This window comes from Ranitomeya imitator, chromosome 3, assembly GCF_032444005.1.
Source record: "Ranitomeya imitator isolate aRanImi1 chromosome 3, aRanImi1.pri, whole genome shotgun sequence".
Lineage (NCBI taxonomy): Eukaryota > Metazoa > Chordata > Amphibia > Anura > Dendrobatidae > Ranitomeya > Ranitomeya imitator.
This window is the reverse complement of record NC_091284.1, coordinates 73,445,661-73,517,749: the sequence shown is the minus strand read 5'-3', so window position 1 is coordinate 73,517,749 and position 72,089 is coordinate 73,445,661. Positions and strand designations below refer to the sequence as shown.

The window sequence follows — 72,089 nt, the reverse complement described above, 5'->3', positions numbered from 1 at the left end:
TAGGGGCTCTCTTCCTGAAATGATGTACTCAAAAGACGATCAGGATATAATAAGAATCACCAGAGCTAGACGCCCATGCATTTAAAGTATCTCATATTTTGATGAAATGAAAGGTACACTTTAAAGTGGTTGTTTTATAGAAGAAAATTCAGAAAACACAATACATTGTTAGGTTTTCATTTTCAAAGTATACTCATCACTAAATCGTAGCCACCTTACATACGTAAAGTTCCTGGCTGTCCTTGTACTGCATGTACTGTGCAAACACTGAAAACCTGCACTATTTGCATCCATATGATATGAGACGGCAGTGGTCATGGTTTGTCCATGTGATATTTACTGTATTTCTGTTATCCCTGGCTGCCTCCACTACACTGCAGGTTCTGAACAGTAACAAAGTGTACCTGTCGGGTGATTAATGCCGCCCAAACCTCTAGCTGGGTAAAGTATGTTCTTGTCTGAAACACTCCAGCATGTCATGGATAATATACTTTAAATATCCATCTGGAGATCATACGGAAAACTAGTCCAATAATGCCCCCACCCCGTTCTTCCTAGTGCTGCTGCAGGTACCTGACATGTCTCTCCCTTGCATGTACATTGAGGCTATGTGCACACGTTCTGGATATTTTGCATTTGAGCGTTTTTTTGGCAGATTTCCGCACCAAACTGCTTAAAAAAATGCATACATTAAGCATCCCATCATTTTTCACGCATTCCGCAATTTTTGTGCACGTTACGCGTTTTTATCGCGGAAAAAAACGCAGCATGTTCATTAATTTTTGCGGATTTTTTTTGCAGATTTCCAACTATTTATTGCATTGGGAAGCTCCGCAAAATACGCAAAAAAAATCAACGAAAAAAAAAACAAAAAAATATGATAGATTTCTTGCGACAGTAGTCAACATTTTTTCAGAAAAATTCTGCACACTTTCCTGAACGTGGGCACATAGCCTGAGAGATAAAATAAAGATAGTTATACTTTTTACAGTATAGTTTAGGAGTTTATTACGTTTTTGCATCAACTTGAAAAAGATATTGCTGAGAAGTTAAAATTTACATTTGGTTGGGATATTGGTGATTGATTAGGAGTGTTAGACACACCAACCAAAGGTTAGTTACCTATAGCTACAACTAAAGGCAAGACTATTTGTTCTAAACTCATCTATGATAATGCCTGTTTCTGTATGGGTCTTAAAAGATGATAGCAATAGAGGCGGAAAAATGTTATGTTCTCAAGATATGTTTTTCAAGTTGATACGTGAGGATTTACCACACAAGACCTAAGATAAAAACAAAATGAGCAAATAGATAGTAATAGTGCATATAAATAACAAGGTGCTTAATTAACATTGTTTTGATAAAAAAAATGTAAAGCCATCCCACCACGACAAGGTGCACATCAATTGGGATGGTACCTAACCCTTGTGATTCAGCACACTCTCAGCGTCTACCTCGTCTGATCCATGCACTTACAGTACATATCTGTAAGATGGCAGTTTTTGCTTTTTTTTATACTTTATGGCCCTAATTTATCAAAGGGTGTAAAATACTTTGATTTTTGGCATTTTCACACTAGTTTCGCCCAGTCCCACCAAAATGGACAGAACAGCGGTGGCGTAATGCCATAGCCGGTCTAAGTCATGACAAACTATGACCAGAAGTCTTAATCCAGTCCCCGACTAAAGTAAGAATTCTTGTGAAGTGCACAGAAGCGCCACTTTCAGATGAGCCTGATACAAAAAGAAGAATTAGGGGCCTCTGACTCCAACAAGCCAACTCATCAAGCCCAACATGAACAACACTGGCCTTGACGAATCAGGCTGCAAGCGTCAGCTCCAATCTACAAGTTATTGATTAGAAAATGTGCACAAAGAGCATCACATTTGTAAGTATAATGTAATTAAAGTAACCGATATTTGCTCTATAATTAGTATTTGCATTTACGGCCATTTGCGTATACTAAAGGAAGTGTTGACCGTTGTTTTACCTTTATGGGAAATGATGTAAAGCAAAAAAATAGAAACAGCAAAAATTTCCCTTTTTTGCTCGCTGCACTCCCCACAAAATTGCAATAAAAATTGATCAAAATGTCATATTTACTTCAAACTGGTGCAGTTAAAAACCACAGTTTAGCAAGCAAACAACAACACAGCTCAATCAATGAAAAACTAAAAATTAATGGGTTTCATAAAATGGCAACACATACCGAATAGTTTTTTTGCTTAATCCTTTCCGGACATCGGGCGTAATAATACACCAATGTCAGACACCCTCCCTTTGATGTGGGCACCGGAGGTGTTTTGAACAGCTGACATGTGCCGCTAACAGCCGTAGGTGGAATCGTGATCCACCTGCAGCTGTTAACCCGTTAAATGCCACTGTCAAACTGACTGTGGCATTTAACATGAGCTTCAAAAAGGGCGCCGGAAATCCCACCCGTGTACCCTTCGGCGCCCGTGTCACATGAACGCAGGTCGCCATTGGGTTGGCATGACAACCAGAGGTCTCCAGCAGACCTCTATGGTTGTCACTGACGGGTTGCTATGTGCGCCACCTGGTGGTCGGTGCTGATAGCAAGTCAGCAATTCTGCTACACACATGCGATCTGATCATCGCCTGTATTTAGGAGAGCCGATCGGGTTATGGCAGCTTCTAGTCTCCCATGGAGACTATTGAACTATGCCAAAAGTTAAAAAAAAAAAAATGTTTTTGCAAAATATTTAAAAAAAATGTAAAAAATAAAAGTTCAAATCACCCCCCTTTTGCCCCATTCAAAATAAAACAATAAAAAAAATCAAACATACACATATTTAGTATCGTTGTGTTCAGAATCGCCCAATTTATCAAGAAAAAAAAAAGAATTAACTAGATCGCTAAATGGCGTAAAGAGAAAAAAGTAAAAACTCAAGAATTATGTTTTTTTGGTCGCTGCAACATTGCATTAAAATGTAATAAGGGCCAACAAAAAAAAGTATCTGCACCAAAAGGGTATCAGCTCGGCGTGCAAAAAATAAGCCCTCAACCAACCCGAGATCACGAAAAATGGAGACGCTCTGGGTATTGGAAAATGGTGCAATTTTCTTTTCCTTTTTAACACACTTTGGAATTTTTTTCACCACTTAGATAAAAAAGAACCTAGACATGTTTGTTGTCATTGAACTCGTAATGTCCTGGAGAATCATAATGGCAGGTCAGTTTTAGCATTTAGAGAACATTATAAAAAAAGCCAAACAAAGACACTGCGAAATTGCACTTTTTTTGCAATTTCATTGCACTTGGAAATTTTTTCCTGTTTTACAGTACATGATATGTTAAAACCAATGGTGTCGTTCAAAAGTACAACTTGCCCCACAAAAATAAGCCCTCACATGGCCATATTGACAGAAAACTAATTTATGCCTTGAGAAGAAGGGAAGCAAAAAAACAAAAACGCAAATGCGAAAATACCTCCAATCACGAAGGGGTTAAAGTTAAGATAAAAAATTTAAGCCACTAAAATAATGCAAAAACCACATAACATGACACCAAAACTACAACTCATCCAGCAAAAAAAAAACAAGACCCCATAAGGTAATGTTGGCCCGAAAGTGAATAGGTTATGGATCTTGGAGGAAGTAGAAGAAAAAACATAAGTGCAAAAATGAAAAATCACCTAGACATTAAGGGATTAGAATCTTAAAGTACAAAAAAATTCCACTAATCTTGAGGGGGTGGGGAGATATTTACAATAATATATACAATCATATATGCAAAAATGGGCACTTTTCTGTGACAAGAGAAGTGAGGTGTAGCACCCAATGCACACAATGAAAAGATGAACCAAATGTTTAGGTTTTTGCCTCTTGGTACATTTTTTCACTTTTTCACATTGTACTCCATTGGACTTTAGGTAAAAATTGACTTGACTTATAAAACACCAGTATTAGTAAATTCTCCCATTTGAGAGCAGTGATAGCAATTACCAGCCATGTTTTGTTTAAACTAGTATTATTGTTCTATTTTCTTTGCTGTTTTTCGGCTACTTCTTATGTTACTTTACGATATAAGTTGGTTCTGCTATAAGGAGGTTAAAATGTATGACATGCACAGACAACACGCCAGGTGCCTGAGCTGAGTAATATCAATCAGTTATCCTCATAAACATTCAGTATTCATTTAATAAATTTATTGATTCCCTATATAAAGTTGTCAGCCACTGACAAACAACTGTAATCGGGATAAATCCAGCTGTCTGCATTTAGGGGCAAAAGAATAATCTACTTGTAATATCTGCGGTCGGCAAACTAGCAATGTTTTCCAAACATGAAGATCTGTGCGGTGGACGCTGGATTAGAGGGGAAATATAGGACGCTTCATCCAGGTACATGGTTTTCTTATACACCGAGATACCGTAGGTGCAGGAACAATACTGAGCAATAGAAGATGTCGTCACACTGAAATCAAAGTAATAGATCAATACATTGCGAATAATTCTGGGTGCACTAGATTACACTACATGATAAAGATGTCACAGTTCATCTATATTTCTATGTAGCTCATATTTATATCTATCATCTATCATCTATCAATCATCTATCAATCATCTATCTTCTATCTATCTTCTATCTATCATCTATTTATCATCTATCTATCATCTATCTATTATTTATCTTACATATTTCTTATCTATCTGGGTCTCTGTCTACCAATCTATCTTATTTCCATCTTTCTTTGTACTGATCTATCTAGTATACATCTATTTTTATACATCTTGTATCTATTTATCTACCTATTCATCTTTCTCATATCTATCTATCTCATATGTCTATTTATCTGTGTCCTATCTATCCATCTATCTCATTTCTTCCTTCTATCTGTATATCTAGCATCAATTTATCATGTATCTATAGATCTTATATTTATTTATGATTTATGTCTCTATTCAAATATCTAATTTCTATCTTTTTTCTATTGATCTATCTGCTATATATCTATCTATACTATCTATCATCTATTTTCTTCCTTCTATCTATCTATCTATCTGTGGTACTTATACATCCTATGTGTACCGTATATGTGCAGTCACTTTGTTTTATAATTTTATGTATTTAATAACATTTAAGAAATGAATGAGATATATCAACTACTTCTAATAGAGTTGTGCAGTTTGAGTCGTGTCTCCATCTGTCGACCTACTCAGCGTATATATGCACTGCAGTTTAAAGTGAATTTTGTGATGGCACGGAGGGACTTCTTGTTCTTCTTCTGGATTTTTAGCCAAAAATTACTGGCAAAACTGTTACAGGTAAACAGGAAACTATATGCATGTGCACGGCTGAGAATAATGACCTGGATATAGGTTTTCTATGTGTACTGTAAAAGTGGTTAAAATGGGAACGTTACCCTATCAGTATTTGGTCTTTATTTTCCAGCAGTAGTTGTGAGCCAAATCAGGAGTGGGTGATAAATACAGAAGTGGTGACGTGTCTCTATTATACCTTTCCTCTGATTGTCCCACTCCTGGTTGTGGCTTTTACTAATGTAAAATACTGACCAAATACTGGACCTGTGAACGTGGCCTCAAGTAGTATTCTTAAAAGGTTTTTCCCCATCAATAACATCACAATATTGGGAGCTGTATTTATTTTAAGAATGGGAAGATATGTCAGAAATGGAGAGATGGCCACACATGTATGGCTCTCTCCATTCATTTCTATGGGAGCTCTGAAAACTGAAGGGTTAGTGCCAACAAAGGTGCCCGCATGTATCGGCATATCTAGCATATCCTATCAATGTGCTCCAAATGCCATTGATGGATACCAGTTATATTGGTGTCTATTTCAACCTCATGCCTGAAAGGTCCACAAATTATTGCACTGGCTGGCTCCGTGTGCAGCTCATCGCATCCATCCGCAGGATGTAGGAGCCGTTGCCATTATAGGCACTATTCTCATCCATAAAAAAGACAAGAATTGTGAAATACTTCTTATGTAGGAAATAAGTCGTGAACACTTACTCAAAGTCCACATTTGGTCCATGTGCTGATTATTTTTGCACATTCAGAACATAGACCAGAAGCCAGTGGTCTGAACAAGGCTTACGTCCTACCGGGTATCCTTTATTTCAAAGATTCTGGGACATCCCTGTTTGCTGTTTGTGCCAGCGATGCTTTTTTTCTGACAGCACAGTGACAAATCGGATTCCGTGGGGCTATACATGTCAGGGTTTTTTATAACTAACTGATAGTCTACATTGAAAAAAAAAAAAAAAATCACAGAAAAAATGTGACGTGATTCAGTTTTAACCAAATTTGCTTTCAAATGAATGGGCCCACAAAAAGGTCAAGCAAAAAAAAAAAAAAAAAAAAAAACAGCAGAGTTGCCATCCAAGTTGCAAACTATGAAACGCTGATGGTAAAAACACATGGAAAAATATATCTTGGTACTGTGTTAGCCAGTAGATAGAAAACATTAAGATTTGAGAGTCCTCAGTGGTTGATACCTTTTAATGGCTCACTGAAAAGATGCGAACAAATTGCAGCTTTCAAGACTACTCAGGCCTCTTCATCAGGCAGGGAATAACAAAACCTAATCGCATATTTATACACAACAGGACACAGGAGTAACGTAATAGATAGGTGACCTGAAGCAAAACTACCAATGGTAAAAATGGATGAAAAGCAGATCCGGAACGTCGATGAACGATGATTAGTGTTGAGTGATACCTTCCGATACTCAAAGGTATTGGTATCGGATGGGATCGGCCGATATCCAAAAAATATCGGATATCACCGATACCGATACCCGATACCAATGCAAGTCAATGGGACACAAATATCGGAAGGTATCCTGGATGGTTCCCAGGGTCTGAAAGAGAGGAAACTCTACTTCAGGCCCTGGGATCCATATTCATGTAAAAAATAAAGAATAAAAATAAAAAATATGGATATACTCACCCCTCCGGCGGACCCTGGCTCTCAGCGCTGCAAGCGTCTGCCTCCGTTCCTAAGAATGCAGTGAGTGAAGGACCTTTGATGACGTCGCGGTCATGTGACCGGTCACCCGACCGCGACGTCATCGAAGGTCCTTCACTCACTGCATTCTTAGGAACGGAGGCTGCCGGTTGCACCGCTGAGAGCCAGGGTCCTTCGGAGGGGTGAGTATATCCATATTTTTTTATTTTTATTCTTTATTTTTTACATGAATATGGATCCCAGGGCCTGAAGGAGAGTTTCCTCTCCTTCAGACCCTGGGAACCATACGCACCGCACACGCCGAAGATAACTGGGAACACTTCCGATTCTGATTTCCGATATCGCAAAAATATCGGAACTCTATCGGAATTCCAATACAGCAAATATTGGCCGATACCCGATATTTGCAGTATCAGAATGCTCAACACGAATGATGATGTAAAAAATGGTCAATTTTTATATAGATAATAAGAGAAAACTTAAGTGTGAATGCGGCTTTAGAGCATAATCTAGGTACAGCCCAGGCTTCAGAAGTTGCTTTTATTATGGACTGTACTGTGAACCTAATGCCCTCTCATACATGGGCCACTTACATTTTATAATGGAGACTAAAATTAATGTTTTACACACGGTCCGTGACTGTATCATGTGTGCTATGGTAAAATGCTCGTTAAACTTATGTTACGCAAACATGAAAAAAATTTAGAAAGGCAGCACTCACTGTTTCCTGTTGTGAAAAGAAGTCCTTTATTTCAATTCATATGGACATCCAAAGTGGCATAGCGGCGTGTGACGGAAGGGATTAGACCCATAGAAGAGCCACCTGTGCCCGAAACGGCCTTCGTCCATCCATCTCCCGGCATATCTTCCTTCACACGCCATTAAGACGCTATGGATGTTCGTATAAATTAAAATAAAGGACTTCTTTTCGCCACAGGAAACAGTGAGTGCTGCCTTTCTATATTTTTTTTTTTTGCATACTACTTATTGGCTACTGCACATTAAGCATCAAAAGTTTCCTGAACAGCTGTTATTGGTTTTTAAAACAGTTTATCCACTGCCGCCTACATATTCCTCACCTTTTCTGAAACTTTTATGTTATTGTTCTTCAATTTCCATAGCGGTATTTTTTATTCTATGAATGTCATCTGTGATATTATTGTAATAGTCTCCAGAGGCATAAGCTGTAGTAAAATCTATGCTGGTCCTTGTGTAAAACTCGGCTCAATGACCAGTAGGCAGTGCCTTTAACGTCTGGTAACCAGTACTTTCACATGTAGCATTCCTTAGCACTGGGGACCTTTTTGGCTAAAATGTCATTTTTTTAATCAAATACTCAATATTTTCAAGATCTGTTTTTACTTTCGTGTTAAGAATATTCTTGTTTATATCTACAAGCAGAAAAGGTGAACAGACCTTATAGCACTCAAGCGATGTCCGCAATGGAAGCTGAGAAATTTCAGCTCTGGGGCTAAAAGAATCAAAAATGTTGAGATTGACACAAATTTTGGTTTTCACAGAGTTTGCTGCTTCAGTATTTCTCAATCTTTTAATCAGATGTTTCTACAGATATTGAAGTACAGTTCTCAACATTTCATAAGTTTTTATAAAAATCCATCAATTTTATGCATAGACTCATCACTTACAGTGTTGACTCTTACTTTTCAAAACATCTGCAATTCTCCCTGGCATATTCGATTTCAGCTTCTGGGCCAAATCCTGACTGATGTGAGCCCATACTTACCTAATCAGTGCTTGAAGTTTATTATATATATTTTTCCTATCCATCTGTTTTGAGGATTGACCACGGGATGGGATTGAGATCTGGGGACTTTCCGGTCTATGGACACAAACGCTCAAGGTTTTGTTCACGGAGCCACTTAGTTACCACTTTTGCCTTGTGACATGGTCTCCATTATGCTGCAAAATGCATTGTTCATCACAAAATTGCTCCTGGATGGTTGGAAGATGTTCTTCTTGGAGGATGTTGAGATTCCATTCTTTATTCATGGCAGTGTTCTAAGGCAAAATTGTTATTGAGGACCTTCCATGGGATGAACAGCCCCACACATGAATGGTAGCAGGATACTTTATTGCTGGCATGACACTCACCTTTTTTCAGGAAGTTCAAGACAGTCTGAATGGGGCTTCATCAGAGAAAATAATGCTGCAGGAAGTACAAGGATTATACTGCAAAGGACTGAGGTAAACCTGTTTTCTCTGATGAAGCCCCCGTGACCACTTAGCTGTTGTGACGTGGAGAAAAACAGCCAAAGGTTTTGCTGGCAAGTGACAATAGTGTGTTCAATTTATTTCTTGGGTAATTGGAGTCCTTGAAGCGATTTTGTCAGCACAAAATGATTGTGCAAACCAAGCACAGGAGCTTGATGCAAAATAATTCAGTGCACTTTAATACTTACTTGCTATGTATCAGTCCCAGGAGACTGAAGCGGACACTGACAGTGAAAGACTTCCATGCAGGATTTGTGCCCCCCTCCCTGCTTATATCAGGACAAGGAAATTACCAAAATATATTTGCATGTGTGTGGTGTATGTGTATATTATATGTTTGTGTGTATATGTGCACTATGTATACTGTATGTATGCGCAATGTGTTAGTGTGTATGTAATGTATTAGCATGTGACTATTTCATATAGATATGTCTAACGTGAATACACATGTAACTATACTGTGTGTATATATATATATATGTAATTTCCTTTTCCTTACAACATTCAGTTTCATTGTTCATTCATTCATAGTTATAACAGCCATATCTTTATTTATACATAAGCTTCATTATATGATGTCTTGGGGACTTTTTGAGAGCAATTTTGCCAAATTTCTAAGCACGATATATATGTGTTAAATTGTTCTATGGGTTTAATGGAGAACAACAAACAGTCACACCAATTTGTATGTAATTCAGCAATCACCTAACCTATTCACTGTATTGTACCGGTTCATGGGAGGACATATCGCCTGTTCAACTGCATCGGGGCCCAAAGGCTCCAGGGGGCCCCTGGCCAGATTGTGCTCATGTGCAGCAGGCAGGGAGCAATCCCTGAAGCTCCATTGCCTGCAAGAGAAGATCGCAGCGGAGCAGAGCTGGGAATGCAGGGAATGGATCAGTCCTGCTTCCTGCCCACGCTTCCTGTCTCACACAGCAGCGGCTGAATGACATCATTCAGTACCATGGCTGTGTGAGACAGGAAACTGCCGGTGATGGTGCGGCTTCAGGATACCGTGCGCAGAGGTGAGGTGTGTGTATGCAGAGAGGTGAATGGTGCTGTGTGTGTCTGTGTGTGTAGATGGAGGAGAGGGCAATGATGGGGCAGAAGGAAATGATTGGGCTGACGGAGAGGACAAATGATGGTGATGGGGCAGAAGGTAATGATTGGGTTGATGGAGAGGGCAATGATATGGGTGGTGGGGAGAAAGCAATGATGGGCGTGGTGGAAAGGGCAATAATGAGGGTGGTGGGGAGGAGTAAATGATGAAGGCGGTGTAATGGACAATGATGGGGTGGTGGGGAAAAGACAATTATGGTGGTGGTGGAAAGGGCAATGATGAGGATGTGGGGGAGGGGGAAATGGAGGTCGTAGAATGGGTAATAATGGGTGTGGTGGGGGAGAAGACAATGATGATGGCAGTGCAAAGGACAATAATGGGGTAGTGGGGAGAAAGCAATGATGGAGGTGGTGAAAAGGACAATCATGGTGGTGGGGTGAGAGGGCAATAATGGGATGCAGGGGGAGGAGGACAATGAGGGGTGTGGCAGATTAGGATGGGAGGAAGGGGGATTTATGATGAATTTAGGAACAGGGAAGGTGGAGGAAGATGTTATTATTGATTATTAATTATCTAACACAGTCCCTTAGTATAAAGTGTACTCACTTATTATGTATAGCACAGTCCCTTAGTATATAGTGTACTCACTTACATATAGCACAGTCCCTTAGTGTATAGTGTACTAACTTATTATGTATAACACCATCCTTAGATACATAGTTTCCTCTTTTGTTATGTATAACACCGTCCCTTATTATGTACCATCCTCTCTAGTTATATATGATGCCCTCCCTTATTACATAGCTTCCTCTGCTGTTATGTACAGTGCTGTCTCTTACATAGTGTATTCTTGTTATTTTTGTTATTCACAGAGCCCTCTTTCATTACATAGTCCCCTCTCTTGTTAGATAAAATGACTGCTGATGGATGAGCCGGTGACCAGACGGCCAGTCCATCAGCTCCTTCTTTAGAAAATAAGCTTTCCCATGCTCCATCAGCCATCATTGCATTATACAGTTAACAAGACAGGACGTATGTAATAAAAACAGGGCTCTATGAAATTCAATATGTAAGGGGTGGTGCTGTACATAACAAGAGAGGGCACTGTATAATAAGGGATGGCAATATACATAATATAGGAGACTATGTAATATATACATATGTGTGTGTGTGGCAATATAATATATACATGTTGATATTGTTGCAAGAATATCAAATAAGCCCATATGGTTTACTGGTTTGTGACGTTGTTGAGCACACTCAAAACGTGAGTATTGGAATTATATTTATTTTTTTCAAATTTTTACAGTATTAAAGATCTCCAACTTTTATTTTGTAATAAACTACTACATAGTGTTGTACTGGTATATAAAGATGTAGTATATCTTTATCTACCAGTACAATATGCCTATAAAAAAGGCATAATAATACTGGTATTATAAATAATACTATCTAGATCTTTAGGCAGAGAAAAGCCTCTTGTTCTTAGCAGTGCTGCCTGTGGTTCACCACTAAACTTTGCCTGCCACACTCCAAGTTGTGAGTTTGAATCAAAGAAAAATAAATCCTTTGAGAAGAGCAAATAGTAAATTAACTACATGCTTTGCAAAAAAGAAAAAAAAAAAAAAAAAAGAGCATGAACCGCACATCCCAAAATCATACGTTGATCTAAAGCCGCTAGGCAAACATTAATATAACTGAATATGAGGTTTTCAGTTTAACATTCTGATCAGACTGTATGAAGCCCACTGCCCCTTCACCTGTTGCCTGTTGCCCCACAGCACCCGTGCTGCAAGACTGAGTCCCCAAGACTCCAGACCGCGCCGCCCCACCAGCACAAAGCCACAGCAACAATGGCCGCCACACAGCACCAACACCAAAATGAAAGGAGCACTTAAACTCACCTTCCTCCAGCTCTTCAGTGGGAGCCAAAATGGGCTAGACCCCTTACTTTGCAGTCTCCTGCTAATTAAAATCACCTGAGCCAAATGGGAGGAGTGCTGGTCCAAGAAGACTAGAACATGCTTTGCAAAAAAGAAAAAAAAAAAAAGAGCATGAACCGCACATCCCAAAATCATACGTTGATCTAAAGCCGCTAGGCAAAAATTAATATAACTGAATATGAGGTTTTCAGTTTAACATTCTGATCAGACTGTATGAAGCCCACTGCCCCTTCACGGCAAACCTCGTAGTGGGTCCTATCGCCCTAACGTGCTCCTTTCATTTTGGTGTTGGTGCTGTGTGGTGGCCATTGTTGCTGTGGCTTTGTGCTGGTGGGGCGGCGCAGTCTGGAGTCATGGGGGCTCAGTCTTGCAGCATGGGTGCTGTGGGGCAACAGGCCGTCCGCCCTGCTGGTGCATGGCCGCTGTGGTGGTGGGCGCCGCACGGCTCCGCTCCGTTAGGGCGATAGGACCCACTACGAGGTTTGCCGTGAAGGGGCAGTGGGCTTCATACAGTCTGATCAGAATGTTAAACTGAAAACCTCATATTCAGTTATATTAATTTTTGCCTAGCGGCTTTAGATCAACGTATGATTTTGGGATGTGCGGTTCATGCTCTTTTTTTTTCTTTTTTTTTTTTCTTTTTAGTAAATTAACTACATATAAAAGTAAAGACAAATGTAAGCACCTCATACTAATTTTCTGATTTGGAGGAGGAGCATCTATGCAACCATTATTTATAGTCGTGAATAAGGGTTGCTAACTTAAAAAGTGTAAGCTTCTGGATCCATTTTTACCTTTTTTTTGCTTTTTCTCACCATGTTTTCAGTTGTACAGTAAAAGTTATGTTTTAACTTTCTGTCATTAGCGCTGGAGCCCAGTCCTCATGGACCCTTCTACCATGTCGAGGTGTACTGAAAGCCTGTGCTTGGTTTAAACAGTCACTTTGATCTGACATACTCTCTTTAAAAAAAAAATTGTGCCATATATAAAAGCAGTGTACATGCGATAGGCACTACAAGACACAGGCTAAAACGAGAGCTCAACAATCACATCGCTACATAAGCCCCAGAGGGTCACAAATTGGTCAAGAGACACATCGCTAATGCTAATTATCACATGTACTCCTTCAGATTACAAGTCTTCATTTCTATTCATCTGTGAACTGAGGTCACTTGCTGCAGTGATGAATATTAGTGAATCAAGTGACAAAAACATCATCTGTTTCCCGGGTTTTCAGGTTTCAGTTTCAGTAACAAACGCATCATCTTCTGCGCAAAGTGATTTCATCAACATATTCATCCCGGCCGCAAAGTATGGAAAGGTCACCCCTGTGAGACACTGTATCCTTCCAGCTGCTGCAGAACTACAAGTCCCAGCATGCCAGACACTCAGAAGCTTTTTTATGCTTTTTAAATATTCTTGTCTTACTTGTCTTTGTTCAACTTTTACTCTATTAACCCATTCTCGCCTTGGCCAGTTTTCATTTTTGCAATTTATTTTTCCATCGACTTAGCCGAATGAAGTCTTGTTTTTTGCGGGACAAATAAGACTTTTGGACAACACCATTTATTTTACCATATGATGGATTAAAAAGCAGCAAAAAAAATTTCAAGTGCGTCGTAATTGCAAAAAAAAGTGCAGTTCCATCATTTTTTTTTTAGTTTTTGTTCACCATGTTCACTATACAGTAAAAGGGACTTCACAGTATGATTCTTGATGTCCGTAAGATTTTGGTGATAGCAAGCATGCATTTTTTTTGTTTAAATGGAGTAAAAAATTCAGAAATTTTGAAAAAAAAAAAACATTTAGCTTGTTTTGTCATTTTCCAAGACCATATTGTTTTTAATTTTTGGTCAATAGGGCACTGCAACGGATTATCTTATACACCCTGAGTTGATGGTTTTTATTGGAACCAGTTTGGAGTAGATACAAAGTTTTGATGGCTTCATATTGTATTTTTTCTGTGTTGCAATGCTAGTAAAAACGTAATTCTGGCATTTAGAATTTTTTGATTATGCCATTTACAGATCAGGTTTATTCATTTTAAATTTTGATTGATTGGACTTTTACGGACGTCAGATACCACATATTTGTAATATTTTTTATTCTTTATTTTTAATGGAGCAAAACGGCTGTTATTTGAAGTTAGCTTTTGCTTTCAGACATTTGTAAAAATATATATTTTTTTAACTTTTCACTAATTGTTAGTCCTCTAAAAGGACTTTAACGTGCAATCATCTAATATGGCAATACATTAGTATATTGCTTTATATAGCAAAAATCATGCAGAAGCTGACGTTGATAGGAGTATCCTCATGTCAGGCGCGGGGGTCTTCAGCAGATTCCTCACTGTCATGGCAACTCATTGGGGTTCCACAATAGACAGTGGTATGTAACAGGTTGACAGCAGCGTGTGGTGCAATGCTCCATCCATGGATGTTACAGGAAGATGATGGCTGGATGCCTCAGTCATCATCTACCAGGAAAGATGTGGGCTTATTTCTTATGTCAGTAAGGGGTAAATCTTCCTCTACTTTTTCCAAGAGCCATAACTTTTTTTATTGTTCTGTGTTCATAACCGTGTAAAGGCATTTTTGCATGACAACTTGATTTTGCAAGACGCGTTTTCTTGCAGGATGAGCTATGACACCATTCATTGAGCCATATCATGTATTGAAAAAGAAGAAAAAAAAAATTCAACAGTGGTGAAAAGGTAAAAAAATGCAATTCCTGTCAATATAATTCTTCAAGTCAGTATGATTAGTGATACCAAGCTTTCATAAATCTTAAAAAAAAAAATATTCTGAGACCCTACATTTTTTTAATTTTCTTCATCTATGTAGCTGTGTGAGGAGCTGTTAAGCTGTCATTTTTGTTGGTACAATTTTGGTGCATATTTGATGTTCTGATCAGTGTCGTAACTTGAAGCTCATGAGCCCCAATACAAAAGCTCCATTTGGAGAACCAAACTAGCAAGTCTGCCCGATCAGCAATGGTCTGTGCGCCCACATTGGCTGAGGAGGCATTTCCTGTGTCTTGAGTTGAAGATTAAGAAACAGATGAACAGAGTTGGAACAAAAGCTGCAGGGCAATTATGAAGGCAAATATGGATTTTTTTCTGTTTAAATCCGCTAAAAAAAACATTGACCTGATAAAAATGAGTTCTAAAATGTTGTAACCTTTAATTAATAAAATTTCAGCCTGCAACCGTCATACGTTTATTTAGACTTTTGATATGCAGATTGCTATCTTGTCGGAGTTTCCATCACAGAAATATAGGCTGGGTATGAGTACTGTTCACATACAACTGGAAGAAGTGATAGAGCAGCAGTTTTCACTTCCTCCGGATGTATGTGATTTTTCCGAAGGAAGAGATAGAGACAGATATTATGTCACACAGATTGTGTGACATAATAATTAGTGATGAGCGATTATAGTTACTCGAGATTTCTCGAGCATGCTTGGGGGTCCTCCGAGTATGTTTTAGTGCTCGGAGATCTAGTTTTTATTGCCGCAACTGAATGATTTACATCTGTTAGCCAGCATAAGTACATGTGGGGATTCCCTAACAACCAGGCAACCCCCACATGTACTAATGCTGGCTAACAGATGTAAATAATTCAGCTGCAGCAAGATAACTAAACTAAATAATAATGTTATGCAATCCCTGGGAGAGCCAGTGCAGACACCACTGAAAGGGCGGAGGTGTGTATAAGTGGTGTTATTTTACAGTGGGAAAATATACAGATTGAAAAGGGGTCTTCTGAGTAGTGGATAACCCCCTTTAAGGAAGGAACTGGAGAGCAATGAAAGACCAAATGGCCTGAAACATGTAAACTAGATTATGCCGGAAGTCCTTCCTTGGTAAAGAAAATCCTTTTCACATCCTCTAGGATCTCTAAAAGAGGTGATCACATCGTTGTCATTGTCATCTGCAATAAGAGACACCTTGAGGAATGCAAATCCTTGAGGTTTATCTCAATATGGACACCACTGGTAGCACTCAATAACAGAAAGATTACAATAACAGAAAGATTAGAGTTTTCTAAAAAAAACATGTAAAAAGTCGCTCAATTATGTAACTTGTGTCGCTGGACAGATGAAACTAAGATTAGCCTGAATCTGAATGTTGGGAAGAAAACAGTACAAAGAAGTTAAGGAAGGGGTCAATGGTTAAAGCAAACCACATCATCTGTCAGACATGATGGAGAGAGTGGCATGATATGGGCATGTATGTGTGCCAATGGAACTGGTTACAGTTGTTTATTGATGACCTGACTCCGCATAATGGTAGCAGGATATTTTTTAAAGCATTTGGTATAAATGTGAAACGTGATATATGCTGTGTATAGTATAAAACATTACATTGTGAATATTGCATAGAACACGTGAATTCAACCTGTGGCTTTTGAGCCCACTGTGGCTCATGGACCCATGATGTGTGGTTGGTGGTAGGTTGCTGAAATAGTGCATTAGTACCAGGTATATTAACAAGGTCTCCAGATAGGGACTCTTGTGAGTAGCCCCACATTGAAGAGCATATCTGGATAAGCATATTCTGGCCTAGCGGTTGAAGAGTTAAATTAAGCATGGTAAAGTAGAGATAAGATGATACTGTCCATCAGAGGAGGTGCTTGAAGCTGGACTTGATAGTGTGGTGGGAGTGCTTGATGTGAAAATACCAAATGAGGGTGAAGTGTGAATGCTGGCAGACACTAACAGACATGGGTGCCTGTGCAAGAACAATACATGAGCCATTTGCAGTCCATTAGCTCATGATATTGCACATTTCCAGCTGCTTTGGAGGTGGTAATTGTCCCCTTAGCTCTTGGGCACCTTTGCGTAAACACAGGTTGAACCAATGATATGTCTGCCTGTGAAGAATAATGGAGATATAATTTCATGTCAATCATTTATATCCTATTTGATAGGGGATTATAAAACCTCCTTGACATGTAGAGCTTTAACAGAACACCTAGCTCAGCAGGGGGTCAAGCCTCAAAAGGCTGTTAGCAATCCAGCTAAGCTCAGAACAAAAGGCTTGCTTGCAAAATAGATACTATGCTGTCCAACTGCTTTTTTGAGTCAGCTATGATTTCATAAGGGGAATATGAACTTATCGTAAGTTCTGATCACACACTGGTTACATTTTTGAGATCTCTGGAACCTCTTCAAGGGTATCGATCCATTCTATCACCATAGGGTGGGGAGATATGTAGAATGGCTAATAGAAACCAGGTAGCAAAGCTGTGCTTGGTATAAATGCTTAACAGGGGCCCGGCTGGATCCGATAGCATCAAAACCGACTCTCTAGGACTATTCATTAAAAAGTTATGACTCCTCTTTGGTTTTGGAGTTTTTACCTGCTAGATGCAATCGAGAGGTTTTAGGTTCAGTCCAGAGGGCAGGAGGGGAGTGATCCAAAGGGGATAAAAGCTAGTGTGTGGCCATGTTGGCTCTCTTTCTGTTGTGCTTGCTATTCACTTCAAAAGTGGGGGGCATGTCGAGTAATGGGCTGTGAAGGACCTAGGAACCAGCTGGCAGCCCATACTCCTTGCAGCCGAGCACACACGTGGTTGAACATTAACCCGGTAATTGACATGATCCATCCACTTATATCTTTTGTACTACCAGTACTTATATTTGCATATTTGACCACTGTATATGTACAACCAATGTGTAAATAGTGTAGGGTCTAGGGTGCCCTTCAGGTGATTAAATATATAATTTAAACTTGGGCTGCTATTTTATCTTGATCTATGAATCCACACTTCTGTTTCTTGGCTTAACTTTCTCTGCTACCGGGGCTGGTTTCTGGCCCAATATAGTCCTTTTAATGGACCGCACCTATATCTAATGAGGAACTGGTGGCAGTCCTACCAGTCGGTGTTTTACTGGTGCTAGTGAAAGAGGCCTCTCAGCCTGTCATGGTTGTGGGTGTGTGGTCCCATATCAGTGACTGCATGTGCCACATCCTCTCACTCCCTGTGCTTCCCTGGGCTTATTGTGGACAGGGGGTGTCTATTAAAACTGTACCAAGCTGACTTTACGTGTCCCCAGAGGGTGCAGAATGTCACTTTGGTGAAAGTGGGGGGGACTGCATTAGGTGATCCTTTTGATGTAATAGTGAAATCAGGTGAGGTTTCGAGTTGCGTGTTCATTACACTGCCCCTTTGTGGGAACCACTGGATGCAAGTGTGCTATGTAAGTGTGATTTATAAATGCACTATGCACAAAGTGGTGACTGAAACTGTGTTGGTCCACCCCTTTGACTGAAAGTCCGATGAATAAAGAGCAGTGACTGAAAGCACACAAAGCACTGCCTGACAGCCAGCTCCACACTGCTTCCAAAGACTTGTCTTCTCCCCATAGCTTCCTGGTGTCATCTCTTTCCCAAGTAGGTGACATTCACCTGGCGATGCACAACAATGTAAAAAAAAAAAATCATGATTCATCAGACCAGGCCACATTCTTTTTTATCCATGGTCCAGTTCAGATGTTAATTTCCTCATTTTAAATGCATTTGGTACAGGGGTCAGCATGGGCATTCAGACCAGCCAGCGCCTGCACTGGCCTATATACAGCAAGATGTGAAGCATCTCACTGCACATTTTACTAGTTTGAGGGGTCAGACTGAACAAGTAAGCCTTTGCTTCCCACCCACATCAATGAGCCTTTGGTATCCATGACTTTGTTAGTAATTTACCAGTTGTCCTCTCTTGGTATCTACCAAACATGAGCCATCAACTACTTATTGGGAAGCCCCACACAAGAAAATGCTCTACCAAGTCTCCTGGCCATCACAATTTAGATAATTAGATATATTAGCTATAAAAGTGGTTGAGATCTTTGCACTTGGCAATGTTTTCTGCCTCGAACCTCAACTTCAAGAACTGACTGTTCACTTGCTGCCAAATATATCTGACTCCGTGACAAGTGCACGTGCAATCAATGTTAACCTTGCACATATATTTTCTTTCTAGCACACACAGCGGAAGCGGAGCATGGGCAGGTGGTTCTGTAAACCAAATCTAACTGTATTTGTGCTTTACTTTAATATGTTGGTTTTCTCAAAATCTGGCTTTAGGCTTTTGTCACCTATAATGTAATTATGCTTGGTTGCATTGAAAAGTCAGCGAAGCAGACATCAGCAGCAAGACCTAATAAGCCATCTATACGTTTTCTAAAACCTGGCACATTGTGTTGCTGCATGGGAAAGTGTCCTCTTTTCAGACCCCTAATTGGCTCTGTGTACCTGCTTATCTGTATTGCACTGGCCAGACCCCTCTTATTTCAGCCTCGTCCACACTTCAGCCTAATCAGCAGCCGTAACCTTATTTTCACAAGGAAAGATATTTTTATGTGTTCAACATTACTAAGAATTGGAAAGGAATGATCTAAAACAAAAAAAAAAAAATTATATAAACAATAAAAATGAGATAACTAACATTGTATTCTTGCGATTGCAGCGTTGTTACTTAGGTTTTCCATAGTTGTTGTATTTGACCTTTCCAATGTCACCTTACTTAGTAAAACATATTACACAAAGTGGTTACTGATCTTACAGCTCAGAACTATAAAGGATTCTCCATAATAAACGCTATTAATATTGATACGACTCCCATTTTACAGGTATTTACTAATGTTGAGTGAATCGATTCTAAACTAATAAAATTTGTTTAGAATTTCCAACAATTTGTGAATGATCTCAAATCTGAATTTTGGGGATTTTATTTGCACGACTCTAGCAAAATGGAGACCAGTTGGACGTCATTGTGTAGGATTCATATTGGCTGGGAAGGGGCTAAAAACAGTAAAATAATTGCCGTGCCCCTCACCTGTCCCTGACGGCCCTCAGCTCTGCCCGATGCTCCATCTCCAGTCTTCACTCTTAACTAGGCTTTCCGCTGCCAACTACGGTAGGTTTCACACATGTTATGATCATGACTTGCGTCTACCCACATGGTCACATCGCCCCATATAACGACGCACTTTATGATGCCATGACCTCTAATCATATGTTCAGGCCTGGTCAGCCTTGGATTGTCAGAGTGAACAGAAGACCGAGCTTAGGGAGCCGGCGGCAGAGACTGGTGAGGAGTGAGGGGAATATAATATTTGATTGTTTTTTTAACCACTTCTCAGCCCCTCCATTTCTTACGGTTTTGGGATCACATTTTTGCATTGAATAAATTTGATCCAAATTGAATTTATAGTCAGAATTCGAAGTTTGACAGATTTGATCATCTCTCTTCCTTAAAGGAATGGTTCGATTTGGCAATCTCATTTTAGTTTAACGGTCTTGCATCATTAATTAATTGTAATCTATGGGGAACATGGCAGCAAGTGTCTCACTGCAACACTATATTAGAAATGAAAGTCCCTGTTTAAATCAATGGGCCGTTCATGTAATGCAGTTACATGCAAGACTCTCCTGTGCCCTCTGCTCTAAGGGTCCGATTATACAATACAACAACCAATCGGAAAACTTTCCAATTGCTGGTCTTCTAAATGTCTGATTACACAGGCAGACCGCAGTAATCGATGCGCATTGAGCGATCTATACCAGATGGCTCAGTGTACACGGGCTACCATGTTTCTCTGCAGTGCGGGACCTGTGTGCGCAGAACAATGCAGCACTGACAATGATGATTTTCTTGCCCCGCTCTTTGCTCGTTCATGAGCTGAGCAGCAGTTTGATTACAATGAAAGAAATTCATGAAACGCACATATTTAAAAATGCTCATTCATGGTTATTTTGCAGCTTAAATTCAGATTAATAATTGAGGGTCCTAAACAAAAGACCACCAGGATTTTCAAATGGGGTATTTAACAGCAGCAGCCCCTTTAATATACAATAGATGTTAATAGTCAAAATATTAAAAAGGAAACAGCAGCAAAATCAATTTAAAGAGATGAAGGGATATATTGTTATATAGCAATATAATATTGCTAGAATATACCGTTACTTTGTAATTTGTAGGGGGCTGAGTTCTGGGACCATCACCTATCCAGAAAAATAAAGGGTCCTCAAGTGCTGATGCGCTCTCCATAGAAGTTGTAATGTAACTAAAGTAGAAAAATGGAACAACAGGTCGGACTCCAGAACTTCATGGAGTAAGGTAACACTAACACACCTTAAAGGGATCTCATTTTTATCTTTGCTTCGGGCCCCTGATCCTCTTTGTACACAAGTGACTGGCTTCCAATGGTGGAGGGAAGGATTTTATTCTTAATACTATTATTTATTAGCAAATCTTAGGAGATTATTATTCATTAAACATAAAAGTGATTAGTATCTTTAACATCAAAATGTATTTTTTAATTTAACCCTTTAAGGCGATGTGACGCATAGTTACACCATATGCCGGCTTCCTATCTTTGATGCGAGCTCACAAGCCAAGGCTGCATGTTTCCCAGCAGATGATGGTGGTGACATTCAGCCATCATCTTACTTTAACAGCCACAGGTGGACAAGCAATCTCTGATAGAGGCATTTATCGTGCCGGCAGATGGGTGCATCATTCTATGTGCTCATCAGTACTCCTGTGACTTTGTGACGTGAGCATGAGGCGTGGATGGGTTGCCATGAAGTTTGGGGTCCTGTGAAAGCCAGCCTCTAGATGGCGTTCATAGGAGACCATGTTTTCTTTGCTATATACAGCAGTACGATGGTATTGCTGTGTATAGTACCATCGATAGGGAAATTGACCCTGCAATTACCCAAAGGGGCAAACAAATATAACTCCCTTAACCTCCATTAAAAAAAGAAACAAAAAAAAACTAATATTTAGTATTCCTATGCTCATTCCTATGCTCAGAAAAGTCCAATCTATCAAAAGATGAAAATGAATTGACCCAATCGGTAAACAGTATAGGGAGAAAAAAAAAATTCAAGTCACCAGAATTACGCTTTTTTGACAGCTGCAAAACTGCAATAAAATGCAAAAAGACGCAATCAAAATATCGAATCTACCCAAAAATAGCATTAATATAAACGATAGCGCAGGACACAAAAAATAATCCCTGGCACAGCCCCATCCAGTAAAAATTGAATCCATTACGGTTCTTTGAAAATGGTGCGAAAACCATGTCAGTTCTCGGAAAATTTCACCAAAATGTTTTCACTCTTTAAATTAAAAAAAAAAAAAAAAAGCAAAAAGCAATGCATGTTTGGTATCTGTGTAATCGTACTGACATGCCATATCATATTTCCAAGTCAGTTTTACCATCTAGTAAACATGGTAAAAAAAAAAAAATAATAATAATAATTGTTTCATTGCACTTTTTTTACGTAATTTTGCCACACTTGGAATTTTTTCCCCCACTTTCCAGTATATCGCACGATAACATGAATGGTGTCATTGAAAAGTACAACTTGTCCAAAAAAAAAAAAAAACCTCCGATGGCTATGGCGACAGAAAAAAAAAAAAAAAAAAAAAAAAAAGAGTTATGACTTTTGAAGGGGAGGAAAAAATGAAAAAGAAAAAATACAAATTGTCCGCGGTTTAAAAAGGGTTGATACCCTTAATACAATAACAGAGTCATGATCATTATATGATGTTCGCTTTTTCTATTATATTACTATTTATGCCTAAATCTTTCGGGACCATATTCGTTCAGGTTTACCAGGCTTAGCCATCAGACCTCTGTATACACCTATATGGTCCAGTGCACGTAGACTGTCATTTCGATGAATAGAGCATCTCAGGTTTCTGTTTAGTCCGAGCAATTGGCCGGGTATTGTTATATGAGGTGGGAAGGACAGTTGATGCGTTTATGTAGCAATCTCCTGGGAAGAAATCATTAACATGGATACAGGGATTTCCTAGGAGTATAAATACCTGCACACGCTATGCGCCCACCAGGCAGTCCCTTAATGCATACATGCAAGGCAAAGAAAACTTTTCTTGAAAGATTCATTTTAGATTCCCAAAAGAGAAAACTTTAACAATTCATCTATAGACTTTTTTACCATTCTCTGGTGGGATGAGTTTCCAAGCTTTTGTGACAGCTGATACATTTGTTCCTATAAATTCTGATTCTTCAGCCACTTTCCCCCTTAGGATGCATCACGGCACCGCAGAGTATCTGCCTGTCACCAATCATACAACTAACGTGGTCTCCACAGGTATTTCCAAATTGATCATCTTTTATTGTTTTGTTTTTTTTCTTCTTATATTACCAACCTTAAAAACCAGTGTGTATCTAGATCATCGGGAATCTTAATTTAGATGATCATTTTCTATCTGACTTATGATGTTTAATTATGTTTTGCTTAAACTAGAAAATTGGAAAAATATGAAATTGCCGCTTATAAAAAAATTATATAGATTCTAATTTATTTAAACTACCATTTATTTACCATATTGCAGGAAAAAAATATATAGGAATATGAGTAATGACTGTAATTTTATGAAATTTGTATATTTTTAATTGAAACATTTTGAAATAAATTAGAAATTCTATAGCAAAAACTTTATTAGTGAAGTAGCTCGGCACATCATGGCATTAATGTAACTCATCTACAAAATGTACCTATCACTTCTGCTCTCTTATGATGTCTCAGATCAGACACTTTACGCAAATTGCACGCCAAATTAATATATTCTGTGCGATGAACCTTTATTTCAAGGTTGCTGCATCTGTATGTGTCCATTATACTAATTCCACGTTTTATCATATGCAAGGAACTAAGTAGTTATGTTCAGATCTTTGCTGTGATTTACATTTCTTATTCATAGTTATTGTTATATGTTTTTTTTTTTGCTAAATTTCTGTTATTTGCTGTTAATAAATTTTCGGATTGTATAAGCCCTAAGTTAGTAATTGTATGTCCCATGGCTCAAGTTATTATAGATAATTCATCAATCCTAAATATTAGAATAAATACGGTAATTAGAATAGGTATATATTGAATTATAATATATTTACATATTTTTTAATGTAAATTTATTTTTTTGTTGTCATTGTATTATGTTTTTTGTTACTGTTGTACTATGATCTTCCATGGAGCAGTTTAAAATTTTCCACAAAAAAAAAAAAATAGTAAAAACGTGAAAACTCAGTAATTGTAATGTGATAAATTTTAAAGGAAATTACGTAATTACATTTTAAAATAAATGTTGTACCAGATAAATAACGGGGTATATAGCACTGCATGACTGGGCAGAATTGCTATCCAGCAGTTTGGGAAAGCTGTATAAAAACCAGGGGTAAAGCTTGAAGATTTCGATGCAAAAAGTGTTTGACGCATATTCTAGTAATTGGGTTGGTAATAAATGATCGATGAATGCGGTTTTCTTTTAAGTGATCAGTAAGAGCTTTTATTTTAAAAAAGTTAGAATTAAAAGATAAAATTCTGTACTTTTGGTGCTATACATGCATTGGAGAAAATAATGCACAAATGACAAAAGACAATACTAAATTTTTTTTAGATCAATATTAGAACAAAGACATGCTCCAAAAATAAGTCATATAGTCGGAATAGTGTGAACTAGGCACATAGTAACCAAAACCTTAACATGGGGTGACCCACTGTAATGAGCCAAGAACTCCAGTCACTGTGAAATATATGTGGGGAAAAAATTGAAACCAGCTCACCTAGTCGGCTCTGGTTGTACAGAAGCAAGAAAACCGTGTGACCACACTTAAAAAGCAAAGCAAAAAAGAAGAATTTCCAGATCCTAAAATTCCTAAATATTATTCAAAGCATTTAAAACAATGAATCTAAAAGTGATCAAGGCAACGCGTTTCAGGCACTCACCAGCATTCTTTGTCTAACCTCAGTCAAAGATCACCGGTGAGCAATAGAAACGCGTTGCCTTGATGACTTGTTTTGTATGCTTTGAATAAATTTGGAATTTTAGGATCTGGAATTAATTTCTTTTCTTCTTGTTTGGACTGGAAAATATACCAATCTTCCAGTAATAGAGGCGAAAAGAGTGGAGAATGCAATGTATAAGAAAGTAATAAAGTAGTAAAAGTTCACTAATGTCATAATAGAGGTCATGTAAAAAAATAGAGCCTAAATAAAGAAGGGTCCTCTTGGTGGAGTCGAAGAAATGCCAAGGCAGTAGCGCATTACTATTAAAGATGCAGCTTTCTGCTAGGTGGAAAAGGTCTAATATTTGTCATCCATCTATTAGATCGATGACCAAGTCTTATGTCTAAATATCCTGACCAGGGCATAGAGGCTTGTTGGTTCCCCCCAAACCTGGAGCATATGCATCCAAGCCCCCTCCCAATAACTTTCCCAACTTATCTTATGCAAGAGGCTTACTGACCCAAGAAGTAGGGATCCAGTTTGGCGTGCCACCCCTGTGCTACTTGTAGGCACATTCACTTGGTATCAAGCAAGTTTATTCATAAAGAAGTGTCATGGACGCAGGGAGCCATGAGGGAATGAAGATCATTAAGGCTACGTTCCCTCAATGAGCATTTGATGACTTTTTGATGTTGTACATAATTTCTGCACCTATTAAATTAAGTTATTTGCATTTTTTTCATTGCATTTTTTATTGCATTTTTTTCCTGAGTTTTTGAGTGTGGATTTTGTCTCTTTTTGGTGTCTAACGCTATCAAAAAGCTGCTTTGTTTTTGATTCTTCCTGGTATTTGGCTCTAACAAAACTTCACTGATACAGTCATGTGTGTATTACATGCATTTTTGGTGAGTTTTCCCAGTGGAAATTCACTAAAAACGCATATGCGTCTGCTAGCTGCAGATTTTCTGCACCTAGTGCACTTCTATTAGTCAAATTTGCACAGAAAACTCAACATACCAGCAAAAGAAATTGGCATGTTCCAAACTGGACATCCACTTTGCTGGACCTGTAAGATAGTGGTTTTTCAATCTGTGAAAATATTCAGCATCAAAAACTCATCTTGGAAACACAGCCTTAAGGTAAGTATATAAAAAGTTAATTATTTTTGTATTTTTTCCCAGATTTTCCATAATTGTGAAAGGATTATGATTGAAGAATTCCTATAACATGTTTATTGCCATCAAGCACTGACAATACAGGATAACAAATTGCAGTGGAATAAATTCTATGAATATTCTTGAATACATGTACATTTTCTTACCAGTCCCGTCTGTTTTGTCTTTGGTCCAAATTCCTAAATTATGTCACATATACTTCTCTGTGGAAAATACACCAGCCGGACTTCACTACCCAAACCCATCATGCCACTATGGAAACCAGCAATCGACCTATGGAGTCATGACAGGTACAAGCTTTCAGTTGTCGATTTTCTACAGTATAATGGTGCATTTCCTTTTAAGTAATGCAGCTAATAAAGTCTTATATAGAGAAAACTTTTATGTATTCTAGTGATGAGCTAGAGTACTCGTTGCTCGGGTGACCGAGTATTTGTTAGTGTTCGGAGATTAAGTTCTCCTAGCGACAGCTGAATGATTTACAGCTATTAGCCAGCTTGATTACATGTGGGGATTCCCTAGAAACCAGGCAACCCCCACATGTACTCAGGCTGGCTAGTAGCTGTAAATCATTCAGCTAAGGTGATGAAAACTAAATCTCCAAACACTAACAAATACTCGGAGGACACCCGAGCGTGCTCGGGAAAACCCGAGCAACGAGTATATTCGCTCATCAATAATGCATTCCCCAAATTATTGTGCTCATGACCTATTTTGTTTCATAAATATGTGGTCACAAAATGTCCCTTCCAACATTGTACAATAGAACCCAATCCTAGTCCGCACATTGTATTTAGTTTCAAGGATATTATGTATACCAATAAACATGTACAGCATTTGAAGTAATGTTATGGCCATCGCCTATGGGAACATTTAAATGGTTGAAATATTGGTTTGTATTTTTGCTAGATATATATTTTTTTTTATAAACTTGAAAACTGATCCCAAACTACAAATATGGCTGTAGAAAAGAGTATTCTTTGAAAGAAGGGGTGATCAAGCATGCGCAGTGCCGCTTCATTCATTCTCTATGTGACAGCACTGAATATCACTATCTTTGACAGTCCCATGCACTGCTCTATTCAAATGGGACAAAGTGCCAGATTCTGGCTGTCAGAGCAATTTTCAGTTGTCAGACTCCATTGATCAAGGAGATATCACTAGAGATGAGTGAACCCAAACTTAACCCCTTTACCCCCAAGGGTGGTTTGCACGTTAATGACCAGGCCAATTTTTACAATTCTGACCACTGTCCCTTTATGAGGTTATAACTCCGAAACGCTTCAACGGATCTTAGCGATTCTGAGATTGTTTTCTTGTAACATATTGTACTTCATGATAGTGCTAAAATTTCTTCGATATAACTTGCGTTTATTTGTGAAAAAAAACGGAAATTTGGCGAAAATTTTGAAAATTTCACAATTTTCCAACTTTGAATTTTTATTCTGTTAAACCAGAGAGTTATGTGACACAATATAGTTAATAAATAACATTTCCCACATGTCTACTTTACATCAGCACAATTTTTGAAACAAACTTTTTTTTTTCAAGGAAGTTATAAGGGTTAAAATTTGACCAGCAATTTGTCATTTTTACAACCAAATTTACAAAACCATTTTTTTTTAGGGACCACCTCACATTTGAAGTCATTTTGAAGGGTCTATATGGCAGAAAATACCCAAAAGCGACACCATTCTAAAAACTGCACCCCTCAAGGTGCTCAAAACCACATTCAAGAAGTTTATTAACCCTTCAGGTGATTCACAGCAGCAGAAGCAACATGGAAGGAAAAAATTAACATTTTACTTTTTAGTCACAAAAATGATCTTTCAGCAATAATCTTTTTAATTTCCCAAGGGTAAAAAGAGAAAATGGACCTCAAAAGTTGTTGTCCAATTTATCCTGAGTACGCTGATACCCCACATGTGAGGGGGAACCACTTTTTGGGCGCATGGCAGGGCTCAGAAGGAAAGGAGCGCCGTTTGACTTTTTCAAGCTAAATTTGGCTGGAATTGAGATCGGACGCCATGTCGCGTTTGGCGACCCCCTGATGTGCCTAAGCAGTGGAAACCTCCCACAAATGACCCCATTTTGGAAACTAGACCCCCTAAGGAACTTATCTAGATGTGTCATGAGCACTTTTATCCCCCAAGTGCTTCACGAAAGTTTATAACGCCCGGGCGTGAAAAAAAAAAATCCTATTTTTTCCACAAACATGATCGTTTAGTCCCCAATTTTTTATTTTCTCAAGGGTAAAAGGAGAAATTGGACCCCAAAAGTTGTTGTCCAATTTGTCCTGAGTACGCTGATACCCCATATGTGGGGGGGACCACTGTTTGGGCGCATGGCAGGGCTCAGAAGGAAAGGAGCGCCGTTTGACTTTTTCAAGCTAAATTTGGCTGGAATTGAGATCGGACGCCATGTCGCGTTTGGCGACCCCCTGATGTGCCTAAACAGTGGAAACCCCCCACAAGTGACCCCATTTTGGAAACTAGACCCTCTAAGGAACTTATCTAGTTGTGTGGTGAGAATTTTGAACCCCCACGTGCTTCACTAAAGTATATAATGCCCAGGCGTGAAAATAAAAAATCCTATTTTTTCCTACAAAAATGATATTTTAGTCCCCAATTTTTAATTTTCCCAAGGGTACCAGGAGAAATTGGACCCCAAAAGTTGTTGTCCAATTTGTCCTGAGTACGCTGATACCCCATATGTGGGGAGGAACTACTGTTTGGGCACACGTTGGGGCTCGAAAGGGAAGTAGTGACGTTTTGGAATGCAGACTTTGATGGAATGTTCTGCTGGCATCATGTTCCATTTGCAGAGCCCCTGATGTGACTAAACAGTAGAAACCCCCCACAAGTGACCCCATTTTGGAAACTGTACCCCCTAAGGAACTTATCTAGTTGTGTGGTGAGAATTTTGAACCCCCACGTGCTTCACTAAAGTATATAATGCCCAGGTGTGAAAATAAAAAATCCTATTTATTCCCACAAAAATGATATTTTAGTCCCCAATTTTTAATTTTCCCAAAGGTACCAGGAGAAATTGGACATCAAAAGTTGTTGTCCAAATTGTCCTGATTACGCTGGTACGCCATATGTGGGAAAAAACTGTTTAGGCACACGTTGGGGCTCGAAAGGGAAGTTGTGACGTTTTGGAATGCAGAAATTGTCTGCGGTCGTCATGTTCCGTTTGCAGAGCCCCTGATGTGCCTAAACAGTAAAAAAAACCCACAAGTGACATCATTTTGGAACCTAGACCCCCCCCCCAAGGAACTTATCTAGATGTGCCCCCTTTTTGGAACTAATGTACGCTTTCTTGTAAAGTAAATTAGTAGTGCATGGAGGTGTGGTACAATCTGAAGCAATCCTTCATACACAGGCCAGGTTTTTCGGGGCAGGTGTCGCATTGATAAATGGTGTCCTTGCGTATTCCCCTTTTGTAACACACTCGGCACCTTTTTTGCGGCTTACCTTTTCTGCCGGTTGGCGGGACCACCCCCGGAAAATGCTGGCCTGGTACGATACGAGCACCTTCAGTTCCGGAAGTACTGGGGCCCTCTCCTTCCGGAGTACCAAATATCAGGGCCTTAACCACTACCTCCTGGAACTGAAGGTACGACGTATCGGTGTGGCGTGCACATCGTAACAGCAGGAAAGCGTTGAGCATTGCCATTTGTACGATGTGGACGGCCAACTTTTTGTACCACACCTTGGCCTTTCTCAAAGCACTGTATGGTTGGAGGAGTTGATCAGAGAGATCAACCCCCCCCATGCTTTTGTTGTAGCCCAGTACACAGTCCGGTTTGCAGACCTGTGTGTAGAGGTACCCCGTACAGTGCTGAGGGCTGTGCCATCACCATGTATGGTGGTCAAGAGAAGGACATCCCTCTTGTCCTTGTACTTGACCACCAGCAGGTGGTCGCTACATTGGGCCTTGCTCTCACCTTTTCTGAGCATCTGCCGAAGTAGCGTCTTTGGGAGGCCTCTCTGATTTTTGCGCACAGTACCGCAGGCTGCGGTACCTCGCGCAGAGAGGGATTTGTAGAGTGGGATGCTGGTATAAAAGTTATCAGTATAGAGGTGATAACCTTTATCCAGCAGTGGGTGCACCAAATCCCACACGATCTTCCCACTCACTCCCAGGACAGGAGGACACTCAGGGGGTTCAATCCTGCTGTCCTTCCCTTCATACACTCTAAACCTGTGGATGTACCCTGAGGCACTCTCACACAGCTTGTAGAGTTTGATTCCGTACCTGGCCCTTTTGTTGGGCAGGTATTGACGGAATCCGAGCCGCCCCTTAAAATGGACCAAGGACTCATCCACGCAGATGTCCCTTTTGGGCACGTACACTTCAGAAAACTTTTTGTTGAAGTGTTCGATGACCGGCCGAACTTTGAACAGACGGTCAAAGTTGGGGTCATCTCGTGCGGGACACTGTGCATTATCGGAATAATGCAGGAATTTATGGATGGCCTCAAAACGTCTCCGAACCATGGCCATTCGGAATACTGGAGTGTTATATAAAACATCTACACTCCAATATTGCCGCATTTCTGGCTTCTTCACGATCCCCATGTGGAGGACCAGGCCCCAAAACTGCATCATTTCAACTGCGTCTACAGGAGACCAGTTGGAAAATGATGTACCGGGGTTTTGCTCCAAAAATTGACGAGCATACAAATTAGTTTGCTCCACCATGAGGTTAATAAAATCCTCAGAGAAAAAGACTTTGAAAAAGTCTGTTTCTGTGAGGCCCGTGGTGTCAAACTTGATTCCTGATTCTGCCACAAAATCAGGAATCAGTGGCTCGTAATTTTCGGGGGGCGAGGTCCATGTGGGTTCCGCAGTGGGGAGCGCTGGTTCAGGAGTGGTGGGGGCTGCCTCATCTTCTGTCCTGGGGCGTCTGCGTGGTGGTTCCGCAGGACCCGAGGAGGAAGAGGAGGAGGAGGAGGAGGAGGATGAAGAGGATGAAGAATCAGAAAAGTGAAGAAAAGTGGGATCCTCTCCCTCGCTATCAGTGTCGGAGGCAAGGAAAGCATATGCCTCCTCCAATGAATAGCGCTGTTGGGACGAACGGGACGAGCGGGACATTTTTGTGTGAATATGGTGATTGGGTGCACTTTATTGATAACTGTATGTGTATGTGTGGGGGGATAGTGATTTGTGCAAACTTATCTGAAAAGAAAATGCTAAAAGGAGAAGAAAAACCTGTAAAAAAAAAAAAAAAAGGCAGGCACAAACTCTGATAAGAGAACTGCGTCACTTATCAAAGTTTGGCGGCTGCGGGATGTGTGTACGGAGGTTGCGCAAAAAGGCTGAAGGGAAAAAAGCGAGCGCGAGAGTTGATCGGTGAACTGCGTCACCAATCAACGCTCGGCGGCTGTTAAATGGGCGCACGGAAGGAGGTGCAAAGGGGGGTAAAAAGAGGGGGAAGGGAGATGGGGATGGAAGTGGGGATTGGGCAGGGATCAGTGATCAAAACGTACGGTTGTAGTCAGGTGGCGCAAAAGGGGGGTGAAAAAAAAAAAAGGAAAACGGCAGGCACAAACTCTGATAAGTGAACTGCGTCACTTATCAAACTTTGGCGGCTGCGGAATGTGTGTACGGAGTTGGCGCAATGGGGGTGAGGGAAAAAAAGCGAGCGCGAGCGTTGATCGGTGAACTGCGTCACCAATCAACGTTCGGCGGCTGTTAAATGGGCGCACGGAAGGAGGTGCAAAGGGGGGTAAAAAGAGGGGGAAGGGAGATGGGGGTGGAAGTGGGGATTGGGCAGGGATCAGTGATCAAAACGTACGGTTGTAGTCAGGTGGCGCAAAAGGGGGGTGAAAAAAAAAAAAGGAAAACGGCAGGCACAAACTCTGATAAGTGAACTGCGTCACTTATCAAACTTTGGCGGCTGCGGAATGTGTGTACGGAGTTGGCGCAACGGGGGTGAGGGAAAAAAAGCGAGCGCGAGCGTTGATCGGTGAACTGCGTCACCAATCAACGTTCGGCGGCTGTTAAATGGGCGCACGGAAGGAGGTGCAAAGGGGGGTAAAAAGAGGGGGAAGGGAGATGGGGGTGGAAGTGGGGATTGGGCAGGGATCAGTGATCAAAACGTACGGTTGTAGTCAGGTGGCGCAAAAGGGGGGTGAAAAAAAAAAAAGGAAAACGGCAGGCACAAACTCTGATAAGTGAACTGCGTCACTTATCAAACTTTGGCGGCTGCGGAATGTGTGTACGGAGTTGGCGCAACGGGGGTGAGGGAAAAAAAGCGAGCGCGAGCGTTGATCGGTGAACTGCGTCACCAATCAACGCTCGGCGGCTACTAAATGTGCGCACGGAGGCGGCACAAATGGGGGTGGAGGGGGTAAAAAGAGGGGGAAGGGGGGATTGGGGTGGATGAACGGGGATTGGGGTGGATGAACGGGGATTGGGGTGGATGAACGGGGATTGGGCAGGGATCAGGGATAAAACTTACGTTTAGTTGTCTTCTTTCTTTAGCAGGGATTGTGGTGCTACAGGCTGCTGTGGCACCACAATACCCAGCACGGCAGGGAGATCCAGGCACAAAATCCAGCAGGGAGATCCAGCCGTATGACCGCTCTGTAGGAATCCTCAGCTAGAATGAGGACCCTGCAGAGTGGTCATACACAGGTCAGGCAGGTGACACAGACAGGTCACAGAGCGGTCATGCTGCTGCTGTGACCTGTCATTGGTGGGATCGACCATAACATCGATCCCACCAATCAGAGCTTTCCTGGTGACCTGGCTGTGACCTGCCTAGGATCGGATCTGTTCGCGCCATCCTAGGCAGGTCACAGCCAGGTCACCTGCAGGGCACAGAGCGGTCACAGCGTGATCGCCGCTGCGCCCTGTGATTGGCGCGATCGACGATGACATCGATCGCGCCAATCGGCTCCTGCAGGCCCTGCTGGGCCTGCACTGTGTCCTATCCTAGGATCGGTGCTATTAGAGCACCGATCCACGCAGGTTCCGGCAGGGCACAGCGCGGTAATACCGCGCGGTGCCCTGCGATTGGCGCGATCGATGCGATCGGCGATCGCGCCAATCCGGGGTGTTCTTGCCGGTGCCTGGCGTTGCCAGGCACCGGACCTAGGATCGAGTACATCGGTACTCGATCCTAGCCTGTGACCTCATTGTTTCAGCCGCTCCGATTGGCTGAAACAATGAGAATGGCTGTGATTGGCTGTTCAGAATTGAACAGCCAATCACAGCGATCGAGAGGGCGGGTGGGCGGCGACAATGCCCTGGATGCCGAGGCCATCTCCCCCCAGGTGAGATGGCGTCGGAATTTTAATGCGATCACCGCGACTTAAGTCGCGGTATCGCATTAAAGGGCAGGACGTACTATCCCGTCAAGGGTCAGATAGGCCCAGGGCACCTCGACGGGATAGTACGTCCAAGGTCACAGAGGGGTTAAAGGTACCGTCACACTTAGCGACGCTGCAGCGATACCGACAACGATCCGGATCGCTGCAGCGTCGCTGTTTGGTCGCTGGAGAGCTGTCACACAGACAGCTCTCCAGCGACCAACGATCCCGAGGTCCCCGGTAACCAGGGTAAACATCGGGTAACTAAGCGCAGGGCCGCGCTTAGTAACCCGATGTTTACCCTGGTTACCAGCGTAAAAAAACAAACAGTACATACTTACATTCAGCTGTCTGTCCCTTGCCGTCTGGTTCCTGCACTGACTGCTGGCCGTAAAGTGAAAGTGAAAGCACAGCACAGCAGTGAGTCACACAGCGGTGACTCACCGCTGTGGCTGTGCTCTGCTTTCACTTTACGGCCAGCAGTCAGTGCAGGAACCAGACGGCAAGGGACAGACAGCTGAATGTAAGTATGTACTGTTTGTTTTTTTACGCTGGTAACCAGGGTAAACATCGGGTTACTAAGCGCGGCCCTGCGCTTAGTTACCCGATGTTTACCCTGGTTACCAGTGAAGACATCGCTGAATCGGTGTCACACACGCCGATTCAGCGATGTCTGCGGGGAGTCCAGCGACGAAATAAAGTTCTGGACTTTCTTCCCCGACCAGCGACAGCACAGCAGGGGCCTGATCGTTGCTGCCTGTCACACTGGACGATATCGCTAGCGAGGACGCTGCAACGTCACGGATCGCTAGCGATATCGTCTAGTGTGACGGTACCTTAAGAGTTCGGCATTCGTACTGGACAGTTAGTGTCCGGTGCTAAACACCAAACTCGGACTTCTCCTGGGAGTCCGGTGAAATATTCAGAGTTCCGGGGAAATTCTGTTGCAGAGAGAAATATTCCAGCTCACAAGTTTGGGTTCCCATTGTTTTCAGTGGGGTTCTGATTCAAGTTCGGGCACAGTTCTGGTACCCGAACCGAACTTCGAAATAAAGTAGGGGTCAAGTACCAGAACTCAAACTTCCATGGGGTCAGCTCATTCCTAGTTGTCACCTATCCACTCGAGAGGTGTAACTTCTTTTTTTACTTTTGACTGCTTACAACACAAGAATGTTTTTCAAAATGTTTTACCTTTTTCCCCCCTTTCTAGGAATAAAACCCACTTCTCCAGAAATGCTATCGGCAAGTATTTCGCAGACACGGATTTTACAAACATGCAGCATGCCCCTTTCAAATGTTGTAAATGGAGTAAGCACTTTACAAGGTAAGGCGAGATTTTAGTCGTATATGAAAGCCTTGCATGCTCATTTATAAACTTCATAGTAATCATTTAATATGACAATCATTAAGACTCTGTTCACACTCCTAGTTTAATCACATTGAAAAGTAAGAATAGCACAGCGTCAATATGAAAATGCAAGGAACTCCTGCCAAATATGTCAGTGGGGGACCATTAAGCACCGTTGAGATCTATCATACTACAGATCTATCATTAAGCACTGCGCATATTTTGTATCAGACTGGATAACCCTGTAAAAAAGCCTCACTGTATACAAACTACTGACATTATTAAGTCCCAAAGAAAAGCCATGTATTTGTACTGCATAGGAAGAGAAAAACGGTTAAATTGGTTAAATTACCTGTGCAGGACATAGTGTAGTACAGTAGAGAATAATCCAAAATGAAGGGGCAACTTGTTCTTGCACCATGAAAAAAAATGTATGTTCTTTGGCGTGCTCGGAAAATATGTTTGAGTCCCTGTGAATGCACGTCTCACGGCTGTTCCACAGCCCCAACACATTGCTTGTTTGGTAGGTACTCACTGCTGACAAGCAGCCATCAACATATTTTTCAAGCATGCTGAAGTCAGTCGGTTAGCACACGAGCATGGTCGGATAACACCTTATCCCAGCACGTACGTTTATCACTAATCACCACTCCTCCTATCCTAAGGAAAGGTCATCCATATCACAAGGCTGCACAACATCTTTAATAGTATGCCATTTTGTTTAGGTTATGGATAAATGGGGTAAAAAAAGGAAGGAATTATGTCAATAATTTGTTGGCCTGTAAGGCAGGCTTTATTTTTGCATTAGGGAATTACATTTGTCTTTTTCGTTCTGGGGACAGACAAGTGGAATTCAGGGCCAAAACAGATCAGTGCACAACTGATGCAAACGGAAACAGAAGCGTCTCATTGACTATTATTAGGTCCACCTGGGTTTACTTGCCTGTCAGTTTTTACAATGGAATAAAAGACATTTTTATTCCATTCTCAATTATACTGGAGCCCAGATAAACTCCATAATAGTATAAAGGTGCCCTCTGCTTCTGATTTAATCAGTTATGCAACTGATCGTTTTGAACATGAATTTTACGAATCTGAACCTGGAGCTAAAATCCCAAACACAAATGTGTATCTAGAAAACCCCCTCAATTCCATTAATAAATATAAGAGTTGAGCAAAAAGACTTGTAGGAACCTTTTCGAGCAACCACGTCGCGAGTCCCTGGCTCCAGATTGGAGCCCCGCGAGCCTCCTATTAACTGCACTTTTTCTGATTAGTAGCCCGGTATGATGCACTCATGACATTGCGATGAGCCCATGTTCATCATAAATATTAAACACTAATGTAAGAATGGCTCGGAATGCTATAAATGAAAAGTAAATGCTCCACCAAAAAAAAAAACAAGTCTCCTTCAGACACATTGAATAACCTTTTTAGTTTGCACCAATCAGAAATGTTGAGACAAAGAGAATTGAAAACACTGTCTGGTCCTTGACCCAAACATGGTCAGAGATAAAGATGTTATATCACCAGCAGATGTGACAATTGCCTGATCAGGGGTGTTCCACCACTGTGATTATTAGAATGGGGCATCATGTGACCCCTCTGTGAATGAAAGCAGTTGAACGCATACATGACTATGGCTATCACCAATCCATTTACTGTCTATGCAAGTTGTGGTCCCACTGCTGCTCCCATAGAGGTAAATAAAGTGGTCGTCTAGCATCCACGCTCTCACTCCACTCACATGAGATGGGGATATATTCTTGTGACTAGTGGGGGTCTCAACAGTTGGACCGCTTCCTCATCATACATTTGCCATCCTGTGTAATTTTTCATACAACGACATTGCCGGTTTATTTCTGATAAATCAATGTTTTTTACCAACTCAACCATTACATCCTCAGCACGTAGGACTTTCTCTCTCTTCCCCAGGAGTCCACACTGGAAGCTTACCCCCTTGTCTAATGAGTGCCAGTTCCTGCACATTGGGCCATGGTTTTGCCCCGATGCATCAAACACTCCTGGAAGATGTTACTACAACAGACTTCAAGCAAGAATTCAGAAGAAAGAGCAAAGCTATAGAGGAGCCAATAGATATTGACTCCCCAGAGATCAGAGAACTGGAAAAGTTTGCCAATGAATTCAAAGTGAGGAGGATAAAGCTGGGTATGGATATCTTAATGACAATGTTTTACTCAAACACTAAAAGCTACAACTTTTAACCCTTCACCCTCCAGCCTTTTTCACCTTCCTGACGAGGCCATTTATTTTTTCAATTCTAACCAGTGTCACTTTATAAGGTAACTAGCTGAAGAGTCCGGCGTTGCCTGGGCATAGTAAATATCTGTGGTTAGTTATAGCACCTCACTTCTCTTATTTTCTCATCAGGCCTCTCATTTTCCCCCCCTCACTCCTCTCATTCCCCCCAACACTTGTAATTTCGACCTCACATTTGTCATTTTCCGATCACTCCACTATTTTCCCTCACTCCTCTCATTTTGCACTCATCTTTTGATTTTCACCTCACACCTCTCATTTTCCCCTCAGTATATACATGTTTGTCATCGCCCTTATATATAGTATACACCTGTATGTCATCTCCTGTATATAGTATATACCTGTATGTTATCTCCCCTGTATATAGTAAATACCTGTATGTCATCTCCCCTGTAAATAGTATATACCTGCTGTATGTCATCTCCTCCTGTATATTGTATATACATGTATGTCTTCTCCTCCTATATATAGTATATACCTGTATGTCATCTCCCCTGTAAATAGTATATACCTGCTGTATGTCATCTCCTCCTGTATATTGTATATACATGTGTCTTCTCCTCCTATATATAGTATATACCTGTATGTCATCTACTGTATATAGTATATACCTGTATGTCATCTCCCCTGTATATAGTATATACCTGCTGCATGCCATCTCCTCCTGTATATAGTATATACCTGTAAGTCATCTCCTCCTGTATATAGTATATACCTGTAAGTCATCTCCTCCTGTATATAGTATATACCTGTGTCATCTGCTCCTGTATATAGTATATACCTGTGTGTCATCTCCCCTGTATATAGTATGTACCTGTATGTCATCTCCCCTGTATAGTATATACCTGCTGCATGTCATCTCCTCCTGTATATACTTATGTGTCATCTCCTCTTTTATATAGTATATACCTGTATGTCATCTCCTCCTGTATATAGTATATACCTGTAAGTCATCTCCTCCTGTATATTGTATATACCTGTAAGTCATCTCCTCCTGTATATAGTATATACCTGTGTGTCATCTCCCCTGTATATAGTATGCACCTGTATGTCATCTCCCCTGTATATAGTATATACCTGTAAGTCATCTCCTCCTGTATATTGTATATACCTGTGTCATCTGCTCCTGTATATAGTATATACCTGTGTGTCATCTCCCCTGTATATAGTATGCACCTGTATGTCATCTCCCCTGTATATAGTATATACCTGTAAGTCATCTCCTCCTGTATATAGTATATACCTGTGTGTCATCTGCTCCTGTATATAGTATATACCTGTGTGTCATCTCCCCTGTATATAGTATATACCTGTATGTCATCTCCTCCTGTATTAAACCTCGTTCACACGTCAGTATTTTTGGTCAGTATTTTTACCTCAGTATTTGTAAGCTAAATTGGCAGCCTCATAAATCCCCAGCCAACAGGAAGCCCTCCCCCCTGGCAGTATATATTAGCTCATGCATACACATAATAGACAGGTCATGTTACTGATTGCTGCCATATTTCCTATATGGTACATTTGTGGTGCGTTTTGAGTATGTGCAAGTTTTGTGTGAGGCAACTTTTGCATGTGTTGCAACTTTTGTGCATGTGGAGAGTTTTGCGTGAGCCTAGTTTTGCATGTGGTGAATTTTGCACGTGGCGAGTTTTGAGTGGCGACTTTTGTGTTTCGACTTTTATGTGGTGAGGTTGGTGTATTTGTGGTGAAATGTGTGCTGAGGGTGGTATAGGTGTTCAAGCACATGGTAGTATGTGGCGCATTTTGTGTGTGTTCATATCCCCGTGTGTGGTGAGTATCCCATGTCGGGGGCCCCACCTTAGCAACTGTACGGTATATACTCTTTGGCGCCATCGCTCTCACTCTTTAAGTCCCCCTTGTTCACATCTGGCAGCTGTCAATTCGCCTCCAACACTTTTCCATTCACTTTTCCCCCCCATTATGTAGATATGTAAAATTTTGCCTCACAACATAGCCTATGACGCTCTCGGGGTCCAGACGTGTGACTGTGCAAAATTTTGTAGCTGTAGCTGCGACGGTGCAGATGCCAATCCCGGACACACACACACACACATTCAGCTTTATATATTAGATAACTCTGGAATGTTTCAACATATCCCAATGATTCTGAGACTATATATTCATGACACATTCTACTTCATGACAGTTGTAAATTTAGGTTGATATGAGCCGTGTTTAATTATGAAAATATAAAACATTTTACGTATAATGCAAAAATTTAGCAATTTTCAAACTTTAGAATTTTTATGTCCTTAAACCAGATAGTTATACGACACAAAATAGTTAATAAATAACACTTACCGCATGTCTACTTCACATCAGCATCATTTTTCAAACATAATTTTTTTTGTTACAATGGTAGAAAGGTTAAAAGTTTAATAGCAAATTCTCATTTTTCCAACAAAATTTATAAAACCAAGTTTTAAAGCGACCACATCCCATTTGAAGTGACTTTGAGGGGCCTATGTGACAGAAAATACCCCATAAGTGACACCTCTCAAAGTGCTAAAAACACATTCAAAAAGGGCCATCACAGGAATGAAAGCTATGTGGAAGGAAAAAATGAAAATGTTACCTTTTCCCATGTCATTTTGCACAGCTCCTGATGTGCCTAAACAGTGGAAACCCCCACAAATGATCCTGCTTTGGAATATACGCCCCTAAAGTAATTTGTATAGATGTCTGGTGAGCATCTTGAAACCACACCTGCTTCACAGAATTTTATAACACTGAGCTGGAAAAATAAAAAATCTTATTGTTCCCACAAAAAATGTTGCTGTAGCCCCATGTGTTTAATTTTTGTAAGGGTATTTGGAAAAAAATTGGCCCATAAAATGTGTTGTTCAATTTATCCTGAGTACAACGATATCCATTTGTGGTGAAAAGCTACTGTTTAGGCATTAGGCACACGGCAAGTCTCAAAATGGAAGGAGCACCATTTGACTTTTGGAGCACAAAAATTGGCTGGAATGGATAGCGGGTGCCATGTTGCATTTACTGAGCCCCTCATGTGCTTAGCCCCTTCATGACCTTGTGATTTTTCGTTTTTCCGTGTTCGTTTTTCACTCCCCTCCTTCCCAGAGCCATTTATTTTTCCATCAATTTGGCCATGTGAGGGCTTATTTTTTCCGGGACGAGTTGTACTTTTGAAAGACATCATTGGTTTTAGCATGTCATGTACTAGAAAACGGTAAAAAAATTCCAAGTGCGGTGAAATTGCAAAAAAAAAGTGCAATCCCACACTTGTATTTTGTTTGGCTTTTTTGCTAGGTTCACTAAATGCTAAAACTGACCTGCCATTATGATTCTTCAGGTCAGTACATAGACACCTAACATGACTAGGTTATTTTTTATCTAAGTGGTGAAAAAAAAAATTCCAAACTTTGCTAAAAAAAAAAAATTGCGTCATTTTCCGATACTCGTAGCGTCTCCATTTTTCATGATCGGTTGAGGGCTTATATTTTGCGTGCCGAGATGATGTTTTTAATGATAGCATTTTGGTGCAGATACGTTCTTTTGATCGCCCGTTATTGCATTTTAATGCAATGTCGCGGCGACCAAAAAAAACGTAATTCTGGCATTTCGAATTTTTTTCTCGCCACGCCGTTTAGCGATCAGGTTAATGCTTTTTTTTAATTGATAGATCGGGCGATTCTGAACGCGGCGATACCAAATATGTGTAGATTTGATTTTTTTTTTTTTATTGATTTATTTTGATTGGGGCGAAAGGGGGGGTGATTTAAACTTTTATATTTTTTTTATTTTTTTCACATTTTTTTTAACTTTTGCCATGCTTCAATAGCCTCCATGGGAGGCTAGAAGCAGGCACAGCACGATCGGCTCTGCTACATAGCAGCGATCTGATGTTCGCTGCTATGTAGCAGAAAATCAGGTGTGCTGTGAGCGCCGACCACAGGGTGGCGCTCACAGCTACCAGCGATCAGTAACCATAGAGGTCTCAAAGACCACTATGGTTACCATTCTGAAGCATCGCCGACCTCCGATCATGTGATGGGGGTTGGCAATGTCATTTCCGGCGCCCGGGTGCGGTAGTTAAATGCCGCTGTCTGCGTTTGACAGCGGCATTTAACTAGTTAATAGGCGCGGGCAGATCGCGATTCTGCCCGAGCCTATTACGGGCACATGTCAGCTGTTTGAAACAGCTGACATGTCCCGGCTTTGATGCGGGCTCACCGCCGGAGCTCGCATCAAAGAGGGGCTTCTGACCTCGGACGTACAATCCCGTCCGAGGTCAGAAAGGGGTTAAATGACAAAAATCCCCCCAAAGTGACCCCATTTTGTAAATTATACAACTCTCATCTAGAGGTGTGGTGAGCACCTAGAACTCATGGATGCTTCACATAATTTTATAAAATTGATCTGTGAAAATTTAAAAATAAACTTTTCCAGCAAAAATGTTGCTTTTGCCCCCAATTTTTCTTTTTTCACCAAGTACAACAGCAGAAAATGGTCCCCAAAATATGTTGTGCGACTTCTCCTGAGTACACAAATACCCCATATGTGGTGGAAAACTACTGGTTGGGCGCACAGCAGGGCTCAGAAATTAAGGTGCACCAATTGAATTATGGAGCACAATTTTAGATTTAGATAGATTTCAGATGACATGTCACATTTGAAGAGCCCCTGACATACCAAAACAACAGACTCTTGGAGAACAAATTGTACAATATTTTGCGGACTCCATATACAGAGCCTCTAAGTGCCAGAAGAGCAAAATCCCACCGTTCAAGTGACCCCATTTTGGAAATTACACCCCTCTGGGAATTTATCTACAGGTGTGTGTGTGTGTGTGTGTGTGTGTGTGTGTGTGTGTGTGTGTGTGTGTGTGTGTGTGTGTGTGTGTGTGTCCAGGATTGGCATCTGCATTTTGCACAGTCACACGTCTGGACCCCGAGAGCATCATAGGCTATGCTGTGAGGCGAAATTTTAACCCTGCGCGTTCCAATTCAATTTTGCCCCTATCTACATAATGGGGAAAAAGCGAAAGGAAAAGTGTTGGAGGCAAATTGACAGCTGCCAGATGTGAACAAGGGGGATTTAAAGAGTGAGAGCGATGGTGCCAAAGAGTATATACCGTACAGTTGCTAAGGTGGGGCCCTGACATGGGATACTCACCACACGTGGATATGAACACAAACACAAAGTGCGCCACACACTACCACGTGCTTGAACACATATACCACCCTCAGCACACATTTCACCACACATACACCAACTTCGCCACATAAAAGTCGAAACACAAAAGTCACCACTCAAAACTCACCACACGTGCAAAAGTCGCCACATGCAAAACTAGCATCATGCAAAACTAGGCTCACACAAAAACTCGCCACACGAGCAAAACTCACTTCATGGAAAACTCGCCACACGCAAAACTTGCACACGCAGGAAAATTGCCACATGCACAAAAGTTGCAACACATGCAAAAGTTGCCTCACACAAAACTTGCACATACTCAAAACGCACCACACAAAACTCGCCATGCGCAAAACTTGCTTCACACAACTTGCTACACTAACCTGTCACATGCAACTCAACACAAAAAGTTGCTACACGCATGTCGCCACGCAAAACTCATCTCACAAAAGTTGCTACATGCATGTCGCCACACGCAACTCAACATACACAACTTGACACATGAAACTCGCCCTAAAACACACACAAGTCTGGTATTATCCTTCCAAAAAAAAAACTACAAACTACAAGAGCAAGAAATGTACCATATAGGAAATACGGCAGCTGTCAGTCACATGACCTGTCTATTATGTGTATGTGTGAGCTAATATATACTGCCAGGGGGAGAGCGTCCTGTTGGCTGGGGATTTATCAGGCTGAAATAGCAACCAGTCACAGCTCAGCTTCTATTTTGCTACAGTTAATTAATCTGAGCTCTGATTGGTTAATATAGGCAACAAAGGACATTCTCAGTATGACAAAGCTTGTGTGAGGTAATTGCATGTCAGTTATGGTGTGTTGGTGGAATGGCTGATGTCAGTCACATTACCTCTATGTGAGAGGATATAGAAACTGTCAGTTACAGACTATTTTTACCACAATAATGCCTCATAAGAAAAGGAATTCCATGGCATGAATGTCAGCTGATGCAAAAAGAAAAGCTGCATTACGGGCCAATGAAAAATGTGGAGACCGAGAAACAAGGCTGACACACATGAGCACAGCAGCTGCTTCCTCAAGAGCCAATGAACTTTGAGCAGAGGGAAGCGAGGCTTGCAGACATGAAAACAAGAGCTGCTTCCTCAAAGGCCAATGAACTTTGAGGAGAGGGAAGCGAGGCTTCCAGACATGAAAACAAGTTTTTTCCCTTTTAATAATTACATTTCTATTTGTTTTGTGTTTTTTGTGTGCAGAATAAATTTGTTAACACATTCTATTTTGCTAACAGCAGTTATTAACCCGGGCGAAGCCAGGTAGTTCACCTAGTATATTTATATAATTCCTATTATGTTTTGCAGCTTTTACACAATAAAAATAGTTTCACATAAAAAAATAATTGTTTTAGCATTGCTATATTCTGAGAGCTATAGCTTTTTTACTTCTCCACTGACAGATGTATGGTGGCTTGTTTTTTGCAGGACAAGATGACGTTTTTAGTTACACCATATCTATTTCCTTTTGACTTTTTGATCACGTTTTATTTCACTTTTTGTTCAGCAGTATGGTGAAAAGCAGTTTTTCGACATTTAATTAATTTTTTTTTTTTACAGTGTTCACTGAATGGGTTAACTAGTGGGACAGTTTTATAGGTCAGGCGCTCCAGAAGTGGTTGTACCAAATATGTGCAATTTTTTATTGTATTTTTTGCATAAATATACGTATTTATTGGTATGATTTTTTTGCATTTCTTATTTTGTAATTTTTTAAAGATATTTCTATTTTTTTGCTTTTTTTACTCACTGGGGGTGGTGGAGTAGAGTAACACACGGTCCTGGTATACAACCTTACATCAGGAGAGAATGGAGGCAGATAGAAATATCAAGTAAATTGCAAACTTGCTTGATTTTTTAACTGTGCCTATCTTTTCTGAATTTTGAAAATTAAATTACCCTTTAAGTACTGCATTTTCTCTGTTCTTGGCTTCTTCTGGTATAAATCTATTGAAATCAGGAGTCGTGCAGCTTTGTCTTCTTGCTAACAAATACATCTGCTATTTACTCTCAAGCAGGTTACACTCAGACAAATGTTGGAGAAGCCCTCGCCGCCGTCCATGGCTCGGAATTCAGCCAAACAACCATCTGCCGCTTTGAAAACTTGCAACTGAGTTTTAGGAACGCCTGTAAACTAAAGTCCATCCTGTCAAAATGGCTGGACGAAGCTGAACAAGTTGGAGGTATAGTAAATGGTCGAAAATGATTCACATTACAATGGTTTGCTAAATGAAATATAACCTGTCTGTTCAGAAATATACCGGTGACACAACGCTATGTTAGCGGAATTATTGTACCTGACATCAGCTTCATGAAGAAGCTTACTGAGCCTGGCGGGATTTCAGGTGACATCTACAGCCACTGGGACTTAAACAAATCTCACAGTCACATGTAGGAACCGGAGGAGGGCACATCATTGTAGACAGGTTCCCCTTGTATAATAGTTACTGATCATCGATTTAGAAATAAGAAGATATTCTGATAGGGATCCTAGCATCATAGTTTGTAAAGAAGATAAAGGCATTTAATGGGGGGGGGGGATAGAGGAAAAAATATGATGAAGGGACTTCTCAAGGTTTCCTACAGTGTTTGATAAATCTGCTGCATCTTTATGTACAATATTTCTGTCTAGAGTTGATTCTCCGCTTTTTACTTCGCCCATGGCCCCTAAAAGAGTTAGATTTTGACTTTTCGTACAACTTTTAAAAAAAAATTGCAATCATATATCTTGGATGGAGATACGCAGCTTTCATACGCTGCTGTCAATGTCCCACAAAGAATAGCGGAGAATCAATGGGATACAAATATTTCTTTATTCCGTGTTGTGGATCTACACTTTTCGAGGTACTCCAAGCTCGTCCTCAGTAGTCAACCACATTCATAAATCTTAAATCTAAATTATGGCTTGGCAACTTTTTTTAAAATAGCAAAAAGTCACAAATTTTCTGCAAATATGTTGTAACCCAGAGCTATGACCTAAAGTTAGAACCGTTACAAAAAAAGAACAAGAAAAACTAAACAAATTAATGTTATGGATCTCAGTAAAATTGAAGACACTAACAAAGAATTTTTTTTTTTTACTAAGTTTTCATTTCACCCTAATCATACTGATTTGAGAAAGCATATATGAACAACATACCAACAAAATCCCACTTTGCTTTCAATTTTTCTGTTCATCACATGGTAAAGTGAATGGTGTTATTCAACACTAAAACTTGTACCACCCACCCCCCCCCCCCCCCCCAATAAAAGAAAAAAAAAAAAAAAAGTAATAATTTTCAGTATTCAAGGAAGAGGAGGAATAATTAAAGTACATAAATGAAAACCGGACTTGTCACAAAGGGGTGAAAATGTAATTAATGCCTTGGTGCAACTCAGTTTTCATGTTCTACCCTTTAAACCACCTCTTGGCACACTTCATTAAAAGAAACTCAGCCAGTTTTTTTTTTTTTTTTAAATGCATCCAATATCCTAATACTTGAGAAATCGTGCTGCCATGATAGCACTGTTTGTGTATACCCAGCAGCTGTTCATGGAGCTTTTATGAACAGGCTTATTGCTAGTCACTTGGTTTACAAGATCCCAAGGGTTGCCCTTGCTCTCACCCTTTAACTCATATACAGTGATCTGGACACACACAGGGACTCCAGGGCTGGGGCCACAGAGTCAGCTACAGCCAGTTGGATCAAGCTAGTCACAAGTAGGGTTGTCACGCGGGGTCGTTAGTAAGAGGTTACATCAGAGAAAAGCAAGTACCGGTAGGTGATCTAAACACAAGTTGAGGTTAGAGAACAGGATAAATCAGGACAACACAGTAGGAGCACAGAGCAGAGCAGAGCTATAGACCAGAAAAGCAGAACTATTGACCGGCAGTGGAAGTCAGAGCTTCAGGGGTTTAAATACCTGACAGCTCCATCCACGATCCTCAGGAAGGAGTGATCAGAACCAGAACAAAATTAAATTGCATAGTTCTCTGATTAAGCGACACCAAAAGTCCCATAAAGAAAACAAAAAAAAAAAAATCAGGACTGTGACTGTCACGTGTCGCCAGCAATGAAGGTGTGTTGCTGTCCAGCGGCTAAAGTGGAATCAGAGGAGACACGAATTGGCACTGATGTTACAAAGTATCCCACTGGTGCTGATATTTTTTGTCCGGTGAAGGAGGTAGAGTCACTTTCTGATACCGTGTGCCTGTCCATGCCTTATCCGGCCCGATATTGCTTGATTGATGCCCCTTGTGCAGTTTTGCATAAGAGGAGAACAGACGGGTCCCTGTTATATGAAGCTTTTACTAATTCAGGTACTTTTTGATTCACCTTTGAAAGTGAAAATGGTGCATAACAAATAGATTGTCAAGCCAATTTTTGATTAAAATATTTAAAAAAAATTTATTCGATATAGTAAAAGTTGAAAGAAAAGTCAATTCATGGATTGGGGCTGCGCTAACTTAAATGATGATCCTTGACCCAATATATAAAGAAGAGGTTTTAATCAAGAGTATTCTGGAAAATCTTCTATTTGTTATGCTGTCTTTGGCCACAAGAGCAGGAGTGACATTTCCATCCTGAGAATCATTGACAGCCTCAAATAAAGGGGAGTTGGACCACACCTGTTTGCAAAGTAAAAATGGTCCCTTTATTATGATGCAAAAATGAGATGTGCCTAAGATATAAGTAATATTTTACACTACAAGTAAACTTTCAATAACTAAATAATAAATGGAGATGTGTATCAGACATTTTATTTAATGAATATTTTTTCTTTGACTCCACTCCACACAGCCTTATACAATGAGAAGATTGGAGGGAATGAACGGAAAAGAAAGCGCAGAACGACAATAAGGTAATGAGTTCATTGCTCGGAACAGCAACAGTGAGGGGCCTTTTTTGACACACATTTGATCAAAGTTTGTGAGCCCACCTGCCAACATGAAGGTGACCTTTTTCTAGATGGGACAGTAATGCTGAAATATAGCAGTGACAGCCACAATGCCCATGTATGTTTTATTGTATAATGTATTATTACAGAAGCATAAATGCTCCCATACCGGTAATGGCGACACTGCCAGTCTTTACAGGGGCAAGTGCAGATGAGCATATTTTCAGGCCTAGTGTGTCCTGAGAAAACATCAGATCGCACTTGGATCAATGTTAATCTATGGAGCTCTGCAAATGTCCGATTTTTTTCCTCAGACAAAGTCTGTACGAGGAAAACAAATCACTGCATGCTCGAGTTTGATCGGATATTCAACGAGTCCATGGAAGCCATCGGACCACACTCGGATAACATCTGAGGAAAAAAACTAGGGAAGTTTCCGGCACAACCTACTGGATAACAACTGTAAGTTCATTGAATCAAGTTACGTCAACACCTTCGGCATTTCTGGCATACTAAGACACCTTTAATCATAGGATCATAGGATGACTAAGCGCATCTTAGTATGCCAGAAACGTGTAAGATATTGAGGTTTTTGACTTTATGGACTTAACTTGATTCAATAAACTTACAGTTTTTATCCAGTTGGCTGTGCTGGAAACTAGCCTTGTTTTTTCCCCTGTCAGCTGCAATCACCAGCAGGTACGTGTGACGGGGTGTACGGCAGAGCAAGAAGGGACAACAGGCCAATGGATGATTCCACAGATTTATTATCAAGAACGCTGGAACAACACATGCAGGTAGATCTACAGAGTCCACAATTAGTCCAACAGAACAGGTTCGGGGGCACCTCCCGATAATCCTTGTGCCAGCTAACAAAGCAATAGTCCACACGAGTCCAAGGGATCCCAAAACAATCCCACGAGCGACGAGATATGTCCTCAGCTCAAGTCTCGCCCCGTTCGCTTCCGCAGTCACAGATGGACATGGGGTCTTGCCTCAGCTAAGAATCCCCACTCCTTCTCCTTCAAGGATCAACTCACATCTGATCTCAAAATAAGAATGGATTGTCTGAGCTCCTGGCATCCGCCCATGAAAGGGGGGTAGGGGTCACACCTTCTATTCAATGGTTGGGTCCACCAGAAGATTCTAGACTGGTGGGCTCCGCTTAATCTATGTAGTATGTACATTTGACTAGCCACCTGCTGTGAGGAAGAATGGCTATTCCTCCACTAGTGATGTTGACAAAGCTTAATTACATTAGAGCTTAGGGCTGCAAGTATTAGGGGAAGGAGACATATTGTTACAGGTGAACTCCCAGCACAAGAGAATACATAAATTACAGCTAATAGAAACCAGAGAACAGTTACATACATCAAATGGCGTATTATTCAAATACAGGACAGGGCAAAAGTACATATCATGACAGTACGGCACCTGATGGTTTCTAATTACAGCAATGGATCCATCATTTTTTTCTTCATCTGTAAGATGCCAGAAAGCGGTAGTTGTGGGCGCGCTGCTGCTCCATGATGCCTTGGCACTTTCACAGGAAAATCGTGCCCCAGTCCCAATGCGTTATCCTGCGTGGGGTGCAGTGCGCTCACTTGCCTGCAGGCCTCCGCTGTCTCCAGTTCTCCAACTCCAGGGGACACCCAGCTCGGTTCGTAACACAGAAGTTTTCTTAACAGTCCACCTACATCATACTGTAACATGCAGTATCGGCCACATTTCCCATTTCTCGTAGCACAGTACAGTTGCAGATTTCCATTCCATTCACACTGGACTATACCTACGCTTGCTGTTCCTGTCAGCCCCAGGGATTTACCATCTGGTCTCACAGTATTGACCAGATCCGTTACCTTTCCCACACGCGGTTTCATGTCCATCTTCCTCTTTACGGAAGGGGTTAAGGTGCTCTCCCTAGCACCTCTAATGAACGTTGAGCTCCTGATGTTGCAGGGATGTCCGCAGGGCGTTTTGTAAGGTCCCATACTGACCAGAACAATCCGCACTCGTCTTTGCTATAGGCCCACTGCAGCTTGAACTTGACCTTGTCACTGTTACTCAGGAACTCCTGCAGAACAGGAAGCAGTTCCCTTTTTAATGGCCCTAACCCCATCCCAATGGACGCTATGTCTGTCCCTACAGTCTGTAGTGGACAGATCATTTTCATTACAATAATCATAACCTTTACATTACATTTACATTGTGGGAATAAAAGGACTAGAAATAGGAAAAACCCAATGTGGCTAAACAAAGAAGTAAGACAGGCAATTAACAGTAAAAAGAAAGCATTTGCACTACTAAAGCAGGATGGCACCATTGAAGCTCTAAAAAACTATAGGGAGAAAAATACTTTATCTAAAAAACTAATTAAAGCTGCCAAAAAGGAAACAGAGAAGCACATTGCTAAGGAGAGTAAAACTAATCCCAAACTGTTCTTCAACTATATCAATAGTAAAAGAATAAAAACTGAAAATGTAGGCCCCTTAAAAAATAGTGAGGAAAGAATGGTTGTAGATGACGAGGAAAAAGCTAACATATTAAACACCTTCTTCTCCACGGTATTCACGGTGGAAAATGAAATGCTAGGTGAAATCCCAAGAAACAATGAAAACCCTATATTAAGGGTACCTTCACACATAACGATATTGTTAACGATATCGTTGCTATTTGTGACGTAGCAACGATATCGTTAATGAAATCGTTATGTGTGACAGCGACCAACGATCAGGCCCCTGCTGGGAGATCGTTGGTCGCTGAATAAAGTCCAGAACTTTATTTCGTCGCTGGACTCCCTGGAGACATCGCTGGATCGGCGTGTGTGACACCGATCCAGCGATGTCTTCACTGGTAACCAGGGTAAACATCGGGTAACTAAGCGCAGGGCCGCGCTTAGTAACCCGATGTTTACTCTGGATACCATGCTAAAAGTAAAAAAAAACAAACACTAGATACTTACCTACAGCTGTCTGTCCTCCAGCGCTGTGCTCTGCTCTCCTCCTGTACTGTCTGTGAGCCGGAAAGCAGAGCGGTGACGTCACCGCTCTGCTTTCCGGCTCACAGACAGTACAGGAGGAGAGCAGAGAAGCAGAGCGCAGCGCTGGAGGACAGACAGCGGTAGGTAAGTATCTAGTGTTTGTTTTTTCTTACTTTTAGCATGGTAACCAGGGTAAACATCGGGTTACTAAGCGCGGCCCTGCGCTTAGTTACCCGATGTTTACCCTGGTTACCGGCATCGTTGGTCGCTGGAGAGCTGTCTGTGTGACAGCTCTCCAGCGACCAAACAGCGACGCTGCAGCGATCCGGATCGTTGTCGGTATCGCTGCAGCGTCGCTTAATGTGAAGGGGCCTTAAGGGTCACCAATCTAACCCAAGAAGTGGTGCGAAACCGGCTAAATAAGATTAAAATAGATAAATCTCCGGGTCCGGATGGCATACACCCACGAGTACTAAGAGAACTAAAGGCCCCTTCACATTAAGCGACGCTGCAGCGATACCGACAACGATCCGAATCGCTGCAGCGTCGCTGTTTGGTCGCTGGAGAGCTGTCACACAGACCGCTCTCCAGCGACCAACGATGCCGGTAACCAGGGTAAACATCGGGTAACTAAGCGCAGGGCCGCGCTTAGTAACCCGATGTTTACCCTGGTTACCATGCTAAAAGTAAAAAAAAAACAAACAGTACATACTTACCTACAGCCGTCTGTCCTCCAGCGCTGCGCTCTGCTTCTCTGCTCTCCTCTTGTACTGTCTGGGAGCCGGAAAGCAGAGCGGTGACGTCACCGCTCTGCTTTCCGGCTCACAGCCAGTACAGGAGGAGTGCAGAGCACAGCGCTGGAGGACAGACAGCGTTAGGTAAGTATGTACTGTTTTTTTTTTTTTTTACTTTTAGCATGGTAACCAGGGTAAACATCGGGTTACTAAGCGCGGCCCTGTGCTTAGTTACCCGATGTTTACCCTGGTTACCAGTGAAGACATCGCTGGATCGGTGTCACACACGCCGATCCAGCGATGTCTGCGGGAGATCCAGCGACGAAATAAAGTTCTGGACTTTATTCAGCGACCAACGATCTCCCAGCAGGGGCCTGATCGTTGGTCGCTGTCACACATAACGATTTCATTAACGATATCGTTGCTACGTCACAAATAGCAACGATATCGTTAACAATATCGTTATGTGTGAAGGTACCTTAAGTAATGTAATAGATAAACCATTATTTCTTATTTTTAGTGACTCTATAGCGACAGGGTCTGTTCCGCAGGACTGGCGCATAGCAAATGTGGTGCCAATATTCAAAAAGGGCTCTAAAAGTGAACCTGGAAATTATAGGCCAGTAAGTCTAACCTCTATTGTTGGTAAAATATTTGAAGGGTTTCTGAGGGATGTTATTCTGGATTATCTCAATGAGAATAACTGTTTAACTCCATATCAGCATGGGTTTATGAGAAATCGCTCCTGTCAAACCAATCTAATCAGTTTTTATGAAGAGGTAAGCTATAGACTGGACCACGGTGAGTCATTGGACGTGGTATATCTCGATTTTTCCAAAGCGTTTGATACCGTGCCGCACAAGAGGTTGGTACACAAAATGAGAATGCTTGGTCTGGGGGAAAATGTGTGTAAATGGGTTAGTAACTGGCTTAGTGATAGAAAGCAGAGGGTGGTTATAAATGGTATAGTCTCTAACTGGGTCGCTGTGACCAGTGGGGTACCGCAGGGGTCAGTATTGGGACCTGTTCTCTTCAACATATTCATTAATGATCTGGTAGAAGGTTTACACAGTAAAATATCGATATTTGCAGATGATACAAAACTATGTAAAGCAGTTAATACAAGAGAAGATAGTATTCTGCTACAGATGGATCTGGATAAGTTGGAAACTTGGGCTGAAAGGTGGCAGATGAGGTTTAACAATGATAAATGTAAGGTTATACACATGGGAAGAGGGAATCAATATCACCATTACACACTGAATGGGAAACCACTGGGTAAATCTGACAGGGAGAAGGACTTGGGGATCCTAGTTAATGATAAACTTACCTGGAGCAGCCAGTGCCAGGCAGCAGCTGCCAAGGCAAACAGGATCATGGGGTGCATTAAAAGAGGTCTGGATACACATGATGAGAGCATTATACTGCCTCTGTACAAATCCCTAGTTAGACCGCACATGGAGTACTGTGTCCAGTTTTGGGCACCGGTGCTCAGGAAGGATATAATGGAACTAGAGAGAGTACAAAGGAGGGCAACAAAATTAATAAAGGGGATGGGAGAACTACAATACCCAGATAGATTAGCGAAATTAGGATTATTTAGTCTAGAAAAAAGACGACTGAGGGGCGATCTAATAACCATGTATAAGTATATAAGGGGACAATACAAATATCTCGCTGAGGATCTGTTTATACCAAGGAAGGTGACGGGCACAAGGGGGCATTCTTTGCGTCTGGAGGAGAGAAGGTTTTTCCACCAACATAGAAGAGGATTCTTTACTGTTAGGGCAGTGAGAATCTGGAATTGCTTGCCTGAGGAGGTGGTAATGGCGAACTCAGTCGAGGGGTTCAAGAGAGGCCTGGATGTCTTCCTGGAGCAGAACAATATTGTATCATACAATTATTAGGTTCTGTAGAAGGACGTAGATCTGGGTATTTATTATGATGGAATATAGGCTGAACTGGATGGACAAATGTCTTTTTTCGGCCTTACTAACTATGTTACTATGTTACTATGTTACACATGGCAATTCACATTGCATCACATAACACTACCTGGAAAAGGTGCATGACACTATTCACATGACACGACAGTAAAGTCCACACTCTTACACATCATCTCCTCATTGGAGAGAATGAGATCACACTATGTGGACATCTGATCAGAGCATAATTGGCTTGGATGAGATACCATAATATTCGCTCATCAGCACCGGCCCTAAGAATCCGTCATATTGCTCACCTAGAAGTGCCATCTACAATGCTCCCATATCAACAACGGTAACTGAGCCCCCTATATGCAAGCTATATTGACACTGACAGAGTCTTATCACATCTCTGGAGTCTTTTAGTGACATTTTTCCTTTTCTTTTACTACCTATCTAAAACAGCATTGCTGCAAAAGAAGCATTAGAATCCCATTTTGGAGAACAGAGCAAACCCTCATCACAAGAGATCATGAGAATGGCAGAAAGTCTCAACCTGGAGAAGGAAGTCGTCCGGGTTTGGTTCTGTAATCGCAGACAGAGAGAGAAGAGAGTAAAGACCAGCCTGCACCAGAACACTTTTACCACCTTTTCTAAAGATCACCATGATTGTAGATGAAACCAAGAACACGAGCACCACTCTGCACTTTAGATGTAACATTACGGGGTTATTCCCCAAAAGTTATGTTCCACTCAGCTCATTGTCTATGGGACTGATGGACATAGTTGAGCGCGGTGCTCAGCAGTCCCATAGACAATGAATGGAGTGGAGCACCTCCACTCTGTCCAGGACATGGCTGCAGAGCCCCGATCTCAGGATTTCAGAGCTCTATTCTTGGGATCGATGGTGGTACAGCTTAGCATTAACTTGTTAAATGGAACCTGTCAAGTGACTCGTGCTTCTGTGACTAGTCAGCCTAATCCTAGTCCCCATATTCAAGTATGTTTTATGAAAAACAGTGCAACGTTTCAGAAAAAAAAAATGCATTTTTTTGTAATTCATGTGGTGCCTGTGGTTTCAGGACTATTGGTTCCCTTTAACAGTATTTGTAGCTGTGAATCCAGCTCTGGAGGGAGATAAAATAGTTGCTTGATACTGCAGCTTAATCCAACTGTGTCTGCATGGTCAATGACTTTGCTGAGTGCTCTCGACACCTCCCCATTCCCTGTCCATAGAGTATAATAAATGTTGTCACCAGACACCTCAGAGTCTTACTGTAACCAACGTGCAGTTGAACTGTTTTTCACAGTGGATAATAAGTTCAGGAGGCAGCTGAGATGGGAAAGTGACTCATAGTGGAGAAAGAATCAGAATTCTCTGATAAGATATATTACAAAGGTTTTTTTAATATACGGATGTACTATTAATTTATGCAAAGTTTGTTAAAATCCCAGTGACCTTGTAAGACAAGTCGGCCAACACAGTCAGTGAAAGTTTATTTCTTGCATATTGTGGAAGTAAAATAATATTTTTGAAACTAAAGGAACTATAGGAGATACCTTGACATTCACGTGAATAATGGAAAGCCTCAGCGGAGTCCTGTACATTGAAACTTCTGGGGTCTGAAGTCAGAAGTTTTCCATGATGTAAACTATGACAGCTCATTTATACCGCTATGGTGCTGTGTTACACGACAAGGATCTCTTGGCCTAAACTGTGCGCTCCTGGCTGCACTTTGGTAAGCTTCCTCAACAAAACTAAATGAAGACCCATTTATTGACTGTGGTCTAATCAAAGAGGATGTTGGCTACACTGATAATCCCTACTGATCTGCTAAAGTGCCCCCCTCCTCCCCCAGAAAAAAAAAATAAATCTATATCTCTAATATAGGAACTGTTCCTGCAATGTTGGTGCTGATTCTCCTGGAGGTAATGTGACATCATGTGACATGAATGCCGCAGTCAATTAGCAGCAGATGATTAACCTCAGACCCAACTATCCCGTCAGAGCAGAGTGGACAATGTCTGGCGGCCACCGAGACACACAGCACTGACTTATTAAGATATTGGAGCTTGTATGTTTTTATTTTATGTGGAGCACTTTAGCGGTTAAGATGATGTTATCTAGTAGTGGACAACCCCTTTAACTGGTGTGTCACTTCTTATTGCATTTAACGTGTAGTTTGTCTGTGTGATCTGTAGGTGTTGATAATTTATTTATTATTTATATTATATTATAATAAACCTTTAAGGAATATCTTACATAGCGTATTTGTCTTTTATTCTACTTGATGTGCCCAATATTACCACAAGACAGCAGTGCGCAGGTCAACGTAGTATATAGCACAGCCACGTAGTATATAGCACAGCCCACGTAGTGTATAGCACAGCTACATAGTATATAGCAGCCACGTAGCATATAACACAGCCCACATAGTAGATAGCGCAGCCACGTAGTATATAGCACAGGCACAGCCCACGTGGTGTATAGCACAGCCACGTATTATACAGCAGCCACATAGCATATAACACAGCCCACGTAGTATATAGCAGTGTGGGCACCATATCCCTGTTAAAAAAAAATAATTAAAATAAAAAATAGTTATATACTCACCTTCTGGCGGTCCCCGGATACAGCCCAGGAGTTGGCGATGCTTTCGCCAGGTCCGTTCCCAGTGATGCTTTGTGGCAATAACCTGTGATGATGTAGCGGTCTCGTGTGATCCTACGTCATCTGGATTCATTTCGCAAAGCATTACTGGGAACAGAGCTGCCGAGAGCATTGCGAGGATGGAGAAGGCTTCGGGGGCCGCCGGAAGGTGAGAATAGCATGATTTATATTTTTTTATTATTTTTAAAATTATATTTTTTTTATTATTGATGCTGCAAACCTTGCCATTTGGTAGAGCAGCTTAGTATACATTTTTTGCAAAAAACGTATCAACCAAATACCCTGTTTTTACATCTTTTTACTAGCACTTGCAGATTACTGTGATTTTTTTTAAGCTGAGTGTTTTTGGTTCTACTATGCTTGTGTCTTCAGGTTTCCTGGTGGTGTGTGAACATGTTCCTACAGACTTGTTCACTGTGAGTGGCCCACGTGTTCCTGTTTCCTTAATCAGATCAGAGTATCCGGGGAATCTGCTGCGCAGTTCAGCAGTTCCTTCTCTTATCTCAGCACTCTGCTGCTGTACAAGCAGGGCAGTCCGAATAGGCTGCTATTTGTACTGCCCACATGTCCCAATCCAGGAGCCCCAATTTCCTACCTCCTCTCCTCACCAAAACCGCCCGTAAAGAGACCTTTTTCGTTCCCATGCACCACCTCCAAATGCCACTTAGTTTCTAATCAGAAAAACAAGTTGCAATGCCAAACTAAGCAAATATAGCACAAAAAGAGGATTTAGAGATCCTCCAAAAATTCAGAAAACAGCAAAAAGGCAGAGATGCTTACCTGCCTAGGGCTCCAAACAAATGCAGGATGCAGTGGACCCATGTGGTTAAGATGGCGGCAACACAGGTGCAGAAATACCGATGAGGCAGCCACTCACAGCCTACCAAATTAATGGAGGGGGCGGCTGCCTGGCATATGACTGCACATAAGAGACTTCTATGTGGCGCTGTTCACACTATGAGAATGCACAGCATCCAGGTTAACAGCCTAGAAGTGACGCCCTTCTATTAGATCAGGCGGGCTGCCCAGCGCTATCCAAATGCATCCCATGTGAACAGACACCACAGTTTACAACACAGAATGGGCCCAACTGCACCCCGAAAAAAAGTACAAAACACACACAAAAAAAAGTGAGGTATTTGTTTGGAGGCCTAGACAGGTAAGTATCTTTACCTTTTCGCTGTTTTCTGAATGGCAAACTAAGGCAGAAGAGAGCAGCACAGTATTACAAATTGTAATACCAGAACAAGGCAGGAGAGGGCAGCATAGTATTATAAGTTGTAATACCAAAACAAGGCAGGAGAGGGCAGCATAGTATTATAAGTTGTAATACCAAAACAAGGCAGGAGAGGGCAGCATAGTATTAAATAATTTACCTCCTCACAAGGCAAGACGGGGAGCTGGTGTCACAAGTGTAATCATGTAAGGAATAGAGAACACACTTACCATATGACATATAACATACATTAGTAATGTTTTTTCTGGTCACTACACTAGGACCGTAGGGTGCTTGGTACCGGGCCGGTTCTGTTCTTAAAGGGGTGGTCACGGTGGCAGTTATCCGTTCCATGGCCCTGGGTGTCCAGTAAAAGGGGGTTAATGAAGATGGGAATAAAGTTTAATGTAGTAGTGTTCGTGACGCCACCTGTGGTATTCGGCCAGGGATGGCTGACGCTGCTTAAAGGGGTCCTTTGTGGATGATGGTATTGCAGCAGAGGTGGTATAGCTCCCCACAGGTAGAGCTTGGTCCCCAGGGCTCCCGGGGTAGCTGGTAAGAGGAATGTTTGACGGTGGGGTGCAGGACTGAGGGTGTAGGGAATAATTGCAGGACACAGGGATAACAGTTTCCTTTACCTTTTACTGGCAGAATTCAGGTACAGTCCAGGGAACAGGTAACAGGTGACGGTGGGGTCCGTGCAGCCTGGAAACAGCTTGGGATCCACTTATCCAGTTGGATTCGGAGGTCTTCCCTCTGCACTTTATACTGACCCTTTCTGCCTGATGCTCTGCACGAGTCCTCTGTGTCTGTATTCTCAACCTGTATGGCTGACAGCTTGAACTTTTCATGGGCATTGTCTTTTCTCAGGCAGCCCCAGGCTCCTCACTTGCTGTGGTACCTGCAGGTGTTGGATGGGAGAGGAGACTTGCAATCTCCTGCCCTCCGGGTTCTGTGGCTGGGTCTGCAATTCCAACACCACCACGGACCACGGTGTCTCGTCTCTTGGTGCTTTCCTCTGGGGTGAGCCCAATCGCAGCTCCAGACCTCAGGCTCTTCTCCTTTTGCCTCCTCTCACTGTCCCTAGCAGACTCTCTAATTCCTCCCCCAGACCAGAATTTATAGGGAAGTTCCCCTGATACTGAGTTTAGAGCTCCCCCTTCTGGTCTGGAGTCAAACCAGTGTTGCATGTCAGTATTACCTGATTAAGGGATCCCTCCTTGTTTCCAGACATGACATCACCTCCCCCGTGAGGAAGGCAATACCATTGTGGCATCCGGACTCCTGGGGTGCCACAACTGTGTAACAAAGGTTTTGTCCCTCGGACAATTTTGAGTGTTCCAGATAGATTTTTTTCATGCTGATTTCAGAAACGACTTCAGATTTTTTCTATCACATAAGGTTTTTGAGAAATGATACGAAACATTATAATATTCTGTTATAATTCTAAAAACACGGATTACAAACGAATGTCTGCAAAACACTTTTGAACAATTACTTTTGCTACTGACATCGATGCACATGTATGTAGTGTCTCGGACTATAAACTGTTGTTTCTTAACCCTGTACTGCCAGCTGACGGAATAGTATGTCTGAGGGCAAAACCCCCGCTTTGATGTGAGCACCGGCGGTGAGCCCTCCACAAAGCTGCGACGTGTCAGCTGTTTTTAACAGCTGACATGTGCCCGCAATAGGCACAAGCGGAATTGTGATCCGCCCACGCCTATTAAGTAGTTAAATGCCGCTATCAAACTCTGACAGTGGCATTTAAATGCACTTCCGGACGCCAGTCCAGAAATACGCACAGCGAAGACCCCAGTCACGTGATCAGGGGTCATCGCTGCGTTGCCATCTCAACTGGAGGTCTCCTCGAGACCTCTATGGTTGTTGTTGGCAGATTGCTGTGAGCGCCACCCAGTGGTCGGCGCTCATAGTAAGCCTGTAATTCTGCTGCATAGAGGTAATCTGAGCATCAACCTCTATGTAGCAGAGGCGCTCGCGCTACGGCAGCTTCTAGCCTCCTATGGAGACTATTGAAGCATGCCAAAGTAAAAAAAAAATAAAAAGTGTTTAAAAATATTTAAAAAAATTTTAAAAGTTCAAATCACCCCCCTTTCTCCCTAATCAAAATCAAACAATTAAAAAAAATCAAACCTACACATATTTGGTTCAGAATCACCCGATCTATCGAAATAAATAAAAGAATTAATGTGATCGCTAAACGGCGCAGCGATAAAAATCAAAACGCCAGAATTTTTTGTCGCCGTGACATTGCATTAAAATGTAATAACGGGTGATCAAAAAAACGTATCTGCACAAACATGGCATTATTAAAAATGCCAGCTCGTCCCGCAAAAAATAAGGGATCACACGGCCATATTGATGTAAAAGTAAAACAGTTATGGCTCTGGAAAAAGGGGAGAGAAAAACGAAAAAGAAAAATCAAAAAAAGCTCCTGTTATGAAGAGGTTAAGAACCTTACGTGATAGAGACTTTTGGAGCACATATTCGTGTTCTGCATATCAAAATCTATAAGATACAATACAATTTTCTTAGGGGACAAGAACTTCCCTGAAATTTGTGGCGCAGTGATCAGTATTCAGTGAAACATGACAGTAAAGAGATCCGGCTCCCTTATGATATCCCCAGTGATAGAATTAGGATATTTCTGGATTATGGGTCGGGCAGCTGTCATTTTATGACCCATGTTACCCCATCAGACACTTACACCTTCACCGAGCCCCTCCATGCAGCATTATGTGTATGGGATAATTCTATTAATATAATAGGAAGAACGAGAAACACGTATATTTTTATTGCATCATACATACATTTAATTATATTGTAAAGATTGAAAAAATAGAATATTAGCCTGCAGCTGTTTTTTGGGGGGACCACATTCCACATTCCAGGACAGGTAATATTTTATTTTTACAGTCTTTACCTTTGTTTTCGCTCATTTATACGCCACTAGGGATTTGCAACCGCTGCATAGGTTACTACATGTGCCCTATGGGGCAGTATAGCTGCCTTGAGATATGATTACAGCTGTTGCAGTGAAACCGCATGTATAGTTTTTGCATATTTAGGGATTATTAATTATATGTATAACTAGCTGAAGAGCCCGGCGTTGCCTGGGCATAGTAAATATCTGTGGTTAGTTATAGCACCTCACTTCTCTTATTTTCCCATCATGCCTCTCATTTTCCCAATCACATCTTTCATTTTCCCCCTCACATCACCTCACATTTTGACCTCACATCTGTCATTTTCCGATCACTCAACTATTTTCCCTCACTCCTCTCATTTTGCAATCGCACCTTTTCATTTTCACCTCACACCTCTCATTTTCACCTCAGTATATACATGTTTGTCATCTCCCTTATATATAGTATACACCTGTATGTCATCTCCTGTATATAGTATATACCTGTTTGTCATCTCCCCTGTATATAGTATATACCTGCTGTGTGTCATCTCCCTGTATATAGTATATACCTGTATGTCTTCTCCTTCTATATATAGTATATACCTGTATGTCATCTCCTCCTGTATATAGTATATATCTGTGTGTCATCTCCTCCTGTATATAGTATATACCTGTATGTCATCTTCTATATAGCATATACCTGTATGTCAACTCCTCCTGTATATAGTATATACCTGTAGGTCATCTGCACCTGTATATAGTATATACCTGTGTCATCTGCTCCTGTTTATAGTATATACCTGTGTCTCATCTCCTCCTGTATATAGTATATACCTGTAGGTCATCTGCTCCTGTATATAGTATATACCTGTGTGTCATCTCCTCCAGTATATAGTATATACCTGCAGGTCATCTGCTCCTGTATATAGTATATACCTGTATGTCATCTCCTCTGTATATAGTATATACCTGTATGTCATCTCCTCCTGTATATAGTATATATCTGTGTTATCTCCTCCTGTATATAGTATATATCTGTGTGTCATCTCCTCCTGTATATACTATATACCTATGTGCCATCTCTCCTGTATATAGTATATACCTGTGTGTCATCTCTTCCTGTATTAGACCGCATTCACACGTTATTTGGTCAGTATTTTTACCTCAGTATTTGTAAGCTAAATTGGCAGCCTGATAAATCCCCAGCCAACAGGAAGCCCTCCCCCTGGCAGTATATATTAGCTCACACATACACATAATAGACAGGTCATGTGACTGACAGCTGCTGTATTTCCTATATGGTACATTTGTTGCTCTTGTAGTTTGTCTGCTTATTAATCAGATTTTTATTTTTGAAGGATAATACCAGACTTGTGTGTGTTTTAGGGCGAGTTTCGTTTGTCAAGTTGTGTGTGTTGAGTTGCGTGTGGTGACATGCATGTAGCGACTTTTGTGAGATGAGTTTTGTGTGGCAACATGCATGTCGCAACTTTTTGTGTGTCGAGTTGCATGTGACAGGTTAGTGTAGCAAGTTGTGTGCAGCAAGTTTTGCGCATGGCGAGTTTTGCGCGTGGTGAGTTTTATGTGTAGTACCTTTTGAGTATGTGCAAGTTTTGTGTGAGGCAACTTTTGCATGTGTTGCAACTTTTGTGCATGTGGCAATTTTTCTGCGTGTGCAAGTTTTGCGTGTGGCGAGTTTTCCATGAGGTGAGTTTTGCACTTGTGGCGAGTTTTGCGTGAGCCTAGTTTTTGCATGTGGCGAGTTTTGCGCGTGGCGAGTTTTGAGCGGCGACTTTTGTGTTTCGACTTTTATGTGGCGAGGTTGGTGTATGTGTGGTGAAATGTGTGCTGAGGGTGGTATGTGTTCAAGCACATTTTGTGTGTGTGTTCATATCACCGTGTGTGGTGAGTTTCCCATGTCGGGGCCCCAACTTAGCAACGGTATGGTATATACTCTTTGGCACCATCGCTCTCATTCTTTAAGTCCCCCTTGTTCACATCTGGTAGCTGTCAATTTGCCTCCAACACTTTTCCTTTCACTTTTCCCCATTATGTAGATAGGGGCAAAATTGTTTGGTGAATTGGAAAGCTCGGGGTTAAAATTTCACCTAACAACATAGCCTATGACGCTCTCGGGGTTCAGATGTGTGACTTTGCAAAATTTTGTGGCTGTAGCTGCGACGCCTCCAACACTTTTCCTTTCACTTCTTCCCCATTATGTAGATAGGGTCAAAATTGTTTGGTGAATTGGAAAGCGCGGGGTTAAAATTTCGCCTCACAACATAGCCTATGACGCTCTCGGGGTCCAGACGTGTGACTGTGCAAAATTTTGTGGCTGTAGCTGCGATGGTGCAGATGCCAATCCCGGACATACATAAATAAACACATACACACACATTCAGCTTTATATATTAGACTAGCTGAAGAGCCCGGCGTTGCCTGGGCATAGTAAATATCTGTGGTTAGTTATAGCACCTCACTTCTCTTATTTTCCCATCACGCCTCTCATTTTCCCAATCACATCTTTCATTTTCTCCCTCACTCCTCTCATTTCCCCCTAACACTTGTCATTTCAACCTCACATCTGTCATTTTCTGATCACTCCACTATTTTTCCTCACTCCTCTCATTTTGCACTCACACCTTTTCATTTTCACCTCACACCTCTCATTTTCACCTCATCACCTCAGTATATACATGTTTGTCATCTCCCTTATATATAGTATACATCTGTATGTCATCTCCTATATATACTATATACCTGTATGTCATCTCCCCTGTATATAGTATATACCTGCTGTGTGTCATCTCCCCTATATATAGTATATACCCGAATGTCATCTCCTTCTATATATAGTATATACCTGCATGTCATCTTCTATATATAGCATATACCTGTATGTCATCTCCTCCTTTATATAGTATATACCTGTAGGTCATCTGCTCCTGTATATAGTATATACCTGTGTGTCATCTCCTCCTGTATATAGTATATACCTGTGTGTCATCTCTCCTGTACATAGTATATATCTGTGTGTCATCTCCTCCTGTATTAGACCTCGTTCACACGTTATTTGCTCAGTATTTTTACCTCAGTATTTGTAAGCTAAACTGGCAGCCTGATAAATCCCCAGCCAACAGGAAGCCCTCCCCCTGGCAGTATATATTAGCTCACACATACACATAATAGACAGGTCATGTGACTGACAGCTGCTGTATTTCCTATATGGTACATTTGTTGTAGTTTGTCTGCTTATTAATCAGATTTTTATTTTTGAAGGATAATACCAGACTTGTGTGTGTTTTAGGGCGAGTTTCGTTTGTCAAGTTGTGTGTGTTGAGTTGCGTGTGGCGACATGCATGTAGCGATTTTTGTGAGATGAGTTTTGTGTGGCAACATGCGTGTAGCAACTTTTTGTGTGTTGAGTTGCATGTGACAGGTTAGTGTAGCAAGTTGTGTGCAACAAGTTTTGCGCATGGCGAGTTTTGCGCGTGGTGAGTTTTATGTGTGGTGCCTTTTGAGTATGTGCAAGTTTTGTGTGAGGCAACTTTTGCATGTGTTGCAACTTTTGTGCATGTGGCGTTATTTCCGCATGTGCAAGTTTTGCGTGTGGCGAGTTTTCCATGAGGTGAGTTTTGCACTTGTGGCGAGTTTTGCAAGAGCCTAGTTTTTGCATGTGGCGAGTTCTGCGCGTGGCGAGTTTTGAGCGGCGACTTTTGTGTTTCGACTTTTATGTGGCGAGGTTGGTGTATTTGTGGTGAAATGTGTGCTGAGGGTAATATGTGTTCAAGCACGTGGTAGTGTGTGGCGCATTTTGTGTGTGTGTTCATATCCCCGTGTGTGGTGAGTATCCCATGTCGGGGCCCCACCTTAGCAACTGTACGGTATATACTCTTTGGCGCCACCGCTCTCATTCTTTAAGTCCCCCTTGTTCACATCTGGCAGCTGTCAATTTGCCTCCTACACTTTTCCTTTCATTTTTCCCCATTATGTAGATAGGGGCAAAATTGTTTGGTGAATTGGAAAGCACGGGGTTAAAATTTCACCTCATAACATAGCCTATGACGCTCTCGGGGTCCAGACGTGTGACTGTGCAAAATTTTGTGGCTGTAGCTGCGACGGTGCAGATGCCAATCCCGGACATACATACATACACACATTCAGCTTTATATATTAGATATATTAAAAATACCCGTTTCCCATTGCTGGTATGTGATGCTACCTATTGGCTAATCTGTTTAAATACATGTTTTAATTTATTTTTCAATAAAATGACACTTATCAATTTAAACTTTTTTCTATTTTTGTTATTTTCTTTATATGATCCTGAATTCTTGATGCATAACCATAATGTATAGTCCCATAATTTACAGTATATTTATATGTGTAAGTGGGTTGAGAGCTGGCTCAGGGATAGAAAACAAAGGGTGTTTATTAATGGAGCACACTCGGACTGGGTCACGGTTAGCAGTGGGGTACCACAGGGGTCAGTATTGGGCCCTCTTCTTTTTAACATATTCATTAATGACCTTGTAGGGGGCATTCAGAGCAGAATTTCAATATTTGCAGATGACACTAAACTCTGCAGGGTAATCAATACAGAGGAGGACAATTTTATATTACAGGATGATTTATGTAAACTAGAAGCTTGGGCTGATAAATGGCAAATGAGCTTTAATGGGGATAAATGTAAGGTCATGCACTTGGGTAGAAGTAATAAGATGTATAACTATGTGCTTAATTCTAAAACTCTGGGCAAAACTGTCAATGAAAAAGACCCGGGTGTATGGGTGGATGACAAACTCATATTCAGTGGCCAGTGTCAGGCAGCTGCTACAAAGGCAAATAAAATAATGGGATGCATTAAAAAAGGCATAGATGCACATGAGGAGAACATAATTTTACCTCTATACAAGTCACTAGTTCGACCACACTTAGAATACTGTGCACAGTTCTGGTCTCCGGTGTATAAAGCTACGTTCACATTTGCGTTCTGCCGGGCTGCGTCGGGCGCAGCCGCGGCTACGCATGCGTCATGCGCCCCTATATTTAACATGGGGGTGCATGGACATGCGTTGCATTGCGTTTTGTGATGCATGCGTCTTTTTTGGCGCACACGTCAGAGCGCAGAGGACGCAGCAAGTTGCATTTTTTTTCGTCCAAAATCATGCCAAAAAAGGACGCATGCGTCACAAAATGATGCGTTTGCATGTGTTTTGGTTTGCGTTGTGCGTTGCGACAACAGCAGCACCGCACAACGCAAATGTGAACGTAGCCTAAGAAAGACATAGCTGAACTAGAGCGGGTGCAGAGAAGAGCGACCAAGGTTATTAGAGGACTGGGGGGTCTGCAATACCAAGATAGGTTATTACACTTGGGGCTATTTAGTTTGGAAAAACGAAGACTAAGGGGTGATCTTATGTTAATGTATAAATATATGAGGGGACAGTACAAAGACCTTTCTGATGATCTTTTTAATCATAGACCTGAGACAGGGACAAGGGGGCATCCTCTGCGTTTGGAGGAAAAAAGGTTTAAGCATAATAACAGACGCGGATTCTTTACTGTAAGAGCAGTGAGACTATGGAACTCTCTGCCGTATGATGTTGTAATGAGTGATTCATTACTTAAATTTAAGAGGGGACTGGATACCTTTCTGGAAAAGTATAATGTTACAGGGTATATACACTAGATTCCTTGATAGGGCGTTGATCCAGGGAACTAGTCTGATTGCCGTATGTGGAGTCGGGAAGGAATTTTTTTCCCCAATGTGGAGCTTACTCTTTGCCACATGGGTTTTTTTTGCCTTCCTCTGGATCAACATGTTAGGGCATGTTAGGTTAGGCTATGGGTTGAACTAGATGGACTTATAGTCATCCTTCGACCTCAATAACTATATATTTATTATTTATTAATATTGGTGTTATTTCTCTACTCACGCAAGTTGCAAGATGATCGTCGGGTGTTTCGGTGTCAGTTTAACCAGGGTGACGAACTGTAAGTGATTAATAGCTGTAGCTGATAAAAACAATGGATTTCATACAGGTGACAAGTGAGAATAAAATTGTCCAACTTTTCTGGATGAAACTCTGATTTTTTTTTTTGTTATATGCTTGTGTGAACCTGCCCTAATGTGAAGGGACCCCAGCGTCTTACTATACCCCGGCCGGCGTTCATTGTTACATTAAGATCCTGAGTATCTGACAATACATATTGAGTCTTGTAGTTGATCTGGATCGAAGATGCCGCTCGCAGGAGCAGAAGAAGAATCAGCCGACAAAGATGTGCTGCAATGTGAGTGCTGAAAATGCAGAAATAAATGGAGATTACATAGCGTCTCATTGTAATGTTATACTGCCACCTGCTGTACAAAACAGGTATATACATTATTCTGTAGCTTTATGATGAAAAGGTTGGAAGAAAATAGGTCCTGCATAGTGATGAGCGAGCGTGCTCGGATAAGGTGTTACCTGAGCATGCTCGTGTCCTAATCGAGTACTTTCAGCATGCTCAAAAAAAAAAAAAAAAAAAATACTCGAGTCACCGTCGCTTCATGTCTTGCGGCTGTTCAACAGTCACAACACAAAAGGCAGGTATAGCCTTTTTGTTAGGCAATCCAAGCATGGATTGCTGCTATTGAACAGCTGCGACGGCGACGCGAGCATTTTTTCCGAGCAACTGGAAAATATTCGATTAGGACACGAGCATGCTCAGATAATACTTTATCCAAGCGCGCTCACTCATCTCTAGCGACTCCTTCAGCCCGAGGAGGCAGGAATTCTTAGATGTCTCTCTTTTCAGAACATGAACCCATTATCTATATCAGATCTGAGATTTTACAATTACTCTATTAGAGTCCGTGCACACATCGCGTTTTTTTCTGAGAAATTTTGTCAAAAAACCTGAAGGATTTCCTAGTAGCAGCAAAGTGAGTGAGATTCCTGAAGTCTCATGCACACGTTGCTTCTTTTTTTCCTAGCTGATTTGCAGCAGGTCAATCCTTTCAGCGTTTTTGCTGCACATTTCACCCATACTAATGAGCGGGGAAGAATCCGCAACAAAAACGCATGTAAAAATCGTGGCAAAACCGCTCATATTTTATGCAATGTATTTCCTGCCGTCACATCAGGATTTACAGCAGAGTTTTCGGCTACAAATCTTGAAGCACATAGCCGAACTCCAGGACGTGTCATGTCCCTAAGTGTGTACAGTACGACCGATACCTGCGATGGCCTGTGGCAGATCATGGAGCCTGTGTGTTGGGCTCTCCATACATGTGCTATGACTGTCACACAGCCGCGACACAGGCGGCTGCGGCACCGAACAGCCGGCACGCTCCATGTATCCAGGTTCCCTCTGCAGCTTATTCGGTAAGCACTATAGCTTATAAGCAGTGACCTGATCAAATTCGCTCAACGCTGGTCGTAACTAGGGTTGAGCGACTTTTACTATTTTAGGGTCGAGTCGAGTGAAATCGGCCGATTATGGCGAAAAGTCGACCGAAACACGAAACCCAATGCAAAGTCAATGGGAAATCTAACCTTTTTTTTTTTCCACTTCTCTCTCTCGACCTCTCTCGCTCTCGACCCTGAACAGAAAAGCTGGTGTTACACATTGCAAATCGCTACAGCGCACAAGCGACAAGATGACGATAGGCGTCCACGCCCCTAAGACCTATGTCATCACTCTGCCCACGCTCCTTCATTGGCTGAAAAAAATGGCGCCAAACGCATCATACGAAACGCGACTTTGGCACGAAGATCGCCGACCGCATGGCCGATCCAACACTAGGATCGGGTCGGGTTTCATGAAACCCGACTTTGCCAAAAGTCGGCGACTTTTGAATTTGTCCGATCCGTTTCGCTCAAGCCTAGTCATAACCATGGATACCTAAGCTATTGTAATGCCCTGCACATTGGGTAAGTGGCAGAGCAAATCAGAGGAACTATACATTTCTAATATGAAGTATTTGCCAATATTACTACACCTACAGTAGTGTTCAAAATAATATCTGTCCACCAGATTAAAGGGAACCTGTCACCCCGAAAATCGCGGGTGAGGTAATCCCACCGGCATCAGGGGCTTATCTACAGTATTCTGTAATGCTGTAGTTAAGCCCCCGATGTTACCTGAAAGAGGAGAAAAAGACGTTATATTATACTCACCCAGGGGCGGTCCCGCTGCTGGTCAGGTCGGATGGGTGTCTCTGGTCCGCTGCGGCGCCTCCCATCTTCTTTCCATGACGTCCTCTTCTGATCTTCAGCCACAGCTCCGGCGCAGGCGTACTTTGCTCTGCCCTCTTGAGGGCAGAGGATAGTACTGCAGTGCACAGGCGCCGGAAAGGTCAGAGGCCCGGCGCCTGCGCACTGCAGTACTTTGTCTGCCCTCAACAGGGCAGAGCAATGTACGCCTGCGCCGGAGCCGTGGCTGAAGATCAGAAGAGGACGTCATGGAAAGAAGATAGGAGGCGCCGCAGCGGACCAGAGACACCCATCCGACCTGACCAGCAGCGGGACCGCCCCTGGGTGAGTATATTATCTAACGTCTTTTTCTCCTTTTTCAGGTAACATCGGGGGCTTATCTACAGCATTACAGAATGCTGCAGATAAGCCCCTGATGCCGGTGGGATTACCTCGCCCGCAATTTTCGGGGTGACAGGTTCCCTTTAATCACTGTTTTGGGTATAAATTATATTACCACGTCACATAATTTACCAGTTGGTGCAGTAGATTCTAAGAAAACCACCAGACTCCGCATTCATGATCTGCAGTCTTTTTTTTTTAGTCCGTGTATTAGATTAATTAATTGAAAGTCGGTGTTCCAAATATTAGCAGTGTGGAGATCAATTGGTGAGGTCAATCATTCAGTGAAGACACAGGTGGGAATCAGGTGGCCCTTACCTAAGGGTGAAGCCAGGACATGTTGTACGTGCATTTCTCCTAGAAAGCCTGAGAAATATGGGTCGTACGAGATATTGTTCAGAAGAACAGTGCTGTGATTAAAAAGGTGATTGGAGAGGGTAAAACTTATACAGACGTGCAGACAATGATCGGCTGTCCAGCTAATATGATCTTCAATGCTTTACAATGGACAGGCAAACCAGAGAGACGAGGAAGAAAACGGAAGACGACCGTTCATAAGGATGGAAGACGAGCCAGAATGGATGATCAGCTCCAGTATGATCGAAGACAAGTCACCTGTGAGGACTGCGACAGAAGACGCCAGTGTGACGCTAATCTCTTAGCAAGAAGTCGCCACAAAATCCCGCTGTGGACACATGTACTGAAGCGAATACAAATGTGCCAAAGAACACATCAACTGGCCTAAAGACAAATGGAGAAACATTTTTTAGACTGATGAAAGTAAACTTATCTTTTGGGGTCTAAGAGACGAAGACAGTTCGTCAAACGACCCCCAAACTCTGCATTCAGGCCGCAGTACACTCTGCAGACAGTGACGCATGGTGGTGCCATCATCATATGGGCAGGTTTCTCTTACTATGGTGCCGGACCGATTTACCGCACACCAGGGATCAGGGACCAGTCTGCAGATACATGAAGAGGTCCTGTTGCCTTACGCTGAAGAGGACATTCCCTGGAAATGGTTTCAACAAGACAACGACCCCAGACACAACGGTAAACGAGCAAAATCTTGGTTCCAGTCTAACAAAATTGAGGTTATGGAGCGGCCGACCCAATCCCCGGACCTTAATCCGATAGATCACTTGTGGGGTGACATTAAAAATGCCGCTTCTGAGGCAAAGCCAAGAAATGCCCAAGAATTGTGGGATGTAGTCCAAGCATCCGGGGCTGGAATAACGGGTGACGGGGGCCAGAAGTTGGCGACTCCATGCAACACAGATGTGAGGCAGTTCTAAGAAACTGTGGGTAACAACTAAATATTAGGTCAGTGATTCACAGGAATGACAAATCCTCAAAAATAAGGACGTATTGTGAGTTTATAAAGACAAGTGCAGACACTGCTGGTTTATAGAACAGCACAATCTTCACCTTTTGTAGTTTTCTGTAAAGTACTTACAGATTATATTCATTTCTCTTCATGTATTGAATTAGAAAACAGTGGGCATTGTTCCCAATGCTGGAAATAAAAACTAGTGTAAAGACATTGTGAGTAACTCATGTTTTTGAACACACTATTATTTTGAACACTACAATGTGATATTTCAGTTTCTTTTTTAATAAATTTGCAAAAATTACTACATTTGTTTTTTTTCAGTCAAGATGGGGTGCAGAGTGTAAACTAATGAGAGAAAAAAAAATGAATTTTTTTGAATTTACCAAATGGCTGCAATGAAACAAGAAGTGAAAAATTTAAAGGGGTCTGAATACTTTCCGTACCCACTGTATCTCTGTATTTCGCACCATCCATATTCCCTGTCTTTGCTGCCACAAAAACATCCCCACAGCATGATGCTGCCACCATGTTTCACTGTGTGGATTGTTTTCTTGGGGTGATGAGCTGTGTTGGTTTGGCACCAGAAATAAGAGTTAATCGTGGTGGCTTCTGGTAAGTCCAGAAGTCTGTGCCCATAACTGGGAGCACTGGACACGGAGGTTACCTGCCGACGCAGGGACTCCCCTCTCTTGAAAGGAATATCCCACATATATATCTCAGTCAGTTCCCCTGATGATTCTCCCCTATGGGAGAGGAAACGCGTAGGGAAGGTTACATTATCTTGGTGGGTACAATATACTAGACTGACTTGGGGACTGCCCTTGTCAGGGCGGGAGCTACACAGGGGCACGACTGGGGTAGTATAGAACTTCTCTCCCCCTCCCCCTGAGAATACTATTGGATGCTCCCGCAAAGAAAAGGACTATTTGGTGAGATAAAAACATTTTTTTAATAGAGCACTGGTTATATGAGCATGTTTTTGCACTTTAGAACATGTTGCGCCATTATCCATTTGATATTTTAAACATTGTCTATTAAAAGTTACGTTTTAGGTTTATGTATATATTGTTATGACCTGGTGGTTAGGACAATAATAGACCTGGTGGTTAAGAGCACACGGAATGACCTGATAGTTACAAATAATATAGGACGAGCTCTGAGACGTGGGAACTCTGCTGACCGCAATCCCTAATCCTATCACACACACTAGAAATAGCCGTGGATTGCTCCTAACGCTCCCTATGCAACTCGTCACAGCCTAAGGAACTAGCTAGCCCAGAAGATAGAAAAATAAAGCCTACCTTGCCTCAGAGAAATTCCCCAAAGGAAAAGGCAGCCCCCCACATATAATGACTGTGAGTAAAGATGAAAATACAAACACAGAGATGAAATAGATTTAGCAAAGTGAGGCCCGACTTACTGAACAGACTGAGGATAGGAAAGGTAACTTTGCGGTCAGCACAAAAAACTACAAAAAGACCACGCAGAGGGTGCAAAAGACCCTCCGCACCGACTCACGGTGCGGAGGCGCTCCCTCTGCGTCCCAGAGCTTCCAGCAAGCAAGACAAAAATCAAAATAGCAAGCTGGACAGAAAAATAGCAAACAAAAGAAAAACAAGCTGGAACTTAGCTTATGCTGGGAAGACAGGTCACAAGAACGATCCAGGAGTGAACTAGACCAATACTGGAACATTGACAGGTGGCATGGAGCAATGATCTAAGTGGAGTTAAATAGAGCAGCCAGCTAAGGAATTAACCTCGTCACCTGTGGAGGGAAACTCAGAAGCCGCAGCCCCACTCACAACCAACAGAGGAAGCCCATGGACAGAACCAGCCGAAGTACCATTCATGACCACAGGAGGGAGCTTGACAACAGAATTCACAACAATATATATTAGTTGTTCTCCTAGCTTACTTGCCTACTTTTTTTTTGAGGACCTTTAGTGGTATCATATCTGGATACACCCTATACGTGGCTTACAAACGCAAAATGAGCCTTACACACAAAAATTGTAAGCAAAGGCTTTTTTTCCCCACTCTTCCTTTAAGTCCTCCTTAATGAAGTATATGGCTTATTGTGGTCATATGGACAGATACTCCGTCTCTTCTTGGGAACTCTGCAGCTCCTTCAGGGTTATCTTTGGTCTCTGTGTTACCTCCCTAATTAAAGCTCTCCATGCCCAGGCTGAGGCCCTCTCTTGGCAGGTTTGTTGTGGTACCATGTCATTTCCATTTGTTGATAATCGATGTGAAGGGGATCATCAGAGATTGGGATCTTTCTTTACAACCCAACCCTGACTTGAACTTCTCAACAACTTTGTCCCTGGCTTGTTTGGAGATCTCATTGGTCTTCATGGTGTTGTTAGCGATGCCTGTTGCTTAATGGTGTTGCAGCCTCTGTGGCCTTTCAGGAAAGGTAAAGTGTACGAATATATACTGACAGCCCATGTGACACATATTGCACATAGGTGGACGTCCTTTCACTAAGCATGTGACTTATGAAGGAAATTGCTTGCTAGTTATTTGATCACACAAATGTAATTTATGCCAATAT

At 41.7% G+C, this 72,089-nt stretch overlaps 1 protein-coding gene across 2 annotated transcripts; it reads left to right on the top strand.

Moving 5' to 3' along the window:
- The first annotated feature begins 23,179 nt into the window (after positions 1-23,179).
- Positions 23,180-53,483, top strand: POU1F1 (POU class 1 homeobox 1). Of its 2 annotated transcripts, XM_069760043.1 has the most exons (7): positions 23,180-23,321; positions 25,547-25,549; positions 26,353-26,421; positions 36,739-36,969; positions 44,306-44,470; positions 47,069-47,129; positions 53,270-53,483. In XM_069760043.1, the coding sequence occupies exons 1-7, from the start codon at positions 23,180-23,182 to the stop codon at positions 53,481-53,483; spliced, it is 885 nt and encodes a 294-aa protein (XP_069616144.1). The 2 variants fall into 2 exon arrangements, with proteins under 2 accessions (XP_069616144.1, XP_069616143.1); XM_069760042.1 differs by lacking the exon at positions 25,547-25,549 and having other exon boundaries at positions 26,281-26,421.
- The last annotated feature ends 18,606 nt before the right edge of the window (positions 53,484-72,089 follow it).

What these genes read in the sequence shown, in the direction of transcription:
- POU1F1 (XM_069760042.1), top strand. Translation starts at nt 23,180, where the DNA reads ATGAGTTTCCAAGCTTTTGTGACAGCTGATACATTTGTTCCTATAAAT. An exon ending in GACCTATGGAGTCATGACAG is followed by an intron (nt 26,422 to 36,738) that starts GTACAAGCTTTC and finishes CTTCCCCAGGAG; the next exon opens with TCCACACTGGAAGCTTACCC. An exon ending in AAGCGCAGAACGACAATAAG is followed by an intron (nt 47,130 to 53,269) that starts GTAATGAGTTCA and finishes TATCTAAAACAG; the next exon opens with CATTGCTGCAAAAGAAGCAT.